At 44.8% G+C, this 72,089-nt stretch overlaps 2 protein-coding genes and 2 long non-coding RNA genes across 4 annotated transcripts in view; all 4 read right to left on the reverse strand.

Moving 5' to 3' along the window:
* Positions 1–14,044: 14,044 nt before the first annotated feature.
* Positions 14,045–27,740, reverse strand: LOC125946680 (uncharacterized). The gene is made up of 4 exons (XR_007467770.1): positions 27,448–27,740; positions 25,285–25,470; positions 18,421–18,597; positions 14,045–14,236 (listed from the first exon to the last, which is right to left on the reverse strand). It is a non-coding gene; the product is annotated as an uncharacterized LOC125946680 (long non-coding RNA).
* Positions 27,741–32,674: 4,934 nt separating this feature from the next.
* LOC119457913 (uncharacterized) lies at positions 32,675–40,266 on the reverse strand. Its single transcript, XR_007467769.1, has 4 exons — positions 40,110–40,266; positions 36,273–36,455; positions 33,619–33,798; positions 32,675–33,104 (listed from the first exon to the last, which is right to left on the reverse strand). It is a non-coding gene; the product is annotated as an uncharacterized LOC119457913 (long non-coding RNA).
* Positions 40,267–47,464: 7,198 nt separating this feature from the next.
* LOC119459453 (boophilin-H2-like) lies at positions 47,465–57,802 on the reverse strand. The gene is made up of 4 exons (XM_037721225.2): positions 57,172–57,802; positions 55,752–55,934; positions 53,454–53,630; positions 47,465–47,566 (listed from the first exon to the last, which is right to left on the reverse strand). Exons 1-4 carry the CDS (start codon positions 57,242–57,244, stop codon positions 47,484–47,486), a joined length of 516 nt encoding a protein of 171 aa, XP_037577153.1. The 5' UTR covers positions 57,245–57,802; the 3' UTR covers positions 47,465–47,483.
* Positions 57,803–69,944: 12,142 nt separating this feature from the next.
* The window catches only part of LOC119459454 (uncharacterized), a 6,759-nt gene continuing 4,614 nt past the window's right edge, over positions 69,945–72,089 (reverse strand). Inside the window, exons 4-5 of the mRNA XM_049671435.1 lie at positions 70,717–70,896; positions 69,945–70,564 (exon numbers count right to left, since the gene is read on the reverse strand). Of these exons, the coding sequence (XP_049527392.1) occupies positions 70,113–70,564; positions 70,717–70,896 (632 nt within the window). The 3' untranslated portion in view covers positions 69,945–70,112. The remainder of the gene's footprint in view (positions 70,565–70,716; positions 70,897–72,089) is intronic.

Below are 72,089 nucleotides of genomic sequence, written 5' to 3' on the forward strand. Positions count from 1 at the left end.
GCCTTTTTCATATGTATTTCATGGCGACGTTGTGGAATAAACAGTTGATAGTAGCGCCTGTCCTGCTCTGACCTTCCTTTTGTGCCTTGTCTCATGCTTGCACTATAAAAGTTTATCAAGTATGTACCAACTAGGCCCACAGAATGTTCTTCTCAGTCATCTTGTTAGCCTAATCAATTCAAACACCATGCAAAAAAGCGTTTCAGTTCAACAAATAGCAGCCTTATAGGCACCTACTTAACTATATAGACATAAAAACATGCACGAGTGGAGAGAATGCCAGCAGCCGAGTAGCGAAGAGTTGCGCCATAATTCTTACAACCAGCAGACTAATGCCGTTAGTGCTTTTCGTTCACGGAGAGATCTGAGCACTTGTGCCCTAAGGCATGTGAGGAAGAGAAGCCCCGCTTCAGCGTGCAATATCTTTCCGTGTGAGAAACAGTGCATTTGACAGATTGGCACTGGTTTCAATGCAGTAGATAAACATTTCAAGCTTCATAGAAAGTAGGGAGCCGCCGGAGGCATGTTACTGTTCGCCTTTACCACATTCAACTGTAGCCTTTTCTGCTATCAATATACATTTTCCAACAAGATTAACAACAAATTTTCTCTTTGTTAAATCAATTTTGCCATAGTGAGCATTTGTCTTGGCTTCATCGCAATACGGCCCTTTAACGTGCCGCCCAGGTAAAAAAAAAAGAATAACGAAACTAGGCGTACTTGGTATTATATATGTCTTAAGTAGTGTCAAATAATGGTAAAGTAAAAGGGGTACTGGGTAAAGGAGATATCGTACCTTTAGTCACTTTGCTCTCCTCTAACGCTGCACACACTTCACTGATACTAAGCAGTATAGAACCACAGCAAAGATAAAATTAACTGTTTCTGCTGCCAGCAATCTAAACAGGCGAGGAAGATGTGCTCAGCACGAGCCCGCTTCCATAGTTCAATGTCCAGGGCGCTTCACTGCTGGGCTTGAGCGTCGAGGGCTGGAAACCGGCAACAGTGGTCACATTTACATGGAAGCGAAGTGTATAAACACTAATGTACTTAGATTTAGGTGTACGTTAAATATTCCCCGGTGGTCAAAACTATTCCGAAGTTCACCACTACGGCGTGCCTCATAATCAGATAGTTGTTAAGGCACGTAAAGCCGCCATTTTTTTTCTTGCGTCAAGCATCATGCAGACATAATGCTCCCCTTCCATTGCCTGCGTTTTGCAATACACACGTACTCAAACAGCACGACACATGCTGTGATGGAATATGGCAGTTGAGTTCTGCCAACACCACAGATGAAGGTTTCACGCGAGGGAAAATTATCATCCACCAGAGTGTAGCCGGAAGGTACAAACGAAAGCCGTATTCGATTTCTTTAGCGCATCTTGCTGTACACGCAGCCAAAAATAAATAAATGCGAAGTTTGACGGAATCTCGTCTGGTAGGAATGAGGCTTGATGAAAAAAAAAACAAAAAAAAACAATGTGGACCAAGACAAGCAATGCTGACTCTCCTGTAATCCAGTGTAGTTGTAAGTATGAAATGGCTGCCGGCAAAGCAGATTGGTGCCGTGACGCCGTCCCGAAAGCTTAGTGAGCCGAAAATAACCTGTTCTGGACTGAAACTCATTGCAAGTCTCGTCTCAGCCAGAAACCATCCGCGGCGTGCTGGACGCGGCCGGCCTGGACACGCAGTGTGGCGCCATCTCTCCAAGGAGGCGGCGCAAAACCCGCGCCGCGGAACTCACGGACAGTAGGCGTTGCACAGAACACAGACAATCCTGTCTCAATGCCAAAGGATAAGAATCAAGTGCATGGTGAACTCTATCTGCCTTTTGAACTCTATCGGCCTTTTGAATGTCGCTATTGGAAGTGACAAATAAAACTTCAGCGCACTATAAGGTAAAGCTTGGGTGATATTGTAAACATATATCAGGAACAAATGGGAAGCAATATTTTTTTGTAACTTGTTTTATCAGAACCTAGCGCATGTAATGTGGTTCGGTACAAGGGACTGGGGGCCAGACACCGAATTTTCTTCAGTTTGATTGGTTACCCGGATAATATCGTTCGGCTCTTGCAACGGCTCCCGGATGTTCTCGCTTCATTCTCACCCCATTCTCGTCTTGGGTGCCTGAATACGGCTCTGGATTTCGGCTCAAGGTCTCTTGAAGGTCGCCGACAACGGGTGCGAAAAGCATTTCATTTTAATAATAAACATTTAGTGAACAACACAAAGACGTTAAAACTTCCACACGGGAGGGAGCCTTGTTCACAATCTCGTGAACAAAACACCCGTGGGGTAGCTGGAACGTTTTTTAGTTCCACTAAATATTCATTTGTTGCCTTTACCACCTATTTTCACCACGGAAAAAATGTGTGCCTTATCCCAGTAGCGTGTGGTCATTGTGCGTCAGCACACTACCAAATAATTATGAGAGAAAAAGAAAGACTACAACTGATTACTGGGTGGCTGCTACTCGTGTTACCTTTTTTCATGCGACGCTGCTTCACGCCCCACGCGAAAGTCACTCTTGATAAGATAACCACGCATTTCCTCATGTTTCCATAATCAGCACACCAGTGGATGGACTTATTAGCATAATAATAATTATAAGTAGAAACATGTCATTAAGTTAAACTACGAATGCTACCGAAGAATAATGGCGTATGTCTAACCACAAATCGCTTATATTGACCACATTATCCGTATTATCTTAGACACACCCGGACATGCGCTTGTCCGTAAGACATGAAATAACTAAAGCCGCTTTAAGTTGCCCTTAGTGGAAGCTAAATATAGTATGTTCTCTGTCGCTATATAACAATATATTTATGCCTCACAACGCAATTCAAACAGTCGTCGTCCTGTTCTTAGCGAGGCAGATGAACAATATTACGTCAATGTAGTCTGATCCAAAACGGTTCGTCTATTGCTAGTCATGTTCAGTATAACTTTCTTAGACATGACGCCGAAGATTTTTTATATACTTACGTAGACATGTCGCTTGACACCATTTTTCGGAACTAAATCGGTTCCCGTTCCCGCCGCAACCGCCGTACGTGAATATTTTGCAGGAGTTCGTTGAACTTTCAAAAAACCAATATGTCACATATGCTTTACAGAGTCCAGGATCAGGCGCTAGAGCACATATGCGCCGTTTTGGTGTTTGGGCTGTAGAAAAAAGAAATAAAAAAAACGGTAGGCGACCATAATCTATTACTTGGTTGTCTCTTAGGGGCACTCGCACCTCGGCGATGGTGTTGTTTAGGTTAACTTGGTGCGGGCATGTTTTAAAAGCATGACACAGACACAGAGTACCATAGTCTATATGTCTACTACTTGTGGGTAGGCTGTGCTTGGCACGGCGGCTTCCTCGTCGACCACCTCCATGGCTAACGCAACGGACGAACCGAACTCGGAGGAGCAAGCGAGCGAACGTATTTCCCCTGGCACGATATGCGGGCGAGAACCGAGGGAAAGTGAGGAGGAAGCATAGCGCGCGCCACCTCGCGGGGCGTATCTCCCAGCGAGCGGCGCACGAAGCGCACCAGTGGAGATCAGCGAGCGCACCTTACTCCGGTTCTGACGTCAAAGCATGTAGCGAGCGCGCGCGCGAAGATCTTGCAAGCAAACGAGCGAGCAGGTGCGCGCTGGGAGAGAAGTCAGAGAGGATGGAGCGACGTCACATCCGCTCTGCTAGGCAGATGTTCAGTCTACGGCAGGCGACAATTTTTAAATAATTAGCCAGTTAAGTATCATGCCACTTTCTTGTGTGTGACGTGATTAGTGACGTCATTACTCCCGCTTTAACGTTAAAGAACCCCAGGTGGTCAAAATTTCCGGAGTCCCCCACTACGGCGTGCCTCATAATCAGAAATGGTTTTGGCACGTAAAACCCCATAATTTAACTCCCGCTTTCTACTTCCGGGTTTCCAGGAATTTCGCCAAAGTAGTGCTCACGTGTCGGGTCTCTAATGTATACAATTGTGTGCTTTGGTTTCCGGAAATAAGTGATTTCTATATAATTCTGAATATTCCAGACATTTCAGTAACTCAACGTGTAACTAAACCTTTGCTCTGACATCATAGCTATAATGAAAGCCATGAATTTTGTACTGTACTATTTTTTCTATTTTTTTCTGATCTATTTTGAATTTCCTCTGTGGTCGTCTCAGTGATTCGTAATTAATTCTTATTATTCCAGACACTTCAATAACTCAACTTGTAACTTACCGTATGCTCTGATATCGTGCCTCTATTGGAACCTATGAATTTTGTACTGTACTATTGTTTTTTCCATTTTTGTCTGATTTATTTTGAATTTCAACCCCGGTCGTGTCAAGAGGTGAACTGGAAGTGCTGTGCAAGAAAGAACAGTGTCACTCGATGCTCGTGCCACTAATAGGTCAAATCATGCAAACCAAAAATCTGCTCTAAAGCACAAATATTTGTGCACTGCTATAGGCTGTTTGTGCTATGTGGTTATTACATGCTTCTATAAGCGGGTAATCTAAATATTAGGCTTTGTTTTCAAGACGCGGATATGTTTGTTTAAGAAAGTACAAGGGGAATCACAAAATTTTGTCACTGAGAAGTACGGCAAGTTTCGCATGACGACTTCTACAAATTATGTGGCCGAGCATTGGATAGCAAGATCTTGCGTGTGAGGTTTTAGGTGGCTGCTTGTGCAGTGGATTATACTACGACGTTGAAAGAAAAGTAGGGGGTGCTGCGGATACTGTCTCGCACGTACTGTATTGGCAGCGTAATCGGCATTGATGATCTAATCTTGTCGCAGCTCATAACGATGTTCAAAAGAATGACTCTAGCCGAATGATTTCGCCGATTTTATTTATAGCACAGGCCCCTTTTCTCTTACGGATGTGGTCACTCTGCTGCCTGTCAAAAACAATCACCTCATATTACTTTCCGATTCCTTTTTGCCGTCTGCCAATGAACACCGCCTTTAGACTCACATAACCGGCACGCCGAGGCATCGCCACAAACATTTGTGTGTAGTGTCTATTTGGCCAAACCCTCTGACAAACGGGAAAACTTAAGGTTACGATGAGCGAGTACACTAGGCCGTTATTGTCATTTGAAGTGTGACACAGGGAGACGTTTAGTGACACTCGCTGATGAACGCGCTCACCTGCGAGTGCGTTTGCCGAATACTCTTCGTTGCGACGACGAATGTCGACAAGTGTACGCGGCCACGATAACTTTTTTTCTTTCACTAGACGCCAATGCACGTGACCTCACGCGCACATCAGATGGAAAAAGAGAGCGCCGTTGACAAAAGGGAATATTTCCCGTTGTCTTCGCGCCACATCACGTTACGCGTTCCGAGGCAAAATAGAAATTGCCGTTTCTCTGCGAGCGCTGACGTCGTTCTGCAACACTCAGGAAAGTGCTGCCAAAAAATCTATTCACTTTAAAATTACGTGACCCATGTCAGCCACCGTTTGGTGTGAGAGCGTGCTTGTTTTTCAGTCGCGTTGCAAAAACCAACCGAGGCCTCGGCTGTGCTAAGGCCTTGGCAGAGCCGAGGCCTTGACCCCAGTGATCATGTAAAGCCAGACATCAGGCAAGAACGCAGAAAGTTGCTTCGTGAAACCATGCTATCTCAGTATGTGCACCATAGAGCGCTGGTAGCGAAGACTACTTTATATCAGACTAAAAGCCTGCACTGCTGAGCAAGAAAAAAAAAACGCTTCCAAATGCAAGAAGAACCGCACAGAGACGCTCTGCTCATTAACATACATTATTAGCTCACACATTTTACAGCTTTTGAGCGCACCACTTGGTTTGAGAGCGTGCCGTGGGAAAGAGAATCGCCCCTTCTTCCGCAGCGGGTACATAATTAGGTCAGATTCAGAAAATTGCCACTTGCTCAAAGAAAGCTATTCGTTTTAAAAATTGCGCCGCTACCACATACTACGGGAATGCATTTTAATGTGAAGCGTTTGCCTTACAATACTTGTGAATAGATTATCAAATGTTTTGGGTTCTGCCTAGCTCATATATTGGAACTCCTCTATTGGGACTCGCCAAGGTGGCATTAAAACAGAGGAGTGCGTACCCTCTAAAGAACACGTCACGTGGAGCACGATTTTCGGCATCGACCTTCCTAGCGCCACGTGCAGTAGAGACATTCGGAGGACGCTTAAGTGAATTAAGGGTTGAACGCGATGGCACTCAAAGATCCCTGACGGCTTCTCACGCTTGCCGGCAACTGCAGCTTATGTAACCGTAATGTTTACCGGGAAACGCAAGCGGCGAAAGGTATGGTACGAAGGCGGGCTTTCTTGTAGAAACGCGGCCTCTTGCGTGGTCCATCCCGGAGATAGAGCATAGCCCCGCCAAAGAAACTCCCATTACTTTCAGGTTTCTGTTATTGTTTCGCACTTTTATAATTTCAGTCTGAGAAGATTAAAAATGAAAGGCATGCGCTGTCGGTGTTTTGTTTCGTGACATTTATTGGTGCGCTGTCATTCTCAAACTTCCCAGGAATTACTTTATCAAGAATGTAAGAGAAGGTATGAACAACTTTAGTGATAGAATGTTTTGGTAATGTAACCCCCATACACCGCATCTCATAAAGGAAGGCGTGTGATATAGATATCGCTAAAATTATGTGGAGATTTCCGCTCACGGACTACTCCGCCGACACCAACACCGGATTTCCTGCTACACGGGGCCCTTAACGCTTTCGCGTTAATACGTACCGCTATCTCGAGTATACCGTGCGACACATCCAAGCAGCACGAACACCAATACAGCGCCAAACTCAACCGCGGGGAGAAACAATACGTTTCATCTGCTGAGTAAAGATGTAAGCTCACTCTAAAGCCCCTACCTGCAGTTATTTGGTTTTACTGTTGCCCTTTCAATGATACAAAGTTGCAAGATTCCTCTTAGTTGTCTCACAGTATCATCATCAGCCTATATTTACGCCACTGCAGGACGAAGGCCTCTCCCTGCTATCTCCAATTCCCCTGTTTTGCGCTAGCTGAATCCAACTTGCGCCTGCCATTTTCCTAACTTCTTCATCACCCCACCTAGTTTTTTGCTGTCCTCGACTGCACTTCCCTTCTCTTGGTATCCGTTCTGTAACTCTAATGGTCCACTGGTTATCCACCCTACGGCCGGTCCTGCTCCATTTATTCCTCTTAATGTCAACTAGAATATCGGCTATCGCCGTTTGTTCGCTGATCCACACCGCTCTCTTCCTGTATCTTAACATTAGGCCTAACAATTTTCGTTCCATCGCTCTGTGTGCGGTCTTTAACTTGTTCCCGAGCTTCTTTGTTACCCTCAAGTTTCCGCCTCATATGTTAGCACCGATAGAATGCAATGATTGTACATTTTTCTTTTGAACGACAGTGGTAAGCTCCCAGTCAGGATTTGGCAATGCCTACCGTATGCACTTCAAAGCAATTTTATTCTTTTGTAAGTTTCTAATGATCAGGGTCCCCTGTGAGTAATTGACCTAGATAAACGTACTCCTTTACGACGGTAGAGACTGACTGGCGATCCTGAATTCATGTTTCCTTGCCAGGCTATTGAACATTATGTTTCTCAACTGCATAATAATCTTCCACTCCACTCTCACACAGTATATGGGCACCTAAACTTGGTGCTTATTCTTTACCTGGAAGCCCAACAAGATTGCTTATCTAACAGCAACATCAGGAAAAACAAGACAAATCCGAATAACTTTGACCTTTGATATTTCTATAATTTAGTTACCTGCTGAAGAATGACGCTCACAAAAAGTAACGAGAATGACAATTAGCACGTGTTTTAGTGAGAAAACCCGCACCCTCACTCGTTCTCTTATGGCTTGTGATGGTTACGTTATAGAACGTGTGAAAATATATATATTTTTTTAGTTTAAACAAGCTGTTCTTCGTTCTTTGCAAAGAGCTACCTATCAAGAACACTTATTGCCATCACCAATGTGTTTTTGAAGTTACTTGATCCGCAGGCGGTGATTAGACGTTAAGGTACTCTTCTCGTTCTGTAGACCCGATATGCGTCCTTACAATGCCTTCATAAATTATGGGCAAAACTTATTTTATATGAGCGATTCACTTACATGAAGTACATAGCGTCAGGCGAGCTTTACAAATGATGCTTCGCGCGAATTAAAAAAAATATATATTTTGAGGAGCTGGCAAATACATTGCAAGTTGTTGTAGGTTCGACAATGTTGTATCTACCTAGCCATGCAGGAAATGCCAGTGTGCACTACGTCGAGTGAGCAGCAAGGCGCTTCACACATTCCAATGTTCCCAAGCCACTCAGTGGGTCATTAAAGTGGAAATAATGCAGGTAATCAAAATATAGACTCTAAAACAACAGGCAGCAAAAAGTCATTGAGCTGACTTTATTGTAGGATCAGCTTTATCACGTCACAAACATTGCTGTATACGTTAAGCAACGATGCACCTGTTCTATGACAATAAGCAGCAGCCGCTTTTCACATATACGGAATAAAGGCGTGGAGCACAATCACTGAAAAAAAAGCACCACTTAGAAAAAAGTTAACAACAAGCACCCAAGCCGAAAAAGCCTAACGCCGAAGCCAGAAAATCTGGTCGCCGGATGCATAGTTAGTAGGGCAGGAGCGCTGCTACAGTTGCCCGCCAAACAGCACTCAATAGAGAAACCACTGCGGTCTAAGCTACAGGGGTTTGCATTCGTAGAAATGTGCAAAATGCAATGTGTTGTGTTTGAGGAGGACGAGCTACATGTTTATTCCTTTTTAATAGTAGCTTAACGTTTAGAAGCACTGCGCTGCTGGTGGTCATAAGAAAGTACAAAACACGAGCCCTGGACCTGGCAGATCAGCAATATTGTTGGCCAAAAGTATATCGTTCAATCTTTCAAGAAACTATTTTATATTTCTACATTTTAAGGAAGAAATGAAGCCAGAGAAAAAGGTCACGTTATGCTTTTGTTATCCTGAGAGTTAGAGGGTTGAGAGAGCCAATTCACAAGAGCTGCATAACTTATGGAAAAAATATAAATAAGACGGGCATTGTGCTTCATTTTCGAGAAAATTGTGGTTTTTCATATGGGTTTCAGCAGGTAGATTTCAAACTAAGGCTTCATTACTTTTAATAAATGATATGCGACGTTGCATATGCTGCTTACCAAAAACTAGTGTATAGAGTTTAGAAGAAATACCGTTTTGACCGGCCAAGAGAAGGCAAAAAATAAAGCTACAATTCACAGGACTGATGTACCGAGTAAAATACAAACACTTACCGTGCACAAAAATCACACAGAAAGCAACAACAGTTGCGTTGCTAAGCATGGCTGTATTAGTAAATTTCTGAATACGAGAGCAGCCTTCGACAACCTGAGTAGACACAATGCTGTACAAGGCATTTTATCGAAGACTTTTTTCTAGAGTCCACCTTTAGGCAATGGCTGCTTTTTTTTTCTTCTCAGACCACAATGGTTGAAAGGCTTGCAAAGATTGCGCAGGTGTTTTCCACTGAAGGCAATGTGCACGGAATTGTTGCGAAGAGAATTGTTGAGAATCTTCTTGGCAAGTGTGCTGCTTTGCATATCTAAGTACATTGTTTTTGCATTTGAATCTGTGCTGCTTTACACTTGTGTTCTCGCATTCTGTATAGGTATTTCGGTTCGGCTAGTAGAAGGAGGAGGAATAAGCTTTATCTACAGAGATAAGCTGGTGGTGAAATCGTCCGAGGGGGGCAGCGTCCCTAGTCTAGGATGCCTTGGGGCCTGCGCCGATAGCTTGGCCCTGCTCACCAGGCGATGCTGGTTTTCCGGGCTCGGGCTTGTTAGCTGGGCCTCCCGCTGCTTGACTGTTGGTCCGGTGATGCGTGGTGTCGATGGGTTTTGCCGACATTCCCACACCATGTGGTAGAAGGTATTGGGCGCAGAGCAGAAGGTGCACTTGTAAGTGTAACGCGTAGGATACATGGCACGTAGCAGGGGGCCGTGCGGGAATGTGCCGATGGGTAGTTTGCGGAATATCACCGCCTCTGCTCTAGTCAGCTTGGGATGCGGGGGTGGGGGGTTAGATCCTCCTAACCAGTCTGTAGTGGATCAGGATCTCGGCGTATCTTTTGGGGATGCTAACGTGTTGGTCTACCGGGGCTCGTGAACCTCTCGGCGGATAGCCCGGGGAATGCGATCTCGGACAGCGGCGTTGGCCGCTACATATTACACGCCAGGGACTGGCGTTCCGGGGCCAAGACAATGTATAGTTCTTGAAAATTGTCTAGTTGCTCGAAGATGCTCAGGGCTTGTTTCTAAATGCGGTTCTTTTGTTAATTTCTACATGCGGTTTGTGAGTCCGTGACGACTGTGATATGATCTTTCTCTCACTTGCCCACAGTGGCCACCAGGGCTGTCGCCGTTTCTTCCGCGCAGTCGATGTCTGGAGTGCTTACCGAGGCCGCTGCTACCTCTTGTCCTTGGCCGTTGATCACGCTGATAGCGTGGGTCGCTCTGTTCTTGTACTTTGCCGCGTCGGTGTATCTGACTTCTCCTTTTGTTGGTCCTTCGTAGGCGTTACATGGAGCTTGTGCCCTCGCTTGTCTGCATTCTCTGTTGTATTCCGGGTACATGTTTCTCGGGATGCTGGCCACTGAGATCTTCTCCGTCAGGGGTAGAGGGATCCGTTGTTTTCTGGTATCATATTCGACTGGGTGGCGTAGTCTGCTTTGCGTGTACCTGCCCGTGCTGGTGAGCTTGAGTGGCTCTATCTGGCTCGTCTTGTGGGCCTGTGATAGTTGCTTCCAAGTATTGTGAATGCCCAGGCTAAGTAGCTTCTGCGTCGACGTCGTCGATGGAAGCTCCAGTGCCAGTTTGTAGGTCTTTCGTATTAGAGTGTTCAGTTTGTCTTTCTGACTGTTCTTGAGAACCAGGTACATGGCGCCATAAGTGACTGCTGCTTATCAGGGCTTGTATTAACTTGATCGTGTCCTGCTCTTTCAGGCCGCGCTTTCTGTCAGTCACTCGCCGCACCAAGTGCGCGACTTGGGTAACTGTCGCTTGCAGCTTTTTAATCGCAGCGAGACCGGCACCGGCCTTCTGAAAAGTGAGGCCCAGGATACAGAGTACGTGCACCTTACGTATGCTGACTGCGTTCAGGGTCAATGTTCGGTCCGGTGTTTCCTGGGGAGGCCATCCTCTCAGCTTCTTTTTGAGGATTAGGACCTGCAACTTTTCCGGGGCGCATGAAAGACCGCAGTGGTGTAGATAACACTGGGTCCCGTCGATGGTTTCCTGCAGGGCGTCCTGTTGTTCACCCGCCAATCCCGTGCACGTCCACATGGCCATGTAATCTGCGTACATTGCGTAACGAATACCATTTGATGTTCTGCAAGAGGTTCGGCAATCCCCTCATCGCTATATTGAACAGCATCGGGGAGATCGCCGACCTCGGGGGGGTTCCTTTCCACAGTATTCTGATCTTGTCCCCCCTGAGATTCTCCAGGCCTATGGTCGCCGTTCTACTCGTCATGAAGTGACGGACGTAGCTGTATGTCCGCCGCCCACGGTTGATATGTTGTAGGCTGTTCAGCACTGCTTCCTGCGAGATATTGTCAAATACCCCCTTCACGTCGAGTGCCAGGATGGAACTTTTGTGCCGTATGCCGAGGCCGCGATGACTTCGTCTCTTAGGTGAAGTACAATGTCCTTGGTGGAGAGGTTAGGCCGAAACCGAACATAGTGTTCGGCAGATGCCCACCTTGCACGTAGGGCGAGAGTGGAATGTGGACCATGTGCTTGAAGAGTTTCCCGCGCATGACGTGAGGGAGATCGGGCGCAAGTTCTGTAGCTTGATGGGCTTGGCGGGTTTCGGGGCCATCGTTACGTCCGCATGTTTTCAAAAAGCCGGTATATGGCCGGTCTCGCCGCTTTCATTCATGTGCTTTTGTAAGCTCTTCATTGCCCCGTCGTCCAGGTTACGGAGGGTCTTGTTAATTTTATTCCGCTGGGCGTCGTTTTTCTCGCTATATTTCTTTTTTAACGTCTTTATTTCTGCATTTGTTAGGTGAAACCTTGCGACAGAAAAGAATTGCTCTATCGGGGTGGGGGAGGGGGACCGGTCCTCTCTTCTTCCTCTAGGTGGAGTGTTCCCGAGGTCGGCTCTGCAAAGAGTCGACAAGATCCTTCCATTTCCCTGAAGTACAAAATAGCACGCCAAAGCTGGAGTGAGTCCTTGGGCCCGATGTGCAATGGCGGGTCGAGCCACTCCTGCAGGGTGCCAGGTTGGTTTCCGCCCAGCGAGTGAAGTGTGCTTTCTGGGATTGTGTCAAAGGCAGAGCAGCTCCACACAAGATGTTCGGCCATACCTCTGGCCGGGTATGCCGGGCACTTGGAGCTCTGATATGAGTGCGGATTTATGAGGTGTAGCCTTACTGGTGACAGAAGATCGCCGGTCTGTATTCGGCGAAGAAGTTAAGGCTGCCACGATCTCCAACTTGGGCAAAGGTTAGTGTAGATCCGGAATGACGGGCTGCGCCTTTCGTTGTTGCTCGTCTCCGAGGTATTTCTCGCTGATGACTTCGAGCACTTCTTCCGCGGCGCCCTGGAAATTGTCTATAGGTCTTTGTATGTGTTTCCGGGTGTCAGTTTTTGATTTCATCTTAGCCAGGAGGTGTTTTAGAATGGCCCAGGTCTTTCAGTTGCTTAGGGTTCCCTCTAATTGGCCCCAGACTTGATTCCAGTTCTGATGTCCAAGTTTTTCAGCATACTTCTCCGCCTGTCGCGAGACTGCGGCAATGCATATCTTGAGTTTGCAGTTTCTCTTCTTCTTCTTCTATCTCTTCAAAAGTCTTCGTGTGGCCTTCCAGAGGTGTGTGGCCTTCCAGAGCACTTCTAGCCACCGTAGCGAAACTCTGGAGGGCGTTTAAAAATCACCGCCTCACGGGAAAAAAAGCGAACTGCTTAGAAAACTAAAATATAGTTCTCCTCCTTCACGTCCGGTAGTGCAGTATGTCCGTGAGCGGCGCGGAAGGCCTCGAAAGCGGCGTTTCAAACCATCGATAGAGGGCTAACCATGCCAAATGGGCGTGGTATGGAAAGAGTTAAGGTAGCCGCATAGAGCAATCAAGTAATACTTTCTACTTCATACTGAGCTCCAGAGTTCCCGGATTCTTGTCACTCAATAATTTGAAAGCCATCAATTGCGATATCTTTCAGTCTAAGGTTGAATTGATAGCATCAGACTGCATGCAATTCAAGAGAACGCCGAATGTTGCAAAATGTCTGGCTTATCGAGCCACCATGGCTGTGTCTATGTCTCTAACTTAAACATGTTTCGCGTCGTTTATATTTCAGCACTGAATTGGAGTTGCATATTTTTTTCTTGCTTTTTTTTTGGGGGGGGTGGTACCTACATATTAAAACAGCCTTTAAGGTAGCCGTATAGAACAATCACATAATGCTTGCTATTAATTTCATATTAAGCTCTGTAGTTTCCATGATTCTTCTCACTACGTAATTAGAAAGCCACCAATTTGCAATATCTGTCAGTCTATGGTTGAATTGACAGCATCAGACTGTATGCAGTTTAAGAAAACTCCGAATGTTGCAAAATGTGTGGTTTATCGAGACACAAAGGCGGTAAAAGGTAGTGCGATAACTATCTTCCTTTTAAAAGGTTCCTTTCTGATCTTTTTGGCATAAAGCGGCCACTGAGTAGACTTTTCCAAGCCATATTCCGGAGAATGTTTCCTCAGATAAACGAACTGTCTCTGGCAGCGTTCGCATCCATAAAATCTTCTACTGCCCGTGGTCAGCCATATGCACGTTCATTGCCTTGCAATGTATTTGCCCTCTAGAAAATGCAGTGTGGTTTGGCAGAGCAATGTAATATAAGCGAACACTCTGAAGAACGGCAAATCTTCAACTCAAGCACTTGCGTTGTACCAAGAAAAAATTACCTAGTACGGTGGCGATTATGAAGCAGCTCAAGAAAGACACATCGCCTTATTAGCAAACATAAGAACTTCCATAAGTATATGTATACATTATTTATGGGAATTCTGAAGTATAGCGTTGTCTTAATACGAGATGTTTCGGAAAAATTTATTTTTGCGATAAAGCATCGAGTCCAGTTGATAAAAGTGTGCTACATATTTTCCAGAGGTTGACCAGGCAGTAGATGTTTATTTCGTCTTCTTGGGCCCTGTTATCGCCCTAAGGATCGCATGGCATGTTTTCGCTGCATTGTAATCTACAGGGGAAATGGAAAACAAGATTATGTTCAAACTGAAAAAAGAGAATAAGAGGAGACGTTTAGAAACTGGTAGACTTTCCCCACGCTATCACCTCGGAAGTTTATTTCCGCGTGACAGGAGTGAAATAGTAAACGAAAACGCAGGCACACAATGAACAATGCGGTTAACAGGCCAGTCACCAAATTCTATTTTTAGTATAGACGCATCGTTTTGAAGAACGCAACAATTAGCTATAGATTACGTCATACAGAGTATATGGGACCCATTTGCCCCTGAACTAAATTTCCATCTAACGTGGGATCCTTCAGCACCTAGTATCTTGTAATTGTATACATGAATGTATTTTGTCATACAAAGCATTTTATTTATGCGAACAGAATTGCACATGCGAAAGCAAGCAGTGGCACAAGCGAAAAGAAAAACATGCTCATAAGACTGTGCAAAAATAAGCAAAAAATTTGGATGGAAGTAGAAGCAAAGTTTGTATTATCCCCCTATTTCCCGCCCTTCCCTGTCTCAAGAAAAACAATTGATGTGAAAGAAAGAAAAGGACAGACTGGACTTCCTTGGTAACTGACATACTAACGCCTCTTCATGATGTTTGGAGTCCATAGTTATTCGTTATATTTTCACTGCATCAACGTTTCAATGCATGTTAAGGAGTTCTGGTAATGGGAACATGCACAGCGTGCTGCGTCACCGCTGACAGCATGTACATTTAAAAATGCACTTTTATCTTTTGTGTTAAATTTAACGTTCTCACTGATTGCTTATTTGGCCGCTGCTCGCATATTCCCGAATCGGTGCTGCTTTACCCTAGCTTGATGGTTGGTAACTAGGGGTGTGAAAATAGTGATTTTTGAGACCGAATCGAACACGAACCGAATAGATTCAGAAGCGAATCGACTCGAGTCAAATATCGAGTGCTTTTTGAATAGTTTTCGAATAATGAATATCCGTTATCACAATTATTATGAAACAGCGTTCACATCCCAGTATTCTAAAATTAGCAAGTTTCTGTCATTCCTTAGTACGTTATCAAGCGTTGTTTATACAAGCAATAATGAAGCATTAGGAGCAAACAAGTATTCGCTTTGCCTGCACAGGGCTCTTCAGAGACGGCGAATGATTGCTGTGTAACCTGTAATGTACGGCTACCTAAATGACGTAGCCTGCTCGACTACTGAAGTTCTAATGTTTTATCTCTATGCTATGCCCACGGGGCTGAAAATTCTCCGTACTTTTTTTCCAATTTCATGTTTATTTGGACGCAGTTGACGTGCGGAAATATTGGAAAAGTATTCGAAAAAATCGCATTTACGAATAGCGACTATGCGATTCGAAGACGGAATCGAGTAGGACACTATTCGATCAGATATTCTAAAGTTTCAAATATTCGCACATTCCTACTGGTAACACGAAGATTATGCAATAATAGGTTATTACTAATTCGAGCCTTTGTTACAAAGACTCGTCTTGTGTAAAATCTTGGCCTACAAATAGTCGTCGCACTGTGTCATAAATCGGGAGCCGCAGGTAGGGCACGTAATTGTGCTTTCTGGTGTCACTCATGTACGGCGGCTCAGAAATCTCCCTTGTATATATTTCAAACTTTATTAACTTTATTTCGTCAGAATATTTCGCTAGTGCTTGAGCTAAGGGGGGGTAAAAAGTTTGGGACATAAGAAACGCCTAAATGGCACCATAACGTTAATGTACTCCAATAGCAAGGGTTACAAGCACCTTGTGGTTTGCAGGCAGTAATTACGCTTTAATCTTGGGCCAGCTATGCTACTCGCACTCTAGAAATGCTGAGCGATATTTTGCTCCGCCTTTTTTGTTTACAGCAATCAAGGTCGGGCATCTCTGAGAGTGCTCAAAAACTAAAACGCTTCTGAGTATCTCGCATTTTTCCTATATGAAAGACTAAAATAACTCGGTCCTCAGGTAGAAAACAAAAAAAAAGGGAAGGTACGACGTCTTCCCCACTAAACAACTTAAGCCTTTGTTGCAGGCTGTCCTCTGGCCTACATCAGGGAAATGCGCCTGACCTTGTTACAAATTTATTGAATTAGAAAACCCTTAATATGTAGTGACTACTCTAGAAAACGAAAAAAAAATAGAAAGAAAGCATTTCAATTAGCTACTCTCGCCAACCGTTTCTTATTCTCGAAATTCATTTAAAACACGATAACATCTTGTTCAAGTGGGTATATCACATTCTTTCCAGTTCTTATAGTTATACCTTGTTTCACTGGGCAGTTTTGTTTATCACTCCACTTCAACGTGATAATTGTTTTCCAGAATCAACCACCTTATGAATATGCCAATGAATATTTCGGCTCTTTTTCTAAATGACGGTTTATGATTTGTATAGACTACTTAGAACCATGTATGAGAGGGTCAGGCTATGTTACATGGAAGCATCTGCTAGTGGAGCGACATCCCTCAGTCGAAATACATACTATGTGACTGGGCACGTAGATGCAGTCTGCGGATACTGATAAAGGTACAAGCAATGACCAGCATTTCAGAAGTGGAACCTACTGCAGAGCTTCCACTAGCTTCAGCCATAGAAAACAGAGGACCACCCATAAAAATGCCTTAATGAAACAATCTGACCCTTCAGTTCCCTTTACTTTCATTTATGAAACAATCCGACTTATGGGAAGCGTGTATGCGTGAGTGAGCAAGTTGACACTAAAAAAAATTAAATTATGGAGTTTTACGTGCCGGAACCACGATCTGATTATGAGGCACGCCGTAGTGGGGGGCTCCGAAAATTTGGACCACCTGGGGATCTTTAACGTGCACCTAAATCCAAGTACGCGGGTGTTTTCGCATTTCACCCCCATCGAAATGCGGCCGCCGTGGCCGGGATTACATCCCGCGACCTCGTGCTCAGCAGCCCAACACCATAGCCACTGAGCAACCATGGAGGGTAAAAGCGGAAGAATTGACTATTGCTGTAGAAGTTTAACTTTCTGAAGCTGAACCAGGGACAATATTGGGAGCTGCAAGGAGCTCCCAACAAATTTCGCCTTAGGAAGCAGAAAACCATCTATGAGAACAAGTTCCGTTACAGAAGACGTAGCTCACGACATTAAATATTTCCTCATTGAGTAATCACCTTTACCGTATTGTGGACTCTGACACATCAATAGCGGGGGAAACGAACGAGATTGCAGGGTCTTCAGCACACTACATTTGTATCTTCTGTTCCCTACCGAGCCGCCAGCCAACAAGCACCGTTTCCTAAACCTTGAGATAAAGTCAAGGCGGCACCACAGATTTTGAGCCAAGCAGACCGGTAAAAGAAAAGTCAGCTTTCGTTTTCGCCCGCCGGCTCGAAGGCATAGCTAAAGCGTTCCTTCTAAATAGCCTGGTCAGCTCCTGGTTGCATGCGGGTATAACTCAGCTTGGACGTGCATTGCAGACTGTGGGAAGCCGGATTTCGTGATCCATGCCTTGGCACCTTCACAAGGTGCAGTGGAGGCGGATTTTTTTTGTTTATTCCAGACCAAAATAAGTGTAGCGGAATGTGTAGAATCGTGAAATCTAATGATGCAAAATTATACCCGTGTAAAAAGAAGCGTCGGACAGAGTGCGCCGCAATCGTCACCGAAGTAGTCTCATGTCGATCTAACACACATAGATGCACAATTCTGGAGTGCAATGGAAAGACAACACATTTATGGATAGTGGAAGGAATCTTGCATTGGAAAGAAACTTGATTTTATTTTTTATTTCATAAACTGAAAGTGACCTGCCCCTCATAAAGAGTTTTTGTTTGTCTGCGGGGTAACGCGGAAGTACATACCTCCTGATTTCCTAAAAAAATAACATTATAGAACAGTTGAGGTAACTAGAGCTAGAATGCGCGTTGTTCCCTTGAGGCCATTTTTATTTCGGGAAATATATGTTTGAAAGAAAAATATGTCATGATCTTTCATGATGCAAAACGTAAAAAAAGCAATAATATAAACTGTCAGCGTGCGCTCTTTTGATTCATGCAACAAATGCTTAAGCATGTCTGCGCTTGATTTACTGCACCAGGTGTAAAACGCTAATGACATCCGACTAACTTCTGTTTGGTTAGCTGGTCATATGACTTTAACAAGCACGTCGCAAAATATATTAGGTAAACAAGATGCGCATCGAATAACCAACAAAGACTTACTTGTGCATCTCGTCATGCAGGCCACGCATTTTGGAAACCTGTTAGCGCTGGTTGCGCAATAGCCATGCGGAACCTTCTGGCACAGCCTCATTGATGAGTTAAAGAACCATCGGGGACCCAACGCACATTTCTGAGTGTATGGGCTTAGGCTGCACACAGCTTTTTCCTTTTTTCCGGCTGCGAATTGTGAAGAAGCAAGTTCAGTAGAAAACGTAATTCTTCTAAAGAAATAGATAAAACAAGAAACCACACAGGAGAAATCAGTGAAAAGCACAATTTTCTTAACTTCTGCCTGAATGTCGTAGCTGCTTTCAAGATGGAACAACATTGCGAAGTAACGTACTAACAGTGGCGATCAAGTTTGGTACAGAACTACAACAAAAAATTTGAATTTCAAACGGCTAAAGCAGGTATATCACGCATTCCCTCGCACATTAAAGCGCTTAAGAGGCGAGACTCTAACATTTAACCAGTCATTTTTATTGTGCTAAGAATCAAAATTGGAATGAATTGCCGGACTACGTCGTCATAAAGCGCAATCCAACTAAGTTCAAGCAATTATATTCAGAATAGTTCACCTGTTAACCTGTTTTTATTTTGCATCCTAGTTATGTTCTGAATCCTAGTTATGTACATTACTTTTTGTTTCTGTATGTTATCGGACATTTGATGTATTCTTATGTTTTGTTTACAAATTTGTATTGATGCAACGGTTTCTCATGCGTTTGCTCCTCCCTTATGTAAAACCCTGGAAGGTGCTATAGGGATTTATAAATGATGATGGTTATTATGATGATAAAGATGAAGAACTGTACTAGAAGAGAAACTTGGGCGATTTGGTGGGAATTCATGTTTTGCGTCAGTGTCGTGTTATTCCTGGTGTCTTTGTCTACCCAGCGCTTTTTTCCAAACATGAAAGATGATGACAAATTTATCTCTGCAAGCCACAAACTTATCTCCACTCAACAACCCTAAAGCCTTACATTCCCGCTAAACCCGGACTTCAGTTCACTTCACTTTTATGTTCGCACTTCGAAATACCGAAATGCAGTTCCTGTTGAAGCCGTGAACCACTCAGCTCTGTACACCTCAAGGAAGACATTATGCATCTGCACTGAAAAAATGTTGTCCATCCCTCGTGGAAAATACCTAAGCAGGGGTCTTGAAACTATTTAAAGAAAATAAAGTATAGTTTTTATCTACTTTAAATACCGAGCACCTTTAAAAGCACCGAAAGTTGTTTACTTGAATGCAAACCTGAAACCAAAGCCCCAATATAAACGCAATCTTAGCCAGAACTGAAGATGAACCTTAACTTGAAATAATTAAACCTGCCTGAATGCTAGCCCAACCTGAATTGAAAAAAAAAAACTGGCCGCCATCTCGCCCTGCAAACGTGAATGCCCAGGGAAGCTGTATCAAACACCACACATGGTCGAGCATTGTATTCACGCTGTTCTTCTGGTCGTCTTTAATTTCCACTATGGCACCTATGGCAGTCTTATAATGAACTGAATGAGTTGCTAGACAGCTCTGCCTTTTATATATGAAAGCGGGGTGACGTCACTAAGTATATATATATATATATATATATATATATATATATATATATATATATAGGCTGCATGCCTGATTTCAAAGAAAGCTCTGCCGTTTGCCTTGAATTGTGAACCTCGCGTTTTGTGTTTACGCCACGATATTTTCCGGCCAAGGAGAGGTATACAGCTTCGCTGTAAGAAAATTGCCTCGCCATTCCGGCCCCGTAATGGTGGATGCCCAGCGAAACTGTTGCAAAACCACTACGCCTACCATATGGGTGTATGAAATCCTTCATTACTTCCCACTAATGGTAGTGACAATCGCTTTGTGGTAGCTGTGGTTCCTCGGAAGGCGTAACTCTGCGTGGCCTACCCATAACAGTGCTGCAACCAAGGAGGTTAAAAAAGAAACTCCTTGGCTCCCACGATTCTGTCTCCGGGAGCTGCAACAGGGTGGTTCTGCTGCAACATGGGAATTATTGGAAGTACACAGATTCGCCTAAACTTCGTCCTTCTGGATTCAAACGGCTTCTTTACTTCGTAATAAACTCATCGTTTTGAATCAAATTCTGGGGTTTTACGTAGAAAAACCAGGATTTGATTATGAGGCACACCGTAGTGGGGGAGTCGGTACTTATTTGACCACAAAGAGACATTTAACGTGCCCCTAATTCACAGGAAACAGACGTTCTTGCATTCCGCCCCCATCGAAATGCGGCTCGCAGCTGCCTGGATTTGGTCCCGCGACCTCGCGTTTAGGTCATTTTTGACCAAGCTTAGTGTAATAAATAATTAATAAAAATGGTCGACAGCAGCATTCGAACACGGGACCTGAAGTACCGAATCCCGATATTGAAGCCATTATGCCACGGACGCACGCATCGAGAAGTGGCATAGAACGCCCTTATAAATTTCTCGCGGGCTAGTCATTAAATCTGCAGTTCGGATGCTTGTTTTGCGTTTGTTTTTATTGAAACGCATGCTGTTTTGTATGTTGTACGCGTGATTCCAAAGAATGTATGGGCTTTCCGCTTATCTTTGCTGAGTGCTTGAAGCCTGCTTCACCACCGCCGCGGTTCGGCCCGGTAATACACGACCTCCGGATTCGGCCCCCATGTTTGCTAACGGACGCGGATACGAAAAATATCGACCAACGAGAGGCCAATAGCTTCGCCGTAACAACAATACTAGCGACGTTCACTGCCGGTTTGGTAGGATATGGTTCAAACGAGAAGGCAGCGGTGAAGTTGTGATGCTATATAAGAAAGAGAGCTTGAATTCAGCCTTTGGTAAAGTGTAATAGCGACGTCCTAGACTCTCAGTATTGTTTATAAACGCAGGAAGGAAGACATGGTGTGTAAATATTGGAAAAAATGGGTAACGTTTACAAACGCTTGACGGGCCGTGATCAGTGATGCCTAATGGGTGCAGTGGCAATAACGTTTGTTGAAGGTACCCATTGAATTGCTGTATGTAAAAGGACTTTGACTTCCACTTCTTGATCTAGGCAACAGAAACACGATGCTAAATAAAAAAGATAAAAACAGCTTAAATTTGATAACAACCAGCTATAAAGCGCGGACATGACGACAATACCAAGTGAAGCGCACACATGTACCCATGAAGAGAACACGAACCGAGCAGCGTAGCTTTGGGTCGTAGTTCATCTAACCAAAAGACATGCCGTGAATTATTTTCACTGGCGCAGTAATCGAAGCACTTGTACTCTATGGCATTTAAGAAGAACAGCTTTCGCTGCAACAGCAAATGACAAGTATAGTTTCAGTTTATGCAGAATTATCGAATTTTACCAGTACATGCAGAATCATACCACATACATCGATTCTCCCGGTTGGTAGGGACGAGGAGGCTGAAGCCTCACTGTCTGTCGAGGACCACCTTCTTAGGGATAAACACTGCATTTGGTACGTTGGCATTTAAGACTGTGCCACAAAGGTATTGCTTTCGAGGGAGCTGAGAGGCATTCCGACATCAACCAAAAGTACAAGGCTGCAGGCACCTTACATTTCGCTTTCACCACATTCAACGACAGTCGCTGCTGCTGCTGCTGCTACAGATATCGTGTAAAAATTTCTTTTTACTGACAGACATGCAGAGACATTGCCTCTGACCCGTGCAACTCACGTTTAAAAAAAAAAAAAAGGCAGCGGCAGACTCAACTCTTGCTCGCATCTACGTAATGCGAAGCATTTTTGTTTGATAGGGAATTGGTCTATCAATCATTTAACTGATGTGTTAGCGAACTATGTTGAAGTTCTACGTTAACTATAGAGAAAATTTGTGTGGCCTTTGATGCAAAGCAACTTCACAAGAGGCGCGTTCAGCGGATGGTTAATTAAGCAGTTCTACGACGTTTATTTGAGCGTATCAGGCGGCGCAAGAAGTCTTCCTACATAGCTTCTGCTGGACTTAAAATCATTGCGCCCTGAAATAAAGTGCTTAAACTGCATAAATAACCATGAGAATGTGCCTCTTCAAATTTAAATTCATGAGCCATTCCACTCAAATAAGAATGGGAACCGAGGGGCTCGATTTTATTAGTCATAACCACATAAAGCCAACAGAAAACGAAGCGAAGGAAGGCATCGGGGAAATTAAGTGTAGTTGAAATTGGAATGTAGAAAATAATGAAGAAAAGGGAAATGAAAGTGGACGAAAAGATAACTTGTCGCCGGCGGAAGCCGAACCCGCAACCTCCGCATTACGCGGAGGTTGCGGAGTTCGGAGGTTGCGCGTATTACGGAGGTTGCGGGTTCGGCTCCTGCCGGCGACAAGTTATCTTTTCGTCCACATTCATTTCCCTTTTCTTCATTATTTTCTACATTCCAATTTCAACTACACTTAATTTCCCCGATGCTTTCCTTGGCTTCGTTGTCTGTTGGCTTTATGTGGTTTCCACTCAGATAAGGTGGATGATCGGCGAAGCTGTATAGATGGTATATTTAAACGTACAACACAGATATACCTAATGTTTTGGTGTTGTTTATTTTTTTCACGCAAGTTACTATTGCATTGTGGTCGCTATGGCAGACGGGCAAGCGTTCGGCGACGACGACGGACAGGCTCTTGGCAAAGGTGAAGTCTAAAGACGAGCGCCTTGTGGTCGTTGGAACCTTGGGATCGGTGCAGCACTGTAGGCGTAACCGTTCTAGCACAAACGATGGCAGCCAATTGCCATCTGGCCTCGACATGTCCACGTTGAAGTCGCCAGCGACGAGGACTGGAGCTTGACTGTCGTCGGCCGGATCGAGGTGCCATCCAAAATGGGCGTTCATAAAATCCTCTACGTCGCGCTGGGAAGAGGCAGGTCGAACGTACACGGTGGCAACGGCCGTCCCGTCGACGGTCTTTACGGCGTAGACGTCCGCACTACACGCCGCGCTTTGTCCAAAGTTACGGTCGAGAAAGCCTCTCTGGAACCTCGCGTAGGCACCGTCGAACCCTCGCGCGCCTTCGTTGCGGCCAGCCCATCGAGAAGGCGGAGCTAAAATGACACCGCAACTTTATCTGCCCGAACGTATGACATTGCGCGCACGCGCGCGTGGGTGCTATAGTGGGAAATACGTTCGAGCAGATGTCGTTTCAAGGACACACGTGGCAGCTAATGTGAGCTTCGATGTGATGGAAGCAAAAGAGATGATGGCAGGTTTTTGCACCACGGAGCCAGCTGTGGAAGAAGACGAAGACGACGAACGCGCGAGCAGTGGCCCGAGCGAGTTCGCGCGGTTGCGCCGAGGGGCGCCAACGAGCTGTGGAAGAAGACAATGTTCGAGCCAGTGCTGACGATGATAGTTTTTGCTCACGGACAACGGACATGTCCTAGCCATATACAGCTTCGCTGTAAGAAAGCTGCGCAACGGAAGAAAAAGCATATATTTTTTTTCTGCTCTAGAAACGGCCCCCTCCATATTTTTTTTTTTTGTAGCTTCGTGTGACAGTCGGGTGGTAGACAGTTCTCGCTTTCTTAATGTCCTGGATGTATAGACGGGCTAATGAGTGCGTATAGCAGTACGATGGTGTAGTCGTGTGTCCGTCATCTATAGCTAAGCACGAGAAAAAAAATTTCGCGTCCATTCCACCCTGTCAAAGTAGATGTACAGCGAAGCTGTTGCCGACTAGAGTTACTGTATATAGCTCCTGCAGGGAGCTCCCTGCGGGAGCCATGTATAGTAGCTCTATAGCCGACATTACACAAGCGCCACCACCGCAAGGCGTCTCACCATCGAGATCAATGTAGCGTCCACGACCTCGTGCGCGCCCTTTCCGTTGGTGATTCGGCACCGAGGTGCACGTTCGCGGAGTCCATACGCTTGCGCGTCACCGCGTTCACGACGTGAACGTCACTGTGATTTGTTAACAGTCTTGTCCTGATGTTGATTACGGTCGCAGCGCACTGTGCGGGACCGATGCAACGGACCAGCGCTCACTTATCAAGGACAGATACATCGTGTGCATAAGTTTGTCACGCGCGCACGCAGGTGTGCCAGAATGCAGCATATACGCTATCCTAATTCTAGTAGACCCTCCGCTTAGCGCAAGTGCGTTAATTATTGAACGAATTCAATTTCTCAAAGTAAAGTGCGTTGCAAAATTTGTAGAGTATGACTTGCCCACAACCTGCTGATATGAACGCATCAGATTGTAATTTGAACATGCCAGAAAACACAATTCTGTTACGCGGAAACTCTAAATTACACAAACTCTGGAGACGAAAATTCTCCTTTGTCGACGCGACGGTGTACAGGCACGGAAGCAGAAAATTTGCTGGGGTAGACATATACAGCGTCGCCGTATAAATGAGCACAACTGACTACAGGGTGGTGACTACTAGCGTTACTGTCTTCTCCCGCCTGCTTCATGCTGCACACGAGAGGCTACTAATTCGATCAGCAGCACTCGATTGTTTGATGTTTGCCTAATCAGTACCTCAGTGCTTGCACTTGCACACATGCGAATAATTATTAGTGCAAACATTTAGGGTGAATATGCGCACGATACCATACAATAGGAACGCACGTCTCCTCATTCTGGAAAGGCTAATGTAATAAGGTTTTATGTCAGTTGCACTTGTTCATGTGTATATTTGTTGAACTTGGAACAACTAAAGTAAGAAACTTCAAGTAGCAACTAGAGCAAGCATATGTATTGTGTATTACCTGCATCAAACATTCGTCGTATTTTGTCAGTGAAACAAAGCAATAAAATTTTCTCGAGGGTGTCGGGCCCACAAACTTTAGTACTGGTACTTTCCGTAGGTAACTTTGACAAATATAACATGTAAACGAAAACATTTCCACGTACTTACGTAGGCATGTTTCTTGGCAGAGTTTTTCCGAATCGAATCGGTTCTCGAGATCGTTCCCTGAGCAACCGCCATAAATGAACATTTTACAATGTTTTGTTAGAAAATCAAAAAACCAACTCGGTTTATGCGCTCGGTGGGAACCAGAATCGGGCGGTTTCTGACATCTGCTCGGTGATTGCATTTGGGCTGGAACATGAACAAGTCACTTTGAACACTGCGCTGACCGGAAAAATATGTGCATGAAAAGAAGAGAAGGAAGGAGAGAAAAGAGGACAGAGGCCCACTTTTAATTTTTCTTTTATTTAAAAGGGTCCCCGGGCAAACGCACCTAGATAGCACAAGGCCTACGCACTCTGATTCATGACGTCACGCTAGCTGGCCCGAGTGCCATAGAATCTAATGGGGATGCTCCTGCGTAAGCAACAGTGATTTTGACGTCACCGCTTTCGTCACGCCAGCCTTGAGAATGGAAATTTCGGGCCAGGTGGCATGACGTCGTAGATCGGAGTGCGTAGGCCTGTGCTATCTAGGTGCAGTTGCCCCAGAAGTCAGAGGTGCAAACATGTTCCGGTGAACGCGCGCATGCGCTCATGGCAATCGGAGCAGTGGTAAGGTACAAAAATTATGAACAGCACTCACTATCCAACCAGAGATTGCTTTGAGAGTTAAAGCCCGATGAACCGTGGCGCAATCTTGGCCGGCGTGAACAGTGTTATAATGAAGTGTTATTAACAAAAATACTAAGAAAACGTATTCTTTATCAGTACGGTTAATAAAGCAGGGGGCAGAAGAAAGATAAGCGCATATCTGACCAGCTTCCTTAGCCATGTTAGTGTGACCACTCAAACACATTGATCCGCGAGGCCTTCTTTTGATTAAAGGCATTTAAGAATTCACTTTCCCGCGTAGGAATCGTTCGGATGCTCGAACGTATGCTCGATCGAGCAAGGATCTAAAAATTTTTCCGCTGAGAAGTATTATGTAGTTTGGACAGCAAACAAATTACCCACAAAATAATTGATGTACATAGTACTTCTATAATTAAAGAAAAATACGGCAGTGCGTCATCTGTTTTATTATGTGGCTGGGAAATAATATATTTGTTTAGCAACCTATGACCAGGCAGCTGTAGCGCCCACGTGTACCATTTCTTGAGTGTGAGTAATCTGTGCATTTCTCATTTATGTTTTTTTTTCTGTTTTCACGCCTTTGAGAATGCGCTCCGGCGTATTGAAATGTTTATCAGCCACAGTATCAAACCAGATGTCAGTCAGCGCAACGTGTCATTTTCCGTGTGCCATTGTCTTTGTCCGTGTCCTTAGCTCTGTTTCCGCTTGAATATGAACAACCATACAGACGAAGCTTTCGCGTTAATATACTTTCGTTACTGTCTTCACCACTCTCATCTTGGTGCTGTCGTCACACACGCTCGCGTAACGTACACAATTATTTGTCTTCCACTAAAATGTTAGTTCATCTGAGAGCGCTGAGCAGAAGCGCAAATAGTTCTTGATTGCCACTCACACATGAAAATGCTTCGCATAACATTTACTCTCACAGTGCACAAAATCTACACACGTTTCACAACCACTGCCACGTCCCCGGCCGCAACCCCAATATAATCATGTCCATAAGCGTAGGCATCTTGGCCATTTCTTTAAAATTGCTGAGCACAATTGTTTGAGAAACAGGAAAACGAACAAGGTGGCGGTATCCACTGTGAGATTGCTGCTTTCGCAGTAAACGCGTAAAGAGCCGAATGAGTCATTTATGTTTTCTGGCTTTGTTTTCGTTACTGCTGAGTTATGGTGAAGTCTTATAAGCAGTTCGAAGTGAAGCAAAAAGGACTGTCATAAAATATTTATGGGTCTGAAAAATATTGAAGCAGGCGATTCAGAAGGACTTCAATTTGCAAGGGCAAGACGCTTAATGAAAATTGTAGTGCGCCAGCGTAATGAAATAATTTGTGTATTTTTTGTATTCTAGCGGATAAGCCTTGAGGCTACAATTTCATCTTGTATTCCTTTACTGAGCAGTGAGATTAAATCTGACCGTAACTAAAAAAACTATTATTTTTAGAATGAAGGTAGTTTCAAATGACAAAAAAAGAAATAACGCTGTCACACTTACGAGTGTCTAAACGAGTGAAAGGCAGCCACTTACCATGCACAAAAACAACGCAGGAGATAAGTACAGGTGCGTTGCTAAACATGGTTATATTATTGAATGTGTGGGTAAGATAGCAACCTTCGGCGACGTGTCAAGATGCAATACTGTGCGAATCTTTTTATAGAAATTTTTTCTTATAACAAACCTTTGAAGCGATGGTTATGTACTCTTGCTTTTCGCACCGCGAAAATCTTTTGCACGCTTGAAAAAACTCCGCAGGTGTTTGGAACTTCAGGCAATGAGCATACAATTGTTGAGCTGAGAAAACCTGGTCCAGCATCGGAAGTTTCTGAGCGCGAGTGTTTTACATATATCTGCGCTTGCATATATTCTGTTTCAGCATTGTCTACTTACTTTCTGTAGAGGAACGTCATTACTGCCGGTAGCAAAGAAGTTTTTCATTGACTAAAAGAAACATGAGCACTCTGGCATCACCCTACCATACTGAACGCGCGTGGAGCAGTAAGAAATTACATGCTTGTTTGTAGTACTTTCTCTGCTTTTACGCTTTCAGGAACTGGCTGCATTGGCTAGACTGTGCTTTCAGTGGTCACAGCGATAATCGTTTCCTGTTAGAAATTGCAACTCACTGGTCAAGTTGTATATGACATGATTCATGACACTCTATGTAAACTTTCTGGAACAAGCTGCTGTGTTTGGTTTATTTTCTTTCGCACTATGAATTCCGTAATTTCAATCATCAAATCTCAAAGCAGGTTGGTTGGGAAGTATGCTGCAGGTAGCTGACAATATTTTCGGTGGATTGCCGTCAGTTCGCATCTGCAGTAAAGGAGTTATGGGCGTGCGTGAGAACTCTGTCAATTGCGACTACGGCGAGAAGCAACACTTTCAATGCTGTGACACTACTTTGGTTTAGGACACAATGGCGAGCAATTGGCATAGGATGTATATCTTATTCAAAGGATTACTTGGCTTTACCTAACACCAGGTGCATGAAGTTGACATTTTACGATGCAAGCGTTCCGCATAAGAGAGGCTAAGAACAAAGTGCCAATAACTCCACGCGTGTATGCGCACCTACCTTCCAAACTTACATTTGCGATGGAAACTTTCACGGTCTTGCCATTAATGGCTGCCTGTCAGTGCTCGTGTAACATGCAAACGCGCATGGACGAGATCTGGAAAGGCACGCCTTATTTGGCGATTGTGATGTGGTAATAGTGCTTGTGATGCACGAACCATTTGTCAAGCCATGGGATCGAGTGATACAGAATTATAAGGGCAGTTCCTCGCGATCTTCCGATTGCATTCATACTCAATGGCAAACACGCGTATTTCCGCTACCCATGAGTGAAGGCTCCTTGTGGCTTGGCCAATGTCATACCAAGATAAAATGTTTGGTGAGCTCTATTCTGGGTTGGATTTGAAACTTTCACAAAGTCACACGGGTCTCTTTCGATGCGTTCTTTTGATCATGCATACGGCTTTCTGCATTGTAGGCTCAGCCTACGGTGCAAAAAGAAGGTACTCTACTAAAACTGCTGTTGTCGGACTTTCGTTTAGACGTTGCAGGCAATGTTTGTTGGTTAGAAGTGGTATGTATGACGTCTCAATCCTCTAAAAGCAACGCTGTTTTTGAGGAGTGTAAGTTTACCGCAGGTCTCAATAACAAGTAAGAACGGCATAGTGAAATAAAATTCAACGTCTCTATGTAACTCACTGGCTGTGTGAGACGACATAGAGGGTCTTTCGGATTAGTTTAGACGACCTGGTGTTCTTGAACGTGCGCCTAAACCAAAGTACACAAGCGTTTTTGCATTCCGCTCATATAGGAATGCGGCGGTCACGACCGGAAATTGAAGCCATGGCCTCGTTAGTCTGAAGCAGAATGCCATATCTTCCTAGGTGCCGTGGTGAGTAGTGAATCGTACAAGTAATGTAGCGTAGCTTATACATTTAATGCTCATGTGTCTTTAGTGAACGCACGTCGGTTGCTATGTATAAGTCAGCGCTAAATATGAGCAGATGCGAGGGGTCTTTTTGGGCGAGCAGTGCACATCAGAGGTTTCTTGTAGACCACCGAGAGTAATTACAAGCTGTTGTATGTTGGAGTGCCGAACAAGAAATATTTATGCTTCTCATGCGAACGCGATCTAGAACGTGCTCTCTATATCTTCTTGTTTTTGTCCTTGGTTTGAGTGAAAACCGGACGTATTCTACCTTGTTGTGGTGTTGCTTGATATTGCGGTGATTTTAGTTTTTTTTTTAGATTTAGCCCGCTCAGCATGAGTTCTGAGCACATGGTTAGCTTGAACGCTACTAGTGCATGCAACGCACCGCTTTGCCAATGCTGATGCGACAGTTCTTGTGTCAAATAAATCTGTGAATTTCTGTGGTTGTGGTCCTTATACGTTTTTTCATTGCCTGAAATGCCACTTAAAGGTTTTGAGATGACCAGCGTTACATGCTAAGTAAAAACTATGGGGCTTTACGTGCCAAAATGACGATGCGATTATGAGGCATGCCGTTGTGGGGGACTCCGAAATAATTTGGAACACCTGGGTTTCTTTAACGTGCACCTAAATCTAAGTGCACGGGTGTTTTCGCATTTCGCCCCCATGGAAATTGCGGCAACCGTGGCCGGATATTTGATCACATGAGCTCTGGCTTAGCAGCCCAACACCATAGCCAGTAAGCAACCACTGCGGGTTACATGCTAAGTGGTGTATGCATTCTTGTTAATTGCCTGGTGGTATATCAAGCTTTTTTCTCATATTCAGGCTTTCAAAAGCTGCTTTGGACTAAAGTTGCTCCAATGTCACGAAAGAAGCGCGAATACATCTCTGGCCGCTTTTTTCACTGCACAATTAACCTCGGCTAATGTCGACGATTTGCTTCTTTCTAGGTGATGAGATAATATTCTTTTTTTTGTGGAGGGAATGAAAAACCGGAAGATGAGCTTTGATGCATTGATCAACCATCAGTGAGTATAGCGCCATGTTCAAGAATTGCGCCCTGGTATAATCTCAACATTGTGAAAAAACAGCACAGTAAACAGAACTACGCGAGGACGACACACCGGTTGCTTCTTGTAGTTTTCTTGTCTGCGGTGAATTTTTCATTGGGACGATATATAACCATCTTTCCCAAGTAAGCACTCTTGTTCATGATATTATCTGATGATATTTCTTGAATAGCTACTCGCGGCATAGCTTTCCTTTAAATTTATATCAGCAGTGAACTGCCGTATGTGTTGAGACGACATCACCCACGAAGGGCCGTCTGGTGTTATCATATGTCGTGCTTGCCTGGAGATTGCAAGGTGAATGATGCCAATGACGTGATCAAATCCAAATTTTTTTGTAATTATTCCCGATAATTATTCTTTGCTTGAAGTATGTGAAGTGTGTGCCAGGAAAAACATCAGCCCTCATTCATGAAAAAATATAACTTCACGAAAGACCTACTTCAAGAGAACTGCACCTTGACCTCCATCTTCTAAAAGATGGAGGCGGCAGTGGCGCAGTAGACGCGCAAAAGACTCATAGCTGATGCCATCATGAGCTCAGGTGAATCGTTATTCAAGCCAGCTATTGTCACCGAGAGTTCCTTTACTGAAACAAAATGCATAAGAACCCATCTCATGATGAATGTCCGCGTTATCGCGATTACCATTGAAGCAATACAGTGACACACCGCATTTCCACCGCAGATGTGCGTCATGCCTGGGGCGTGTATGCCGAAAGCCGGGCACTGTGAACACTGTGCGTCAATAAGCGGCAGGCCCGCTTAACGGCGCGCGCGGCGCTTGTATGATTCTATATTTCTCATCATTGTGCGAATATATTGTACAGGAGATTATCGGCGCGGGCACGGTGAAGTGTGGAAGAGGACGACGACGACGAACTAGTAGTGAGTGCTCGATCGGTTTTCCAGCTGAGGCTGCTCCGTCTTCCTCTTCTTCTGTCAGACGCCCTGCGGACTTTACTTACAAGAACATCACGTGGCAATATGTATACGACACAGGCTCGATTCCGTCCAACATGGGGTAAAATTTTAATTAAATTTGTGGTCATGGAAGAGCGGTAACCGAATGACACAACTTGGCGTGAGAGAGGTTCATTGAGGAGTGGCCCATAACCAGTGGCGCGATACCCATTGACCTAACTTTGCGTCATGGAGGCTCAATAAATAGCCGTAGATAGCCAGTAGCACATGCCCAGTGAGCCAAGTAGGCATCAAAGAGGGTCACTAAACAGCGGTACCTATGCCTGCCAATACGCAGTGTTTCAAGTAGGGGTTAGAGAGGTTCCTTGAAGAGCGTCAGACATCTATGCGCCACATGCGTCGTGAAGGAAGTTGGCCCGGTGGTTGAGGCCGTGCGGAGTAAAACTATTCCATTCTGATTTTATTCCCATCTGCTGATGTCAAATTTACGTAACTGCCAACGCATGCATCGGCTGGTGACCCATAGCATTGTTGGAACTGCCCAGCATACGCACTCCTCTTTTATAGGAGCTCACGTTTGTATGTTTTGAAGGCGAATAGCACTGGCTACGCCGACGGAGGCGAGGAGTGCAAACAAGTGGGGAGAGTTTCGGTGGGTTCAAGCCAGAACAGTGAAATTATATAACGCCGTGAGAAGGGCGGTGCCGGCGTCTGCGATTCCACCGCTTCCTCTTGCTTCGTTTTGCGGTGGCTAGTCAAAAATGATGGTGGCGTGTAACGGAAAGTGAAGAATGCCTCTAAACCTAATACTCTGGGAAAAAGAGTTGGCATAGCCACGTAGCGCATCATGCCAAAAGGTCTTGAAAACTGTATACTGCCCCGCAAAAGTTTTCATTATACGCAGAAAAACCCATTATCCGGCCGTTAGGCATAGCCAGTGCCAAGAGCGACCGGTGAGCAGCCATCTTTTATTCATTCTGGAAAAGGGCATCCTTCGAGCATTCTCCCCATAAAAATGCAGTTTAGTTCGGCATATCTTTAGCGCGTACACCTTTGGCGGGCTGAGCTATCGTTACTTTGTGACGGCGTATGGTAGACAGGCGAAGTCGGCGCATTCCCAAATAATTTTGACCAGTAGCGGTACGTTGATGGCGAAAAAGATGTTGAATCGTATAAGATATACTTTTTACTTTGGACTAATCATGCATTATCAGTGTGTATATGTTATATCAGATGGGGAGCTTTTCCGGTTTTGGTGAGCTTGCGTATTAGACAGGTGAAATGGGGGTGGCAAAATGTATTTTTTTTTAAATAGTGAAGGGCTTGTGGCAGAAATAGAAACAGATTGGAATGGTTTAACGTTAAAACACTCTAGGTTTCGAGCCCTGGTTTTCTCCACGTAGCAGCCCAATGTTCTAAGAATTAGACCCTGGCCTACCCCGTGACCCAAGTTGGTGGGAAAGCGGTTGGATACATAGGCAGACAAACAGACAGATAGAAAGACAGACTCCGTGTTTTTGGTAGGCACAATCAGCTTGTTTCTAGGATGAGAATACAACACAGTTTGTTATTTGTATGCATTGAAAGGTTCATTTTCAAGCTCCATCAAAGCGTTGGCAACATGACCAACACCGTCCTTGTAAGCGATAAAGAATAGTAGCTGAACGTAGTTGCCTATTCAGGTCCACCTGGGCCGGGTTCAGACTCCATAAGCGACCGGCATATCTGTCGAAAATCCATATCTAAGGAGAGAATAAAAAAGCATTTCAGCGATCAAAGAGTAACGAAAAGGGCGGAAAGCATGGAGTTATTCTCAGAATGTGAGTAAACGCTGAAAACAAAACAGGTTTAGATACGTTGCGCAGCCCTTTCAAAAGGCGTGTAAGATGTTACCAAAGAAAATGACAGTTGCAACATTCTATTACGAATGGTGGATTTGCATCAGTGAGAGTGTGAGGCGTTCAGTAGGCACATGTCAATATACAAATGAAATAGGCATTTATTGATGTCCTTAGTGGTGACCCTTCCTCAATTGCCACTGAAAGCCTATGCGATTACGCGAGAAATATTGTGAAAGAAGGAGAACATTTCAACCAGTTTCTTTTTATATAGATTCACGGGATAATGACAAACCTTTGACGCCTAGAAGTGGTGCTAAATATACATATTCCTGGTCGATTTTTCTATGACGAATTAAGTACATGAAAACGACGAAAGACCATTCCTGTTCGTATAATATCTAGGACTAGGACTTACTTGTGCAAGTCGCCATACACTGTTGACACGATGGGTACTTGTTAGCGCTTCGTTCACAGAGGCCGCGCCTATACCTATGGCAAGTGGCTGAAACAGGATCAAAATACCAGAAATACGAAGCGATGTTGCAACCTCCAGGTTTAGGTTTAGGACTGCAGACACGTTTCCGCTGCCATGGTGCTGCAATTTTAAGATATGTTCAAAGCATTAGAAATAATCTGACATTTCAATAAAATATTCCATTAATATTATTAAACTATGACGACGCTATTGCGTAACGCGTGTCATCAGCGTGTTAGTTTATTACTCATAGTAAACCTAAGCACTCCCCCCCCCCCCCGTCCCCGCGCAGCCAATAAAAGAAAATATCACCCTAACACGCAGGTGTGGCATTAGTTTTCTTGTCCTAGAAAAATATTTTCTGCTTGTCGTAAAACAGGCTCAAACCATTAACCCCAGCGGTTGTACAGGCACACTGCGCTTGCCATGAAGAGGAGGAGGAGGAAAAACGTTTATTAGGAGAGAAAAAAGAAAAAACGAGCAGGCGTCTTCCTGCTTGTGTTGGGAGGTGCCCTCAGTCCCGGGCTCATAGCTGCGGCTCTTGCTGTTTCCCGGGCCCGCCGCACCAGTTGTTGCTGGTCACGAGGGTCCGAGCTAGTCAGCAAGGCCTCCCACTGCTCGGGTGTGGGGTTGGGTATATGCGGGGCTAGCTGTATTTTGGGGCATGCCCATGTGGTGTGATATAGGGAAGCGTAGTCGTTACAAAGGGGGCATTTGTACGAGTACAGTGCAGGGTGTATTGCGTGTAATCTGCTTAAATGGGGGTATGTGTTGGTATGAAGAAACAGCTCTACATTTAGCGTACTTCCTGCTCCTCCAGCGCCAAGCACATCCGAAATTAACGTTGCGTACGAGAGATAAGAGCATATCGCGTCATTCGCTTCTGATTTGAAAATGATGAAATCACTGCAATCTCCACTTTGAGGGCCTTGCAGAACTTGTACTACGAAGCACATGCTGGACGTTAACTTCGCATAATAATTTAAACTTGAGTGATCCCTCTCAACGCTTGCAGATAGCAGGTGTGCGAAAGGAGATACTCCGACAGTAAAGCACACAGAGGTGCAGTGATAAGAATTGCAGCACATATCTCATAAGCTATGCACATGAACTGCTAGAACTTTATGTGTGTTAATTAGCTCAGGGGTGGCTAGACCCACAAATGGCATCAATTCTGTTTTGGAGAACCAGCACTACACAAGAGAAAACAACACTAATGAAGGTGCATGGATGAGTGCCGAAATGACGAGCAACACTGAATATATATTCATAACCGTTAATCGGACTGTTCCAGAACGACGCGTTTTCCTACTAGCGATGTAGGGGTTTCTCATCCGCCAAATGTTTGCCCTGCTCCTGCCTGGAGCTCCTCTTGGATGGCCAAGAACTCAGCGCTAATTTCCTTCTTTCCTTCCCTCCTAGCTCTCCCTGTCATCTTTGTGTTCCCCTTTCCCATTCCCCTGGTGTAGGGTAGCCAACCGGACGTTATTCTGGTTAACCTCCCTGCCTTCTGCTTTTCTATTTCCTCTCTCCCTCCACGACTACTACTGAGAACGTTGCTACTGAGAACGTTGCTGTGGAAGATGTTACCCCCATTTACCAGCTCCTTCAGGAAATCCAGTCCCTTTGTATTTACTTGGACCCCTATTACCTTCTGCCAGCTGCGACAGACTTGCGAAAATTGATCCCCGCCATTATTTGTGAAGAGCTTGAAGGGAAACGCTCTTCCCGCACTTCCGGCACTGCCATCACTCCACATGTCAGCCGCTTGCTTAGCACTATTAAAGACGATCGCCTATTTGACACCCTCGCTATCTCTTCCGACGATCTCCGCGCTCGTATTTTGACGACATATGCCGACGTTGTCGCTATGTCTCCAGCGATAACAATGTCTGCGCCCACACCAGCCGGCACAACCTCCTTGTATATGCTTTCAAAACAAGTATGTCCACAACTACAAACCTTGCTACGAATCCAACTCGCTCTGGCTAGTTGGTGGGATCTTACTTCGGACACCCGTGCGTGCTCCTGAATCGTCTTAATTTCTTTCGTCGTTTACGTAGGTGAGACCAGTGTCATTCAGGTAACTTCAGCAACCTATCGGCAGTTATCGCCTCTTCATTCTTTCCCCAGAATAACCAACCGGCACAGTAGAATTTGTGCACCGGAAAAAAAGCAAGAGCGACGGACCGGGTGAGTAGTTGATGAACCTACGTGTGGCAGATGTATTCTAGAAATTAGCATGTGTCAACCCACAAGATGGCACTATGGCGGTGGCATGAAGACGACCCTTCATTAACAGGCATCGAAGGCTCAAGTTGAAAAATAGGAATGCCTGAAAATACGCGTACTGCTGCCTTGAAGTCGTTGCTGCGAACGAGTGCTGCAAGGAGCAAGCTGCAGTCTGCATACGTGTGTTGTCTTTTACATTCAGCGAAAATAATTACATATGTGCCGCCTGCGCATCTACATATAAACGCATTGTAAGATGATAGGGTGAATACAAGGTATAAGACAATGCTCATTGGTTCTGTTGCTGACAAGACAACAAATCTTAGTGCGGCGAAAAAAAATTGTACTTTCGAAGTACTCACCTAGGCACACAGATTGGCACTTCTTTTCTGAATGGAACTGGTTGTCATTTCCGCCGCAACCACCATATACGAACATTCTACATCTTGTCATATTCGAATCAAAATACCAAGTAGGGATGTATGCTCGGCAGTTACCAGCTTCCGGTGGCTTAGAACACCTGGCTGGTCGTGTCTCTGAGTCAGCTGGAAAAAAAAAGTGTTGCTGAGTACATATATGAGAGAGTGCGAGCTGTCTGGTGTAAAGTTTGCTGCAGTTTATCTAGTTTACATAGCTTACATGCAACCAAAATTTATTTTGTCATTGCAGTTAGAGAAAAAAACGACATAGACACAGCACCATAGAAAAGTCAGACATTCCAAGAAATGAGAAATGAAGTGTCAGAAGAGAGCGAATACGCCTTACAGCGATAGCAGAACAGGGGATGATTTACTATGTAACCTTACAATGATTGGTTCAAGCTGTTTACGCCACGAGATTTCTTGAATTTGTCGAGTGTTCATTCTTGGCGCATTCTTACCGGCACCTGGTCCTGATGAATAAAGATGCCGTGGAACAGTTCATGAACAGCTGGCGAGGCTCAGAGTTTTAAGACTTCGTATAGTCACTATCTGAGTATTGTTTTCCTTGCCAGACTCAGATGTATTACCACTAAGCTATATAGGTGCCGGAAACATGTCTTGATTACTTTGTTTAAGTGGGTTAATAATAGCGAAAGTAAATAAACTTATATCACAGACCAGGGGGCTTAATTGGCGCCGGCAATAGGGGACTATACCATGGTGCAGCAGCAAACACAGCGTATTTTAACACGACAGCGTTAAGGGCCCCGTGTCGCAGAAAATCCGGCGTCGGCGTGGATGTCGGTGTCCATGGTGAAAAAAAATCTTCCCCAACCACCCCGACGGTGCAGGCCCTCCGCGTGGCGCAAGGTGCTAGCGAAGGAGAAAATCATCCCGAAGCACCCCGACCGCGCAGGCCTTCCACGTGGTGCAGGGTTTTTGTAAACAAAAATGAATTTCTCACAGTGAAATCTTTCAGAAAAATTGTAAAGTACGACTTAACCACTACCTACAGACATGGTGGCGTCGGATTGTAATTTCAATGTACGATAAAACATAATTCTGTTACGAGGAAACTCAAACACAAACCCCTTTTCCAGCATTTCTACCATCCCAACCCGGGGCGCTCGGGTAATTTACTTTCGAAAATGCTATCCAAATGGCACTCAAATCCTGGCATATCAAATTGGGACTTCGCCTGCGTAACGTGTTTTGGACACGCACGCGCATCGGGACAATAGAATAAAACAATAGAAAAGATGCTAGGGCCTTCACATTTTAATAAACGACTTATATTGCCACTGGAAATACGTCTTCCTAGCGATGCATTGCTGTTTAAAGGTGAAGCCGACTTTAAAGGGATCGGTATAAGCTTGGTCTTTGTAAGCTGGCTTTCTCACGTTCTGTGTTGCGGTGAAGCTCACTGAAACAAAAATGCGATGCGAACGGGGCCTGATAACGCTATCACGTTCCACTCCTAAAGCCGAAGTTTAATTAAGCATCCTCCAATTTTTCAATGCAAGCTTGTCATTTTTCTATGGTATTCTTGTTTGTTGGACTGCTCAATCAGTTTCGTGAAAGTTATTGGAAACAATCACTTATATTAAGGCGGAAATCGAAACATACAGGTTCATCGAAGCTATGCTTATTCACGCGACAGCGTTAAGAGCCGGTGTCGAAAATCCGGTGTCGGCGTTGGCGGCGTTGCCTGTTAGAGAAAAATAATCCCGAACCCCACATCCCGAAATACTGCAGGCCTTCCGCGTGGCGCATACGCGTTACTGAACCAATTGGATTTCTCAAAGTAAGATGCGTCGGAAAATTAGTAAAGTACGACTAACAACCTTCAGACATGATAGCGTCGGATTGTAATTTAAAAAACTTAGCAATCCCTATGAAAAATCACACGCCACTCCACTGCTCTGAAGGTGGATTACTAGCGAAGCAGTGAAGCACATGACATAGACGGGACACAGCGTTTAGATATAGCGGAAGGAAACTAGGCACGCAAGCGCTTGGAACGACGACAAAAAGCGGGCGGTGCAGCGTACACATGGTCAACGCGGGTCGCAGAGTGGCGATCTTTGAGAAACCCTTATAATCTACCCGAGAGTCTACTAATCTTGAAAATAGGTGCCTAATGACAGCTAATATACTGAAAATGCATATGCAAGTGATGAGACGTGTAAGCTTTTGCATTGAATGAAGTGATTTTACATCCATTTCGGTAGCTGGGTTTGGCTCACGCAGATTTGTTAACGAACATGTAAAATCCACGGAGCTTCGCTGTAATATACGGGAAAACACAATTCTGTTACGCGGACGCTCAAACCCAAGCCTCAAACACAAACATGCGCCCCGGTGGGTTCCTTGAAGCACCATCCAGATGGCGGTCGCCTCCGCGCATCCACGGCAGCGTCGGCATCCGCCATGCGGGGAAAAGAACAAAAAAAAAGAACCAGAAAACTCATCTTAGTGCATAGCGTTCAATGCCACCCTTTGCAGGTCAAGATTACGGTTACATAAGCTGCAGTAGCCGGGAAGCGTGAGAAACAGTCAGGGATATTTGAATGCTATCGCGTTCCCCTCTCAAAGCTTAAGCGTCCTCCAAGTTTTGTTCTTTACGTTGTTAATAACGTTTCTCCTTAAAAATAGGTGAGAACAATGCGCCAATGCACATTAGTGAAATAAACAAGTCTATTTCAAAAGATTTATAATGAAGACTTGCTATAAAATTGAATAACAAAGCTTTTCACAAGCCTGTGTGCATCTGGTATTTAAGGGAAACCATTTGACTCACATTCGTATGTGTCACGGCGTGTTTCTTACGTTGTTGCTGCTCTGATGCTTCACATAGACCTCTTTTTTTTCAGTCTCACACACAATCCAAAATATTAATTGGCACAATGAATATACCAACGCATCTCAACAATTTCATTCCAGCTTCTCGATAATTTGTTGCAAGGCTATTTGTAGGTGATCCCAAATGGGTTGATTTTAACATGCACGAACCTAACCTTTAAATGAACTCACATGAAGTTTGTTTAGATCACCATAGAGAAGAGTCCTTCTGTTTACTTGGATAGGAATATTTCACATGAAGGAGACCACAAGAAAAGGGGAATTTGTTAGGTGTACGAAGCACGAAGTTTTGTTTGCTTATCAATACATGAGCTCTCATTGTGTATATAAGTGCGCAGTAGTCACCTATAGCATCCTGGCTTCACCTATAGCGCTGTGATCTCTGAGCCCGAGCCGACGCTGATCTCATGCTACACTGATGGTTTTGGTGGTCTAGCACAAGAGCGAACATTCTGTACCTTCTTTTCGGCATCAGCGTATTATATGTAGACTGCATGTTTTGAAAATCTTGATCGGAGTACCGTTCGTAAAAAAAAAAAAAAACGAGAATATACGTTCTCTGGTAGCACGGACGGGGAACAACAAAGCATAAGAGTATCACAATGTCTTCACCATTAGCTCATTTCTATTGACTGTGGAGATGACTTAACAGATGCAAATATCAGACGCTAAAAAATCTGCAAACAGATTTTTTAGCGGCGTGTTAGGCTTGTCCTTCTACTATGCTCAGTTTAGCGATGAATTGTTGAATGACAGCAGATAATTGAGAGAAAAGCCCGGTGTCCGCATTTTTCCAAGGCGTTTCGCAGAAAGATGGCTTACTTAGAAAAACAATCTGCTGAATCTTGACTTATTCAAATCATGACGCTTCTGCACCTTTGTACTTCACGATAAGCACACATGGTAAAAACCTACCTGAAACTAGAACCGCGCAGATCGTGAAAATAAAACAGCAGCATAAAAACCTCATTGCTGGTTTTGGGTTGAATGCGCCAAATTAGCGAAAGCTTGGTTTACGCACAGCGAGGGGACATATCCCTGGCGCAATATATAGGGCAGTTTTTTTCTAAAATGCACCTCACAATGACTTCACGCCGTTTTCCTCTTTTTACCTGTAGCACGCAAATCCTATAGCGGAAGACTTTATCTTGCTTATTGTTTGTTAATTTGAGCACAGCCGCAGTTGCTGCAAGGATAAAAATTGTCGTATTCTTGTAGCGTTCCTCGTTACACGTGTACAATTCTCTATTGGCCCAAGGCGTTTTTTTCTCTCTACAAGTGCGATTGTGTTCAGTATAAGAACTTTCCTGCCCACGTGCAATTTACTATGCTTTATTTAACTTACCGACACGTGAATAGAAATTCAGGGATTATAGTTAGCAATGAATAACGCTACGCGAGGTAGTTGCGGTCTTTGTGAGCTGCAGATTTCGGCGCTTCGGGAAAGCAGAACAAAGGTACGCAGATTTCTATTGCAAAGCATTTTTAGTAAAGCAGGTCAGGTTTTGATGCTATAAAGTAGGATTTTGGACAGAATGCAGTTAGAAAGAAGGTTAGGGTGAGAAAGGAAGTTTGTGCAGAGGAGGACGCATGCCATTATCGGTCCACGCCGGTGGATAGGGCATCGACGCCCCAAAGGGCATGCTATTTTTTGCATGTTGCGCAGTACTGCTTGACACATAATAAGTGGCACATGTGTTTTCAGAGAAGGTAAACGCACAGCCAAGCTTCTCGCTGCGAAGGTTTGCGAAGCGCGAGATACTCGCGTTAAATGTTGGTGTAGTGCAGCCGCTGGATACAATGGCCCATGAACTAGACAAAGAACAAAATTATACAGATCGAACCTACATCACGCCATCTAAAAAGTGAAGCTTTCTTGAAGCGGTCAATAAACGACATGTAACCAATAATATTCTGCGCAGCGTTTGACCCGGTAGTGATTATTTACGTGCCAGTGAAGAAAAGAAGAACTGGAGAGCCTCACCACATGACCCAATTGACCACCCATTACACTTTCTCCGGAATTGGCACCCTTTGCCATGACATTATATACAGGGTCGGAAAGCCTACTGGACCCGCCGTGGTTGCTCAGTGGCTATGGTGTTGGGCTGCTGAGCACGAGGTCACGGGATCGAGTCCCGGCCACGGCGGCCGCATTTCGATGGGGGCGAAATGCGAAAACACCCGTGTACTTAGATTTAGGTGCACATTAAAGAACCCCAAGTGGTCCAAATTTCCGGCGTGCCTCATAATCAGATCGTGGTTCTGGCACGTAAAACCCCATAATTAAGCCTACTGCAACGGGCTGATCCTGTAGGTAATGCAACAGTAAGCAACATTTTACTCGGCGAAAGATAGCTCAAGGAGATGACAGATGTTTCTTGCAATGAAGATATTTAGGTATCATTTATTTTATCACTTGGTAATTCTGTAAAAAAATGTCACAGTTTCGCCCTAAGGGCGAAGCAATGAATGCGATAGCAACACAGCAATGTCATACGAAGTAAGGTGAGCGGCTTTGGTAGCAATATGAATTGTAGTAAACATGAGCTGATTAAGTAAGCAGGTGTGCTGCGGCGTAAGTAGACCGACATGAAGAGAGACTCGATGACCACGAGAAGGCGCGTGTGAAACCGTGATGTTGATGAGAAGCGCTTCCCGTGGGCAGCGCGTGCGAAGGGACACACCTGTAGTGCTGCACTTCCTATCTGGGCAGCATTGCATGTGTTGCGTGCGTTGGAAAATGTGGCCCGACTATTACTAACTGAATGAACAAGCGTGGTGTGAGCGCGCACAAACAAACAGGAATAGATCACACTGAACGACTGCAGACAACGACTGTCAAAACGCTGGCAGCGAGCGTATATACGCCGCAGCGGGCGAAGGTACGTGCGGTCTATCGCTTCAACGGAAACTGAGCGGCGAATGCAACGGCGCATAAAGGTCAGATGCGTGTGGAGATAAGAGACGGTGCGGACGAGCGACGAGCGCGGTTGTTGGCAGCGTAGAAGTGCCCCCCCCCGCGCTCCCTCCGGCGCTGGCTTCCCGCTTCCTTCTTGCGCGTGGGTGATTGAGTGCGTTCGCTCTCCGTGAAGCGCGCGTCCCCGCACGCTTCCGCTCGGGCATACGGCGCGCGGCGAAGGTTTTTATCTATAGGGTAATAGGCCTTCGAGCCATCCTCCAATAAATACATTTTCATCATCATCATCATCTATAGGGAACCTCATGGCGACGGCGACGACGACGGCGACGGCAGAAATCCGGTAGAAGTGTCCATATAATTGCTATCGCAATAAAACAAGGCCAGCAGCCAGGACCCCTGTAAGTGTAGTAAAGATGCTAGTGTGGTCCTTCGTGTGGACTATTCAGCAAGACAGAAGCATCTAGCCACAGTCAAGAAAATCAGGGAGGGTTTGCAATGCCTCCTTTTAAAATACGTTGAGGTGAGCAAATATCAGTTTTAAAAGTGCATATAGCACATAGTCGGTACGAAATACATAGCCGGTACGAAATATACGAATAGAATATTCAATAGTCAAACGTGGAACCATATATTTGAAGCAAGAACATTTGTTTAAGTATAAGTAATTGCCATGCCTATACTGTACTGACTCGCACACTCCCAACGTCAAATTTACGTCACCCGAAAACGCAAGCAATTGGTGGTACCAGCAGCGTTCTTTGAACAGCTCAATGAAATGCTCTTCTCGTTCATGACAGGTAAACTTTGTTTGATATGAATGTGAATAGCATTGCCTAACTTGACAGGTTTTTCTTATCTAAGAAGAGGTGATGACAAAAGGCGATGAGCGCAAGGAAGTGGAGAGCGCTTGGTATACGGGCCAAGCTAGTGCACGTGAATGTAGATAACTAGGTCAGGAGAATCACATAGCAGAACACGGTGAACCGCGCACAAACAGGAACAGAGGGAAGTGTAGACAACACAAGCGCTTTAGGAGAATCGAGCTGCCGTCTGCCATTCGTTCACCTCTTCTTGCTTAGAATACGACAGCGGGTCGAATATTGCGGTGGCCTGCAACGGGGAGTTGAAAATTAAGCTAAAATGAATCCTTAATGACGAAGACTTAGCAGAGCGATGTCGTATAAATGTCGAAAGGCCTCTACAGCGTAATCGTGCCACGCAAGATTTTTATTATTTCAGAAAATTCATTCTCGTCAGAAGCTGGAAGTAGCCAGTGCCAGAGTGACTGGCAGGCAGATTTCTTCTATTGCCTTCGGAACGCGGCAGTCGCCGGCTAATCCGAAAATTTTCCAGTTTTGTTTCGCATAGTAATGAACCTTTAGTGCGTAGACGTTACATGGATGTAATGAGGTTTCATTGGTGTTATTAGGTGACGTGAATAAAAGCGAAATTGGCGCCGCGCGGAAAAAATATAACGAAAATGAAAGGGCTAAAGCAGAAAAAGGCAAAGTATCGAAAACAGTTTTTCTTTTATTTGCTTTGCTCGACCTATGCATGCACAATCAGTACGTACACGTCATATCAGATGCAGAGGTTTCGCATTTTTCGTGACGTCATGTGACATACAGGCAAAGTGGCTGTGGTCCAAATCGTTTTGAACAATCGTGGAAGGCCAATGGCAGAAATAGAATAGAAAGAGATTGGAATAACTTTCCGTTATTGGGTTCCTAGCATAACATGGCCAGTTGCACATATCCAATGGCCCATGTTGTCTGTTCTGGAACTTAACCCATGGCACATCAGTTGCAGGGACCGCATGGTCCAAGTTGTTTATTCTCAAGTTCTCTATTTGTGCCCACACTCAGTGGACCAAGTTGGCGGAAAAGAGGGTAGATATGGACGGACATGCCAAAAAATATTTGATGTTCCTAAACACATTAAAATTTCCCTGCAGGGCGAAGTCTTCTCGCAGCAATCTTCAATTACCGATGTCTCAGGTCAGCTACGTATGCGTGCAATTTTACTGTCCTATAACAGCGTGTAATCCGGTAGATTACGTTTTCTCTCCCTTGAGAAACATTCTGTTACTCAAGTACAGTATAAGTTATCTGCTCTATTAAAGTACACCGATAATTTATTTTTTTTCTGCTCCATTAATTGTTGCGCTGTCCAAAACCTCTCATCCTTGTTGGTTACTTCCTCGTTTGAGTCGCATGCGTTAGTACGCATACAACTCACTGTTTATATACCTTTCAAAAATACCCATGAGCTACCTCAAATTATTCGATCTCACTGTTCTCAACTAATTATTTTGGTGCAGTCACAAAAAAAACTTCAATGACATCATAACAGTGCCTCTAGTGGCCAGTCGTGCTGCAATATTGGGTGTATTCTCGGGCTTCTTGCACGCTCGGAAAACACTTTTTATGTAGCACGTGTTGAGCAACAGAAAGCTGTATCGTGAGTTTTTCATGTTGCTCTACAATTTTCTCATGGACACTTTTAATCTAATTATAATATTTGAGAAGCTAATGACTTAATTAGGATTAATTGTTTAATTAGGTGGAATGCAAAAAAAGTATCTGGGTATCTCCAAGCGACGGAAAACAACATTAGCTTGGTTCTGTGAAGCTAGGTGGAGTTTTCATATTTTTTAAATCGTGGTGCATAATAGTTGGGACATGCTGTATATAACGCACTTTTCAGTTACTAAACAAACATGTCACTCATGCCGCACAAAACCACAACCACGAACAATTATTGACATAACTCTGCCGTCAGCTGCTCAGGTGTCGTGCCTAAGCGTTTTTTGCGCACATGCAAGCGCTGCTCCCGTATTCATGCCGTCATTGCTATCGGTAACACGTTTATCAGAACAGACACAAATAAACTTTCTCTCGAAATACTACACTTCGTTGCAGAATAATTAGCTAGCAGTACAATGAACTGCCATGGGAACGCACTGCAATAATTTTGATACGGTTTAGTCTTCAAGTACTTCTAGTTTCGCAGGCTGACGGCATCCCTGTTGTAGCCGTGAGAAAGCGTCCTCAAGCATGTTAAGATACTGTAATGAATGTGTTCAGGCATGAACAGTTGCCGCAGATTGGGTGATGAATATACCCATAGCAAAAAAGCGCACAATATATGGCGAGTTATAACGTTGTGTAATGTTTTATGTCGTCACTGGGCATTCCAGGTGCACTTATTTCGTTGGCTACACGCGGAAAGCTCACGGATGACATGGCTTCCCACGCAAACCTATTTATGGCACATTGCTGGAAGAGAAATCAGAAATTCGGATGTATTTGGCACTGGGGAAAAAAGAACCGCAATGTAACAGAAACACGGTAGAACTCGAAGTATTCTGAATGTTGCCACATTTGTTTGACAGCTCTGCGTGAGTGGGGTGCCTCAGGGGAGCATTCTTGGGCCGCTATTATTTAATGTTTATACTAACGACATAACAAACATTACTTCAGCGGCTAAATATATTATTTATGCCGACGATACCACCTTATTATTTAGGTCTGCTGGCTGTAGTGAACTGGTGACTTGCGCAAATTCAGCAATAAATAAGCTTAATAGGTGGTGTCAAGTTTAACTAATTAACCATTAACAAAACGAAAGCCATTCTATTTCAACCTAAAAATTCGAGGGCTAATATTACTGACCGTATATTTATTGGAAACTCAACTGTGGATGTAACCTCCTCAGTTAAATGACTTGGCGTCATTTTTGATGAACATTTAACCTGGAATAAACATGTCGATTCGCTCAGCGGTAAACTTGCAGGCGTCGTGGGTGCCCTTGCAAAGGTACGCTCTTTTCTGCCCACTTCCGTCAAATTATTAGTGTATAACTCTCTCTTTTTTTCACACCTTAAATACTGTCACCTTGTCTGGGGAAACACAACAGGGTCAGACATTACTAAACTTTCTCTACTACAGAAAAAAGCTGTGCGTGCAATTAGCAACTCGGCTTATGACGCACACACTGAACCCCGTTTTTAAGAAACTTCAAGTTTGTCCTGTAAACTTGTTATTCAATGAACTGCTCTTGCAACGGTACCTCATAGAAAGAAAGCAAGGGAGTCACTTTATTGAGCACCTATCTAGCCTACGCAAGAACATTAAAATATACAACACTCGTCCTAATGCGACCTGGTTCATACCGCGCGCACGCACAAATTATGGAACACAGCTACTCTCTCACTCATTACCGTCCTTGTTAAATTCACTTGGTTTCTGATTACTTACTTAATTTCTTACAGCTCTGCGACAACGATGATTTTCCCTGTATTACATTGCTTGAACCACACTTTTCTCATTGTATATATTTAGACTTCTCTCCTGCCACTGTAAAATGCTACCTAACAATGTCTGATTGCTGTTGCTAATTATTGTTTTTTTACACAATTTTGAAAGGGGCGCAGACAGATCCAGCCGAATTGATTTTGGCTTTTTGTCTGTGCCGCCTACATCATGTATTGGATGTGAAATAAATTTGATTTGATTTGATTTGCATCTTCTGCGACTTCTAACAATTCCCTGCAGAAAGCGTTAATGAATCAAAAAGCAGTCATGATAACATGGGTTTTTCGCAGTCTTCGGAGCACTCGACTCCGATGCACTATCCTTTCGCTGCTAATGATCTGCCTATTCCCTTTTCAACACGCGCCTACAGGTTTGCGCGTTTTGTGACGCTATAAACACTTTTTCTTTTAATCGTGAGGGCTTTCCTCAATGAACACTCTGGCGTCTGACTTGCATCAGCCGATTCTGAAAAGTAAATAATGACCGCTGACACGTTCTCAATGCGAGTAACGAAAGCAGATTTACTTAACTTGCAGGAAGGTGGATCATCCCCAGCCTGGGACGAGTATGTCAACTACTTCTGCCTGTCACATTTATTTAATGTTCACTCTATAGTTCACGCTATAGTAAAAAGTAAGAAAAAATGCGTGCTTGCTGACAGATAGGAAATAAGCAACTTAAGTGAGTTTAAAAATAATCAAAGTACTTCTTGTAGTAGGAAGCGTCTTAGTTGTCACTTCAAGCTCTAGGCAAAAATGATAGTTATGTCGAAGGACTCATGCGCACTTTTTTCTGAATTTGTGCTCTCTGGTTTAAGTGTATTGCTGCAACATCCGGTAGGCATCATTTAAGACATGGTATACAGTCTAAATTTATTATTATAGTATGTAGCATGTAGAAAGCTACTTTGTGTCCCCACTACGGGATTTTCAGTTTTTCTAAAATATAAAGCATTCAATATTAGCATAGACTAGGTGATAAAACAGGCATACATTTGGCACTTAAATGTTAAATTTGTGTAAACGGCAATTACATAGGCAATCAGAGTATTTATTGGTAGTGTAATTCTGTCGGTTCTGTTGGAGCACGTTCCATCCACATGAGTTCACGGCAGGCGTCACGTGCCCTGTAATCTGAAACAGAACAAACAAAGAGCATTCGGATTGTGGTTAATAGAACAATTGTGAAATGTGCCAGACATTCCTTTGGTGACACAAATTGTCAAGCAAGCGATTTCATGGCGGAATCATTTATTGCTTCTCAAAAGGAGCCTATTTGTGTCACGTTCAGGAAACACTCCCAGATAAAGTGATGCATAGAAAATGGAGAGTCACAACAAGGACGTTGACTCTAGATGACTTAATCGTTTAGTGGGGCACCGATCGCACGAGCGGCAGCAGCTGTTTTCATCAGGTGACGCCAGCTCATCTCCCGCACAGCAGATAGTCTTACATTACATGACTCTTGTCGCATAAATACTTTGTTTACGAAACATTGCGCAGCTTCAATAGAGCGCCCGAGGCCTCACAGATTTAAAGCTTCGGCGTTTTGTGCAACTTCGTGACACATGCGGCTGATTGAATCTGAGGTTAACTACGGAACGCAATCGCAGATATATACAAAACAGGTGGTACGCTATCTGGTCCGCGGTGTGAAGTCGTTCCAAGGAAATAAAATAATGTCAATATCGCAAAAATATATGAGATAATTTAACGTCTAGTAGGCGAGAACTTGCAATTCAGGAATAGTGTTCACAAATGGCTGTTACACTAGAATTTGCTCGTAAGAGAAGATTTCAGCATACCTCGATGCTGGACATAATAGCGTTCGTAGCTGGCCTATGACAAATAGTACTTACGAACAGAACCCATTGCAAATACTGCCTATGGTGAGTTGAAAAAAAAATTATATTAACAATTCATTGGAGATTAAATTTACCGATATCTAACTTATCAAAACAATTTATACTCAGTACACCGAGCCAGACATAGGCACTGGTGAGAGCAATATTCTGGTTTGACCTAGTAGGTGTCATAATTAAATTTAAAAAACTCAATTGGCGCCCGTCCTGTCATTGTGTTCTTTATCTTCGTCTAGCTTGCGCCGTGAATTTGTTTGAATGTTGACAACGTCATTTGTTTACTTAGGCGAGGTCTTTCTATTAGATGTGTTCACTGTTCCCCTCTTAGGCAATACACTATTTGTGTACTGTAACCCATGCGCACTTTCGTTATTTGTTATCTAAGTTATGAGAAGACTAGCTTAAACTTCTCCATTCTACTGCTATTTTTGTGTTTTAAAACACTTCCAGGTGACATTCACCTTCACTATAACTTAGCCTATAATATTACTCTCATCCCACTGGTTTTAATACAGTGGTGTAGATGTTTGAATGTCAGTTTGTTGCGCAAACCTGCGTGTACATGTCTTTGAAATGCGGAGTGAAATAACGGCCCTCCTTAACGTGCATCCATGCTCGTCCATTCATCCACGCGAAGGGTATGTCCAGCCCTGAACATGTGGCCTATGCAGTATTGCGGGAGCGTTTTTCCGTTGTGAGATTAGCAGCGCCATGGGTATAACAGCGGTTGTGACTCGCAAAGCGCGGGTACATTTTAATGCGTTACCATCATTAGGGCACTTCACGCATTTTCGGGGGGCTACTTATGCATGTATGCATGTACACATGTATGTATGTATGCGCTAAAATTCGGGCAGGGACTACCTAGTGACCCAGGTAGGCGAGAAAACGGGTCTCTACGGGCATAGATACATAGAAACGTATATATATATATATATATATATATATATATAGAGAGAGAGAGAGAGAGAGATGAGACATAGATAGGTAGATAGCCCCCGCTAAGTGCGTGAAGTATCCCGAGAATGCTAATGAATCCGCAGTCGAACTCGGCGTTCGCGAGCGCCGACGCACCAGGCTACTCGTCTCAGAAGCCACGCGCGAGCTTCTCGGCAGTGGCACTAGATGGCGTAGTGCGTCCCGAAAGGATCGCGAGAGAGGATTCCGGTGGCTGCAAGACTCGTTTCTCACCATTTGCACGCACCAGCGGGCCATTTTTTTTGGATGCCCCCCCAGGCTTCGGGGCGGTGGCACTAGATGTCGCCGAATACTCATAGGGAAGAGCGAAGGAGGAGCCCCTCTGCGGTACACGCCTCATAAATAGTTTTGGCGGTGGCCATACGTTTTGTCGCTACATTAATTGAATGCAAAATGCATTGCCTTCGACCGTCATCGTTACATGAGTGTTGCTGAATTTGTACAAATGAGATAGCCTAATTGAGCCACAAGTGTAAACAATATATGAATAAAGAGCTCCAGAATATGTATCTGACCTCAACGAAAAACTGTAATTTTTCATCTCGCTACTGAATATTCATGTCCGGCTATGCGAACAAATGTTTATATTTTAGACTGGATGCTCACGCTGGAAAAAATTACTTTATTTTAGCTATTGGTAACCCTAAAAGCCATGCGAAAGAGTCAGTGCCCGCAAATATGCGTCCTAAGATCGCAGAAAATTTTATATTTCCATCAGTACTTGACTGACCATGCATTTATCTGGAACAGCGTTACACGCAGAGTGTGAAGAAAAGATGTGATGTACGTTTACATAAAGCGCTGTTGTTGAAATTAAGGAACCCTTCGTGTATTGTGTGAATTAAGCAGGTCGTGTATTTTTTACCGCTGTCTTGTCGAAACCGTTACATAGTGCACATACAATGATGTCTAAGTCTGTGTCAAGCTTAGCATCGTAATGAGGTTCATATTGGTTGTATCGATACATGTCGGGCTGCACTGCCACGACTGGGGATACATACTTCAAGACGCACATTACTGAGCGATCCACGATCGATATTGTTTGTAGAAAAGCGAGGATGTCTTTCGAGGTGTAAGGTATTCAAGTATTCAACGATGCGTTTGTCACCAATCCGTCCAGTTTATTATGCAGAGAAATGTTGCATGTAGTCCATGGGCGATTGGCCTGTGGGAGCCACTACTTATAAACACAGTGAATCTATGGCAAAGCCTGTCGTAGAATTTTTTCTCTGTTTTATATTCTGCTCTGATAAGGGCTTTAGTAATTCTTCGTTCAGCAGAATAAACGCTCTCTTCCAAAACCGTAAGCTTCATCTATATTCGTGATCCGTTTCTGACGCTTTACATCACTTACAAGCTAGCCCACAATTCCTACTTGTCGACATAAGACATCGAATTCAGCAGAATGCGATGTTGGGCTAGTTGCTTCGTGCTTGAAATGTGGTTTTGGCACAACAAAACTTTCGATGTAATAAATTCAGTTGCAAGTTGGCACTCTTTCTGTCCTTCTTCTTTCCTCTTAGTTTTGTTGCGCCTGAACCACACTTCAGACATAAGACATGGCATTCAGGAGGCATGGCCAGAAACCTCTACTGGGTGCTCAATTCGTGGCTTTGCCGGGGAACCTGAGGATTACTTGCGGAGGGCATGTGTCACAGAATGCTGGAATTATCTGGCGAAAAGTAAGTGCATATTTAGAAGCACCGAAACTTGACCAAATCGGTACGGATTCATAGCTGAAATGAGAAACAGCGTGAAACACATGTTCGTCTATTGTATGCTTTTTCTGTCGCTTTCTTTCTTTCCTTCTTTCTTTCTTTCTTTCTTTCACAATCTCATACAAATTGGCTCATACAAATTTGTCCATGTTTTCCACGTTGTTTCCCGTTTCAGCCGTGATCTGTTTTTCTGGATTCAGCTTGCGAGGGCCGCCATTGCGAATGACTTTTGCATTTGTACTAGCTGTTTTCGACGGCAACGCAAGTTTCCTTCCTCATTTTATTTCTACCTTACAATGCAGCCGCTTTAAAATAGGCAAAAAAAGCCTTCCTGAAACAAGTGATGTTTTCATATAAGGCCGCCATGCTAAACACCTGTGTATACGGAAAAAGAAAGGAACCTAGTGGCTCCAAGTGGACAGCCACATTGTGTAGTGTTTGAAATTGTGGCAGCTGCGGACCATTCTTTATTGCTTCGAAATTTTTAGTTATGATCCCTACGCACGTGGAGCACTTATAGTTTGTAATTTTCATCCTATTTTTAAATAATCCTGTAACTATAGCAAGTGGGCGTTCACGTGCGATACAATTACGAGCTTCAGGATATTCAGAAACGAAACTAAACGGGAAACTGATTATAAAATTGAGTAGTAACAGAAAGACTCCCCCCCCCCCCCCCGACCTAGAGAGCGATTTAATGGTCCAGGAATCTTTGGAGTTGAGAAAAACTTTCACCTTCCCAACAACTCAGCATCGGTCCTTCTAGCTGATGGCTATCAGAATGAGAGTCAAAATAACAGCAAAACGAAACAACATGCAATGCAAACATTACATGCGCTTCAGCCACCATGGCCACGTCCTTACATCAGACAGCATTGACGAACAGGCCTGTCACCACATTACACTAAGAAACACACTGAATGGGCGTATGGTGCTTTCCTCTGTTGAAATTTCTCCTTAATGCAAAATGCTGCAAGGGTTGCTCCAGCATTTTGTTTGCCAGTCATCTTATATATAACACGGGAGGATAATGGTACAGTACTAACGAAGGCAGAAATGCGGCATTGCTACTCGCATGTAAACGTAAGCTCTATATAAAAGAGCGGTAAATACTAGGAGAAAATGCAAGCAATACTACAAATATTCTAACCTTAAACTACGTATTGAGGCTTGAAGAACGTATCTATATGCTATCACGAGTAAGACAGCTTTTATAGCCACATATATTAGGAAAAACATTTATAGCCAGCTTGATACGCATCATGGAATAGACGTATACTATGTCAAAAAAATACAGGCTGCACCTCACCGCGTGTGTGTACAGGGCTACGTTACAATCGTATTTCGATATTTACCGAGCCCTGCAGCCCGAATATATTTGTGTGCGCCCAAGTGTATCTATAGAAACCTACGGTTTTGAGGCAAAGAAAACTACCTGAAATACATCTGGCGACATCCTGATTCGTCACTGCAGGCCGTACTATATGCAAAAGCGGACGTGTAAAAGAGGAACTCCTGAACCACGTTATTGGTTTCAGGATAATAACAACACAAAATTTCTGCTCTCCCCTTATCCCCGAAAGCTCAAGTAAAGATCCGTGTTAGCTTCTGTACATGTGTGGGCAAGCTAAACAAACCTTAGCATTTCGGGAAACAACGCGTGAATGCTAAGCGCTATGCACAGGGAACATGGCGTCACCAATGTATCTCGACACAGTGCGAATTCGCTATCAACCGGTCGTCATCAGATAACCTAATGAAAGAGGAATAGCCCATTTGCATTGGCCTTCTTTATTCTTAGGTGGACCACAGATTTGTGGCCCCAAACTTCCTCTTTTTGTCAGTTTTTTTTTTGAAATCATGACCATCTCTAGGCAAAGGACAAATGTCTCCCGCATGCTATACGGAATGTGGAGCTCAGACGCGAATGTTATTTTTTGGTCCAAAGCAACAAAACCAGTAGAAAGTAACTAAATTGCTTCCTTTTGTGGCCGATTGATTTATATTTCTTCTATTAGAACATAAGCTAACCCATTATTGTTTCTTAAATAAATAGTTTATTTACCCGCCACGGCGCCACTGTACGTGCGCCACAACCAAAACCGATAACGACATGAAAGTGATCTATACCACTAGGCGATCTCCATGATGTGCTAATGTTCAGGCTACGTGGATTTCTCTTTCGTACCTCAAAGCCTTTCTAGGGTTCTTGAACAGCTTAGTTGGAATCTATTTACGGAACAAGAAACACACTCCCATAGAGAGAAGGTAACTCTGACCTGATGACATAAATAATATTTATATTTTTACAGGGTTATTGAGGGCTCGAGCCCGTAATTTCATATACTTAGGTTTAGAGATTACCCTTCCGTTTCCCCAGCACGTCGTTAATGCGTACCACATAACTCTCTTTGAATATTCGATATCAATGCGTTAACGAAGTGAGCATTTCCTGGGACTTACTAGTGCATCTCCTCATGCAAGCCTCGCACGATGGAAAGCGGTTAGCGTTACTTCCACAGCGGCCCCATGGATACCTATTGCAGGTGTTTGTAATGGGATCGAAGTGCCAGTGTGGACCAAAGTTGCATGGCCGTGGCATAGGGAATTGACTGCAAACAATCCGTTGCAAATGCCTTGCTGTAAGTTGAAAATAAATGTTAGTTACAATATACATTATACAAACATTATCGAAAGCGAAAAGCAATAAAAATCAGTACATTCGGTCCGTGCTTTACTAGTAACCTGAAACACGGAGGCTCACATACTTTAAAACATCTGAGACCACTCCGCGTGATATACAAGCAGGTATGAAAGACCCAACGTCAACAGATCAGAAAAACAACATGGAGATCCAACGCAATATTGTCTTACAAATGAAGCGAAGCTTGCTTAAGTCCGCGAGGTAACAGCAGCAGCAAGTGACCTGTTGAAAGTCTCGCCACTTGTAGCGGTGAGCTCTCTGCGTCATCAGGTTGAAGGGTTGTGTGATGCCTCGTGAGGCAAGAATGTTGAAGAAAGGTGTATGCACAAAACGTAGAACACATATCTAAGAGCACTTAAGGATTCATAACCCTGCTGTCATAGTGGCAAATCCATTTAAGACTGTCCGAGAATTAGCCCATACACTGGTTTCTACTGTGGAGCCGTACCTAATGGCACAGACCCAGTCGCACATACCCAATCTCGACATTGTGGACCAAGTTGTCTACTCGGCAAGGCAGCAGCCAGCACTAATCCAGTGAACCAAATATATTCGATATGTCCACAAATTATCCAGTGAGGACACAACGCGAACGCCAAACCCCGGGAAGAGAGACGGAAAGCTTCGCTTTATAAGCTATGGGAGTGAATGGGACTCTTCGATTACCGATGCCATGCTGGTGTCGATTATTTCAATGTGGAGGACGAACTTCAAATGTGGCAGACAGGCTCTGTGAAGTATAAAATATAGAACCGGAGATCTAATAGAGGGATAGAATGAATGTGAGGCAAACAAATTGTAGTAGGGTGGCATGGAGGAGCATTAGGCGGAGTGAAGAAGATAAGAAATCTTCACTCGGCATCCGCGAGATCCTCCGGTAAAATCAAAATATACGTCCGTGTTATCACAATGAGTAGCTTAGCATGGGTATTCAAAGTGGAAAAATATTATTTTTAGATACCTCTCCCTGCTACAAGCTTTAGCAAGTATTCTTAAATTGACCATACAACAGCATTTGAATAGCAAGTGTTTTTATCACGGTAGTACAGATGGCATACATAAATTTTAAGAACAATTCAGAATGCTATTCCACTAAACACGGAAATCGGCAAATGATTGCGCGTTGGCGGATAGTCATCAGCTAATGAACTTATTATCAACTGTCCCTCATAAGTGATCAGCATAGAAACCTAACGAGTATTTCCCAGAACCAAAATATTTCTTCAAGATTTTTAAAGCACTCAAATGCAAATACATATTTTTGTGGAGCGTCATGTAATTCTCTTACACACAAAAAAGGCAGTTTCGCAGGAACGGCGTAGCATTCACATCGATAACATAATTTAGTGTTCCGTTGAACTCCTTGGACATTGTTCTAGCTGGTGCGACGTCTTGGCAGGACGAAGTACTCAAGGCAACTTCTTATGCGCAGAAGGAACAGGCATCTCCTGGAAGCTAACAGGCATCTCAATACGCTGGCATGATTAGCCACGTGACCATCGGCGTTGCAAGTGACGCATCTCGATTATGCCCGAAGTGAGCCTGACGGTACACCGTGGACGTAGTCAGCGCCCTGCAAAATCTTAGGTTATGTAATGTTTACTGTCCGCTCTGCTCAGACGAGAATATAGAATGAGCCGCTCATCGGCAACACTGGTGTGCTTAGATTGTGGGCGCGTACAACGTTTATGCCCGCAGCGGAAGGTTAAACGCTGTGCTATCTCAGCCACAGAGCCAAATGAGCGAAACGTTGACTGTGCGTCCACTTCGTTCAGTCATTTTTGTAGCCAAATGCTCTCCGCATCTCTGGAGACACTGTAGGCCTGCGTGCGTGCTAGCCGAGCATGGGCCGTCAATAGCGATAAACCACAAAGATGGCGGTGGCGCCGACAGTGGGGTCGCGCCTCGAGCGTCTGTATCATTCCTACTGTAATGAAAGAAAAAAATATGTTGCATTGTATCGCGCAAAGGAGGCTAAAATTAGGTTTGTTTGGCTTCAAAAAGGCAGGTTATATGAACGGTTACGGCACAACAGATGATTGCTTTGTTGTACTTACGTATACACTCTTTTTGGCACTTCAGTTCTGAAGCGAAATTGTTACTGTTTCCACCACAGCCACTGTACGTGAATACTTTACAAGTTCCGCTTCTTAAGTCGTAATACCATCTGGGTATTCTTGCTCCGCAGATTCCAGCTTCCAGTGGTTTGTAGCACCTATACGATGTTACTGCAGTGTAGGCTGAAAATATGTCAAATTACATTGATGGAGTCGTATATAAGGTGTATATGTTCTGGAGTTAGGGAGTAATGAAGTATATTCATGTAATAGACGTGTGGTACAGAAATTTATGTGCCGAAATATGGGCCATCCCTTACAAACTAAACACCTGAGATGATTTTGCGGATACACATTGTTGGGAAATTGCCAGGATACCTACACGAAAGCTTAATTTTAAACCAGGAAAGGAAAATAAGTGTCTTGTGTCATTCTAAATGATGTTAGTAATTACCTTGTGAAAGCTGTCTATATTTGTGATTACAGGAACGTTATCTTTTATTTGTGGCTCCATGAAAACCAGGTGTAATTGAACACGAAACATTGCAAACTTCAGGATCGACTGCGTGTTCGATGCCCGTAAATAATTTAACTAAAGCTAGAAGAATTCTTACAGACTTAAAGACGGGTCCAGCTGATACCGTGATATTTTTGAAACATTTAAACCAAACAAGGATCCCAACCTTTCCGGGAGATTTGCGCTAGTATTGAAGGTATAGCCATCCCCCCTCCCCCCACCCATTGTTCTATGGGACAAGAAAAGCACGACGGTTTAGCTTGTTATCTAGTCTACAAATGTGAATACAGCGACGACAACAAAGTCACGCAAGGGCGTCTTATGCGTGCACAAATTTTAACTTGTGCTTCTTTCTTTGAATACAATTTTCTTTATATATAATATGTATTAATTCATTTAGTTACACCAGTGGCTATGGTCATCGAAAACGCAGATTTCAGATAGCCGTGCATTGTCAAAATTATTCATTATTTTATTATTTATTAGCCATATTATTAAGGTGGTACTATGCTGAGTTATGTTATAACGATAAAACGGCACTCGTGTCCATACTTTGTGATAGGAAACCTGCAATTATTGGTACAGGAGGAGGAGGAGGAGGAGGAGGAGGAAAGGAAGCAGGGGAGGGAGGTCAGCGAGACGCGTCTCCGGTTTGCTATCCTACGCGGGAGGAAAGCGGTAAAGGATGAAAATAATGGTAAAAGAGGGAGGGAGAAAGTACTATCAATGCAAACATGTGCATTTGTCCATCAATCCACGCTTACAATCAGTTATGAAATCAACCGGCCTCAATGATTGGCACAAATTCGATGTAATGGGATGAAGCTGATGTTGTGAAAGGGTTCGACATGTACCAATGAACATGTCGAAAAAATGTAAAACATGTCTGTAAAAATTGCTTACCTTGTGCAAGGACCAGGTAGGAACACAGAAGAAGAAAGAAATTGACAAGCCGGTTACTAGGCGCCTGTATCATTGCGCGGTCATGAGCAAGAACTGCTTAAACACCAAACATGACGCTCTGTCTCCAGCCTAATATGTTGCCGGTGCAGAACAACTGTTGCTTATGAAGATCAGATTTCAGCTTCTCGCTTCTTCTTTAGAAGAGCCTACCCTTTTTGACAATGGCTTTGTGTGTTTGCACGAAACAAAGTAGCTATGGGCAACATTGTTTCGGTGAGAAGAAGATCGGTGCCAATATTTTGTTTCTGCGTGCACCTGTATTTTTGTATCTGTGTAAATGCACTGCTGGCTATCGTTTTACATCTACGCTATGGCAGCATTTTATTTTATATTTTATAAAGGAATTTCTGTAATCGCAATATAGTTATTCTTTGTTTGTGCCGGTATTGATGCTTACAATAATAGTGTTTATTCTACAATCGCCCTTGTAGATTGTACAATCCCCTTGCATGGCCGAGAAAAACAGTTAGTTTTCTTTGAGCGTTTCTAAAAGAAGACAAGTAAGCAAGGATTTCTCTACACGGTTCGTTTTTCGAACGGCACATTGTATAGCGATGAGTCTCCTTTACCGGGACATCTTGATCTTGATCTTAAACCTTGATCTTGCGTTGCGAAGATTAAGGTTTAACGTGTCGTTGAGCCCTTAGAGAAGGCGAATCGCTACTAAATCTACCTTTATTATAGTTTACACGGCTGTGCGTAGTAAACGGATAGGGGGAGAGATACAGACTAATGCAAATCTATTTGCTATTTACAAGCTAGCATAGGCACAGTCATGAGGGGACGAATTACAGCAAATGATTGAGGACCTTAATCGAGAAAGTGTAAGAATTGGCTTGAAGATTAATGTGCAGAAGACAAACATAATGTTCAATAGCCTGGCAAGGGACCAAGAATTCAGGATCGCCAGTCAGGCTCTGGAATCTATAAAGGAGTACGTTTATCTAGGTCAATTACTCACAGGGGACCCTGATCATGAGAAAGAAATTTCCACAAGAATAAAATTGGGTAGGAGTGCATACGGCAGGCATTGCCAAATGATGACATGGAGCTTACCACTGTCGTTGAAATGAAAAGTGTACAATCATTGCATTCTACTGGTACTAACATATGGGCCAGAAACTTGGAGGTTAACAAAGAAGCTCGAGAACTAGTTAAGGACCGCACAAAAAGCGATGGAACGAAAAATGTTAGGCCTAACATTAAGAGACAGGAAGAGAGCGGTGTGGATCAGGGAACAAACGGGGATAGCCGATATTCTAGTTGAAATTAAGCGGGAAAAATGGAGCTGGGCATGCCATGTAATGCGTAGGATGGATAACCGGTGGATCATTAGAGTTACAGAACGGATACCAAGAGAAGGGAAGCGCAGTCGAGGACAGCAGAAAACTAGTTGGGTTGATGAGGTTAGGAAATTTGCAGGCGCAAGTTGGTATTAGCTAGCGCAAGACAGGGGTAATTGGAGATCGCAGGGAGAGGCCTTCGTCCTGCAGGGGACATAAATATAGGCTGCTGCTGCTGATGATGATGATGATTACAAGAAAAGTAAAGCGAAAGCACCGTCCATGAGAAACTTTTTGATATGTGGCACCAGCGCTCAGTGAAGAGAAAGAAAAAGAAACTGCGCAGAGCGCCATGAGAGTCAAAGTACCCCTGCGCATGCGAGAGGTCGGCAAAGCAGCGTTATAACACGATCGGTCCTGTACAATGCCTCCGTAAGCTGCCTTCCCATCATACATAATCACTTTCACCACTGATCGCTTTCTATCCGAATCGATGTACTCCGTCGTCCCGTGCCCGTGGACTCTGCAGCCCCTTCGCAAATCTAGTACAACACACCACAGAACACCTGTAATACTTAGAGAAGGGAAACTCCACATTCCACAGTGGAACAGAAATAAGAGTAGCGGTGGCGTCATGAACTGAAGTAGACGACTGAGGGATGGCACTGTCAGAATCAAAGCTAATATCATCATTATTACATGTTTGCACATTTTCTTGTTGTAGCGCAAAAAAAGAACACACGGACGTACAAGAAGAATGAAGACACACACAGGCGCTATGTGTATCTTCGTTCTTCTAGGTCCGTGTGTTTTTTGTTGCGCTACTAGAAGAAAATCTGCAAACAAGTTACACCAACAAGCCGAAATGTCTACACATCATCATTACGTTGTGAGCAGTATGGCCAGTGCGGTAGTGGCTGGTGGGGCTGGTCGAGCTGCTCGCTCGTTGGTTTTGGGCGTCTTGCTACCCATGTTGGGGCGGTATTCGTCTGTACGGAGCTCTAACATGACTACAGATATATTTGTTATGTCGCCAGTTTACCGAGACATGAACTGGCAAAAAAAGAAGAGTTCAAACAAGTAAGCTTTCAATGTTTATTGTCAATGTGGAATGAAGCAGTATAAGCCCACACTTTTCGTACAGGTCAGGTGTACTTATTGCTCACAGTCACTAATTTTGCAACATAAAGAAACGCAGATAGATATTTAAATAATGGAATCGGGTTTGACTTACCGCTTAAAGCAGGAAGAACGAAGCTTCAGACAGCAATATATGTGCTGGGCTACCCTCGTACTTTCGTACAGTGCTGGTTGCCGTATTTAACACTAAACGCATATTATCTACGTTCAACGATTTCATCTATCTGAGAAAATTAGCGCAGCTTGCACTGGAAGTGCAATGCTAAAGAGACAGTCCTGGCTTTAGGGCTACGCTAAGCACTCTCTCTCGATCCCAGCATAGTGCAGGATGTAGAAGTACTAGGTAGGGTAAAGTGCAGTGATCATATTATTACGCAAAAGCTACGGAACGACAGAAGAGGAGAACGAAGTGCGCTTGTCTTTGGAGCGGCTCGGTGTCGGCGCGGCAACCCTTTGCCCCTTTTCATTGATTCATCTTTAAATAAACGCACCCCATCGTAACAGTTTTGGTGGACGGTGCTGGGTAAAACAACGGCGCCCCGAAGAACGACAACGAACCGACCGCTGAGGCGCAATCCGTGGAGCTTCGACGAAGTCGCCGAATTGCCGGTCTGCCACCAGAGATGGCTTCTGACGGCGACAATCCGCCACCTTCTACCAGCGTTCCATGGCAGCCCTACATCGAGCCACGCACCTTCGCTGGAAAAGACGGAGAAGACGTGGACGGATGGCTCAGCTTCTACCAACGAGCAAGTCGGTTCAACGGCTGGAATGCCACCGCCCAGCTTAACAACGTCGCCTTCTTCCTCAAGGGAACAGCGTCTGTGTGGCTTGAAAACCATGAAGAAAGCTTGACAACTTGGGAGAAGTTCGTAGACGAAATTAAGAAGTGTTTCGGAGATCTGACAGCTAAAAAGAAGCGTGCAGAGCAAACGCTAATGCAGCGAGCTCAAGTCCCGGGCGAAACTTGCACTACGTACATCGAGGAAGTGCTTAAGTTGTGCAAGGCATTGGACCCTCAGATGTCAGAAGAGGATAAAGTTGGCCATCTGCTGAATGGAATCGCTGAGGACGTGTACCAGTTCCTCATAGGAAAAGGACCGTCTGGAATCCGTAACGGACGTCGTTCTGCACTGCCGCACATTTGAAGCTCGGCGTATCACACCGAAGTTCGGTCGCCTGGCCAACGTGACTAACGTCGCCAGTGTTGACGTGGTCCCAGCTCCATCCGACCTCGCCTCAATGATTCGGCAAGTGGTGCGCGAAGAGCTTGACCAACGCCGGGCGGTTTCCCTCTCGACTCCTCGGGTTCGAGAGCCTTTCTCTTCCGGCGACTTTGGTGAGACTTCCCTTACCGCCGCCTCCGTAGATGCCTACAATTTCGCACCTCGTCCAGGAGTGTCAAACCATACTACGAACGCGCACCCCAGTTACCAGTTTCACAACGGTTACTCACGCAGACCACCTGCAGTTCCTCAAGAGTGGGACGGCCGTGCCAGTTATCCTCCTACTGACAATTTCAGTGCGTCCCGTGAACGCCCCATCTGCTTCCATGCAATGCGGCATTCGCGGTCACGTCGCCTGATTTTGTCCTCACCGCCAGTCGCACGTCACCACCGTCACCGCGTACTTTTTATCGGCGGGGCAACCGACAAGGTGACGAGACACGTTGGTCCTCTGATTCTGATAGCAGGACGCTCTACCAGGCGAATTACCGTAGCGACTCACCAGCTTCTGTGCGGAGCTTGACGCCGCCGCCTTCACGCCAGCGCATGTCGCCATCTACTCGACGGCGTCTCAGGTCACCGCCGCCGCGAAACTAGGCGGCGCGACCAATGGCGGTGCGGTCGATAGTCATCTTCAGCTACATGCCCCTATGCCTCCGCCAGTCGCCATGTGTCATAATAAGATTCGTGTTTTAGTGGACAATGTTACTACTTTGGCCTTAGTGGACACAGGAGCGAGTGTGTCCGTTATCAGCCAACATTTCAAAACCCGACTAGGCCGTAAAGTGATGTTTCGCTGGGACACCTCTAATACATTTCGTGCTGTGAGTGGCGTGTTGCTCCGACCTATTGGCATGTGCACCGCGAACGTTTACTTCTCCGATAACGTGTATCAAGCCGAAATATGTCCGTCTTGTGAGGTATAGCTAAGACATTCCCTGGTGGACACCATGGCTAGTTCATTTGCAAGTATGAAGCGTGGGAATATGTATACACAACAAGCTTGTATGAACTATCCCTATCCTGTGCGACGGGTTTGTGTAACAGACACTAAATAATGCTTCCGGCACCGGTGGCCTTATGGACGTTATTTGTGTGCTTGTGAGAAATGTTTGTTTCTATAGGGTTTGCTCGCATTGTCTTGTCTTTTTTTTTTCTCGACTTCTTTGTTCTTGCCCGAGTTCTGTACTCAGGATTTGGTCATAACCAGCCCAAGAGCCATATCCCTAAAGCCATAGATCATGTCCAGCCCTAGTTTCCAACCCCCCCCCCCCTCCAAAAAAAGCCGCTACTAAATATTGACGACTGCTCACAACATAGTACTAAGATGTTAGTTTGTATTTTATGCCAGCTATCTCTTATACAACAATGTAGGTTGAAACGCATGCACTTTCATTAAGAGCAGGTGATAGTGTACAAAACTTTTATAGAAATTTGAAATGTCGAAGCCTAAGTAACCGAATTCCTTGGAACCCAAAGAATGACGGATGCGTGCACATTAGTCGGCGTGCACAAGAGTGCTTAAATTACTTGCCCACAGCCTACATCGTGCAGGCAAGGAACATGATCTTCATAATAAGCAGTCGGCGTCCACGAGTTGTGACGAGTTCAGGCGCCATATATCCGGCAGCGACTTGACAAATGCTTCATTCTTGAGCAGCGCAGCTTCGCTATAACAAAACTTTCCTATGTGTTTCAAACAAGCGAAAATTTACTCTACATATAGCGCATAAGTTATGGTCACATAGAATGCACATCATATCGATTATCGAGGTTAATATTGCTGTAGTCGTCAATAAAATGTAAATCAGCAAGCCCACCGCAGCATTCTCTATTTATGTGCACAAGTTTCTTGCTTAGATTGTCTTCCGGAAGGGCATACTTTTTATAACCCGGGGAACAATGCAAACTTTGTCCTCGAGTTTATTTTCACAAGAGCGACGGCTGCAATGACTGGGCAGCAGCTGGCAACAGCCATGACGGAGAAAACAAGAACATGCAGTTCTCTTTGTACTCTCCACCTCAATTTCTTCAAACGTCCATGAGATTAAGTAAGCTTATTAAGTTGAAAAAAAAAATCTTTGAAACCTATGTTGGTTGGGTTCGTTGTTTCGTGCTATTTTTGGGTGACGCTTTTTATTTTTCACTCTTTCATTTTAGTCCGCAAACCGACACGCTCGTAGCGTGCGTAACTTCCTTTTAGCGTTAGATTGCCCCAGAAAGGTTGCCTGTGTTTAAAGTTTCAGAATTTCAAGCGTCTTCACGCAGTTTTATTTCAATCGTATAAGGTTCCAGAAAGCACTCAGGACAAGGACTTGAGAATTAGAAGATCGAGAAATCAGCAGTTTTTACCGCAAAGGTGTTGAGGAGAATGCCGCAATGGTTTTTGAGTGAAAGCTCTTCTACGCAATGTCTCGCAAGGTCCTTCATCGCGTCGCAATGACCTTGAGCCGCCGTAGTGCAAGTGTGGCAGGTGTGACGTAACGCCACGTGATCCGCTGCGAAGGCGTCGCAGCTGCGCTCGCTCGGAGCCTTACTGTTGCGGTACCATGTGACTAGGCGAGGGTTGCACGGATGAATCGCCGGCGCTTGGTGCGCTTGGTCGCTACGTCTCTCCATAGATGGCGTGCCGGCTGGGCTATCTGTGCGTGCGCTTCAGCTCAAGCGACAGGCTGAATCCACTCATAAAGTAGATATAGCTACACGGCAGGCGGCGAAATCTCATAGAAACGCAAAGTTGCCTGCTGAAACACCGGAGCAAAAGGAGACCATATTACCACGTTATTGAAAAGCTTACCAAGTGCCGAAGCGCGCGAAGATGGAAGCTACTGCACTGTGTACGTAGTATTCGCAAAACCAAGTCAGACAGACCTGTTGCTCGTGATAACTAGGTGCACGAGGGTTAAACCTGAGCCATTTTTTTGTGATTCAGTAAAACTTGTTGTTGGGCGAGTTCATACTGCGAGGGAATAAATATACTGCGCGAAAATACAACGCAAGAACGCAGTAAGGGGCAAGGACTAGCGCTACTTTCAGCTACCTTCATTCTTCGTCGCTTCTCAATATATGCCCTTGATCGCACATGCGCAAAAGCATCTAATCACATTGTCAAGATCACAGATTACAGCAGGCCGCGCCAAAAGACTTATCACTGTCCCTTAGAGAAATAGATGTTTCACTTACACAAGCTTCCCCTTTCAGATATATTTAGAACGCTTCCATCGATTTCGCGACTTCGTTTTTGTGAGGTGACATAATGATATGACGGCAAGCTGTAGCGTGATCTGTACCAAATGTTAATCATAGAAGACGCAGCAACGAATCCCTGCGTCAGAGCATGATGCGGCTGTAACGGCCAGGGTATTCGTGAGAAAGTGCAGTCAGAGGCCGCACGTACAGTCAACCACAAAAGTTTGCGGACCACGCGAGCGCGTGGCCAAGAGCCTCTTCGCGACACTTCCGCTACGTCACCAGCGATCGACAGCAGCGCTACGTTGAAGACGCATCCCTCCTTAAATCTATGGCCTGTCTATTTTCGCACTGTGCGCAAATATTTTCTACCTATCTCTTTCAACGTGACGCGCTCTTTGTTAGCCAGGGCTACTTGCTTATATTTTGAGAGCAGAATATCAGTACAAGTAATCACACAGCGTATTCTTTGGCTGTTATCAGTTCTATTTTCGCGTAGCCACGCTGTTTTTTTTTTTTCGTGAGTGCGTGAGTGAGCGGTGAGGCAGCCATGGGACACAGATGCTTAGTCAGTAGGCAGAATTTTTCCGTTCCTCCCCCATCGCTAAGTGATAGTAGCGGCCGGGATTTGATCGCCTGCGCCCAGGTTTTGCTGCGCAAAGCCCGAACCACCGCGCTGCTATAGTGGTTACATTTAGAAAAATAAGAAATAATCGGGTGCGATGACTCTTTTTATAACCCTTTGCGACACGGCGTCCTCGTTTGGGGACTCGAACTTCGGAGGTGCGTCCCACGCCACGTGTTTCTTCAAATGACCTAAAACTCAGTGTGCACATTCGTGTCCGCTTCCTGATGGGACAACTAGCGGTCAGTTAACTTCATTGTCCTGCGTATTGCTGCAGATGATCACTTTGCTGGAGACACTACCATGTTAGACAATCGTTCGACGTGCCGCGTTCCAAGACCAACGTCAAGAGTATTTTTTTTCTCCGGTCGACACGAATACAACCGAAAAAGCAAGTGTGCATGCGTTTCGGGCCTAATAGTTGATTCTTTTTATGCAAGCATTGAAGCTGACAGATTTCAGAATAATTAGATAATGATTTATACGCTAATTAATTTTTTTTACTGAAACTCGCACAAAACTGCACATTGCTTCGTCTTCTTTCTTGGAATGTAATAGTGAGCGTCTTGAAATGATGCCATGCGCATTTGACGCATTTGCAGACAGTGCATCATAATTCGTGTCTGAAGGGGATGAATTTATTCACAAGACATTTACAGAAGTGTCATGAAACATAGGTTTCTCAATGATCTAGTAGGAAGTGAAATGTCCGCCGTTTTCTAGCACCTTATTGATGAGTGTGGGCATCGACTCGTACAAAGATTCAGTAATCTCCGGTCGACCGCGCAGGCTTTCCCATTCTTGTGCGATCGCTTGCCACAGCGTATCGGCCGTGCGGCCGCGGTTGGCTCGTGTGGACAGCCGTTTCTTCAACATGCCCCAGACATTTTCTATGGGATTCAAGTCGGCGCCACATGGAGGCCACTCAAGCTGGCAAACAGCATGTTCTTCTAGCAATGACTGGACGATACGTGCTTTATGGATCGGGCTGCGGTCGTGTTGAAAAAAATAGCAGCCGTCGCTGAAGGGACCGTCCAGCGCATACGGAACGAGGTGTCTAGTGATGACGTCGCAGTACCGTGACGCAGTGAAGGGCCCTTCCAGACGCACAAGGGGACCAAGGCCATCTTTGCTGATTGCTCCCCACACGCTCACGGAACACCGTCCACTGGATAGAACACTCTGTGTGTAATTAGGCAGATATCTGCAAGAAATAGCATACAATTGGGTTCCAGCGGCGCGTCTAAAAATGTTGCGATTCCTCTTGCGTATGAACTTTATAATGCTGTTATAGAGTTGCAATAGAAAACGTACAAACATCATTAGATAGTACTGAAAGACCCACTGGCAGCTTTTAATTAGCTTCAGAGTAAGTAGTACTATGAAACAATCGTTAATGTTTTCAACATAATACCACTACAGAAAAATCTCGTAATGTCCAAAAGCTCATTTTACGTGAAACATGTTGTGATGCAGAATTAGCTTCGTGAATGAACTGCCAATACACTGTAAACACACCTGCAGTTTAGTGGACGCCAAACCCGCTTCCGTTGGTCCCAGCGCGTGGAAAAAGTTGACTCGTCGCTAAAGATGACATCGCCCCATTTCTCTGTTGTCCAATCTTTCATTGCTGTAGCGAACATGAGTCGTTCTTGTAGCTGGCTGTCTGAGAGGCAGGGCTTCTGTGCTGCTACGAAAGACTGCAGGCCAAGCTCACTCAGCCTTCTTCTTACAGTCTCAGACGATACCGTGAGCGAGAGCGCTTCTCGGATATCCTCTGCACTTTGAAAAGGATCAGCCACGATGGCGGCCGTAATCAGGCGGTCCTCTTCCTCAGTCGTGGCCCTTGGACGCCCACTGCGCTCCATATCTGTGAATCTGTCATCGTCGCGGAAAGCTTGAATAATCCTATTCACGGCAGTCCGGCTCCTGTTGGTTCGGCGGCAGATTTCGCGCTGAGGTATTCCCTCTATAAATAAACGCACAATGTGCCTTCTTTCGTCAAGTGGAACACGCAGCGGCATCTTTCCAAATAGGCAATCACCACGTGGCCTGAAGCAAGTCTACTACGTTTTCAGCGACTGATGCGAAGATGCGCCTATGTGTGAAAGAAAATTTTCTATGCATCCGCTTTTTCTTTATTTTTGATGACAGTGAAACACCTCCCTACCCTTTCTCTCAAGACGCAGAAGCAGCAACGCTCATTGGACCAAGATGCTGCCAACCAAAGTGCGCCAGTAAACGTCGCGTAAAAAAATCGTCGCAGCGCTTCGTGAAACTTATCTACCCACTGGCACACCAGTCGACAAAGGTTGCAGTGATTGCTCCGATACTGCTATCAAGCCAGATATGTGGCGGTCTTATCGCAGACAGCGCTCTGCGTCAACACAACGAACTAACAATGTCATGCACGGGAATAAAAAATTAACAGGCAGGCGAGTACCAAGAGGGCTCATATCCGGGAGAGCGCCCCTGTCGCCGCTAGGTGGCGTACCGCTAGGTGGCGCGGATAGGCAGTCTGGCACGCGCTCGCGTGGTGCGCAAACTTTTGTGGTTGACTGTACATATGATGAGCTAAGAACAGCCAGCAACGCCACCTGCTTGCTTGCCCATCAAACGAGGAAGTTACGGCCCTCCAGTTACCTCTTCCTTTCCTAAATAATCATACATGTCTCTCTCTTGCATGTCCAATTCGTCACGGCGCACAAGAACCAGCTAGCGGAGCTCGGGTACTCTGAAAATGACCTGGAACTAATGACATCAGAAGAAGACACCATCCTCGACAACACATCTCGCCTAGTGATTCGGACAGCCTCTTAGCGTGGGTGTACATGGTCTTCCTCATAATTCACTTTCCTTTTACTTCATGTAGCCTGGCTTGGAGACTATGTTATTGGAGGTGGAGCAGAAAACATTTCCTGTGGCTGCTTTTGAATGAAGACATTTATATAAAAGCCACCTGAGCCGGAGCCCCGAATCAGCCGTTTATATAGCCAGCGCATTGGTGGTAACGCGCTGCCGGACGCCGGAGTTGGTTATAAGCTGAAAATTGACATTCACTTTAGCATACGCAAAGAGGGTGAAGGCGAAAGCCTGCGCTCTCAAGAGATATTGATAAAATTACTTCACATTCGCATTCGAGTGAGCTTTTACTTCTTATTACTTGTTTTCTGCCACTAAAGGTCATGGATTCGAGTGACCTAATTGAAGCTACCTTAGCTATGCCCTAATTAACTTCACCCTAATTAACACCAAAGGTCGAAGGTTCGACTCCCACAAAAAACGACGTGGGTCCGAGTATTTAGTTACCTCTGTATTATTTAGGTGTGCCTTAATTAATTTCGCCTGAACACCAAAGGTATTGGGTTCGATTCCCATATAAGCTCGAGGGTTCGACTCCCACCCAAGATCGTAGGTATGAGTGCCTGAATTAACTCTATTTTAATTACATTTGCCTTTCTTGACGTGTTGAGCGTCATCGGAGCCAGCTGCGAATGACGATAACGAACTCCCGAACAGTGGCACGAGCGCATCTCTGCACAAGGCGAGCTCACATGACTTTCTGCACCGCACGCCGCGTTTCCAAGGACACCGTCTGATGAGGCATTTAAGGCTTTAGCCTTTAAAAAACGACCGCTTTCGCTCAGAAGCTAGCAACATTAACCATCGCTCCTTTTAGTGTATGAGTACCTCAGTCCAATCTATTAGCATTTCGTAGTATTAAACGTTTCTCCCCCTCGCTCTGTGTTGCTCAAAATGGTATTCGCCTACGGCGATTATTTTCGAGCGAAAATTCTCCTTATTTCACCTCTTCTTTTGGTCGCAGTGTTCATGGTAGGACTCACCGCGGATGCAAAGGCACGTTCTTTCGAGCAACAGATTTAAGGGGCGGGTTCGCCATCAAATGCCAGCGAGCTCTAAGAGACTCCCGTGGTGCCACGCTTAACGTTTGTGGAGTCTCAAGGTTTGAGGTGCTGTGGTCGATGATGAACCTCGGTCGCATTTCTCCGCCGGCGAAGCACCGCTTACATTGGGCCAAATCACACAGGGCTTCGGATTTGCACGATTTCAAAGTGATTGGTCCCAGGGTTGTCTGGCCCGGAGGAGTTTCCATGGAGTAAACAATTGGACCAGAGAGCACAAGCGTGTAGCCATTGTATTCACACCGTCGTGTCGTTGTCATCACTCTGTCAACGTCATGCCACATTTAGTCGCGCTGCGTGATCACCTCCACCGTCGCACCCTGCCCCCATCGTCATCGCGTGGTTATGCGGTCCACCAAAACATTACATTTTGTGCCGCCATCACTGAACTCCGTTCTCGAAGCCCGGAGTGTACTCTCGAAGTATCGCTATTGTGTCCATTTGATTTCTTCTCTGGACAAAAGAATTGTTGTTTAGCATCAACATTGTATGCAGTAACAATTGTATAGCCTTCAAAAGGTTGGTCATTTCGTTACGGCCAGAGCCGTCCTGGAGACATAAATGGGAATACCATTCGTGGCCTCCGCATTTAGCAGTTTGAAATAACCACACGACACGGTTTAGTTTCTGTAAAGAAGTATTTCTGGAAGATTTACAGCGTCAGGTTAAATTCAGTTTATTTTATAAAGGCAACACCAACGCAACAGCTCTTTCAGAAGCGCAAATAATAGATAGATATATTAGCACGTGTTTGGTAGACAATATTTTCTACCGCGGCAAACTTAATTTCTCCACTCTGGTAAACATATGTGCTTCCAGACCATGAAGTTTGAAGCACATCATGATGTGGAAGCACATGATGTTGTAAGCACATGAATTAAAATAGGATTAGCACACATTATGTGGATTCTGAAGCAGAGAAATGAGTAAAAAATACAAATAACGGAGGCTTGAGAACAAAGCTGTGCATATTGAATGTGCCTTAAGTTACGGCTGGGAACCAATTCTTATAAAGAAACGCCCAACTAGTGTTCACTCAATTCTTAGCATGCTATGTGCCTTGTATACGTAATACCTCTTCTGTACATACTGCATTTCATGCTGTCCATGAGAACATAATTATAGCCCCTATTCTGTGCCTAGTACCATTACAATTGCCCGAAGTTCCACATTATCATGACATGTGGCTTTCATGGTAACAGCATAGGGACATTGACTTAGCATTGCGTTTTCATTATCAGCCACTACATTTTCTTCCAGTGCATGTTTCGGTTAGACGTGGCACGGTAACGTATAGATACATATTCGTGGAGTCACTGGTACAGTGTAGCAGATGCAAAAATAACGTTATTGCAATATACGTTGCTTGTAGCAGTGAAACTGCCGTTATATTTTCTACATGACCTTGAACAGATAATAGTGTTTTTCTTGAGCGCAATATTTCAGAGCTTTGGACGTTAAAAAATTGTTATGGAATACAGAGAGGACATTCTTTTTAATTAAGAAAGGCGTACATGCTTGTGTTATAGGTTTGAGGGAGTCCTTGGGAAGGGGGTAAACTTGGTTGTCGATTCTTATCTCCGGTTTCCTGTGCGTTTCGCCCACCCGGGAACATGCTCATGTTTTCTGAGCGTCCTTGATGAGGGGGCCACATTGGTTGCGAATTTGGCATTCCGGTTGGCTGTGGGTTTTGCCAACCTGGCGACCAGTTATTGTTTTCTGAGTGCCTTTGGGGAGGAGGCCAAATTTGTGGCGTAGCCGGAATTCGGGGTTCCTGCGAGTTTTGCTGAATGGGTAACCAGCCAGTGGCTTCTCGGCGTCCCGGTTGTGTGGGCCAAGTTGGTTGCGTGTTCTGTATTGGGGTATACAGTGGGCTTTGCTGACCCGGAATCCTGAAAGTGTTCTGGCCTTGCATTGATCTTGGGCAGGCGGTCTCCGGTTTGGTACCTGCGTAAAATAAAGCAGGTAATGTTAGCTTTATTTTAAGCAAAATATTTGTTTCCTGTTGTGCTACATATCATAGGACTAACAACAGGAACATGACAACATTCTCTCAGAGCTACGCGCTCAAGCCGTGCAACAAGAAAGTTTCCACTTACTGCTGCATCTGTACAAGCATTTTGCGCAAGTTGAGAAGCCGTTAGCGTTGTCAGCACAAAGCTTGCTTTGGAACATTTTACAAGAGTTGGCCGAGGGATCGAAGTACCATTGCCGCGTGCTGCCCCAGCATTGCCTAATTTTAGGTGGTAGGCTGCAGACGATCTTAGGGTGCCGTTTTTCTGGAAAGTTGCAACAGAAACGGTGATTACAGTAGGAAAATGTCGGCTTACATGAAACCAGAAATTGGCATGAGCCGATTTAAAAAGCATTTTCGGCAATGCGAATTACTGAAAACATAGACTCATGCAAATTTAAAAAACGCACAATAATAAAGACACCATACATTTTATGGATAAAATGAGCAGTTTCGCTCGAAGGTCAATCAGAGAGAGTGATGCAATGTTTAGCGTCGCGTTCGGGCTGCTCACACACTGTTCTACCAATCGCGCAGGCGAGATGGCATGACACAGCACAGGACACAACTGCTGCAGCAAGGGAAGAACAGCGCTTTTGTAGATACGATGTGTGTTAGAAGGTTGGCTTGATTAAGAATACCGGTAGCGGCGACACAGGTATTGCAACTCGACGATGGGCAAGATGAAATCGACTGCAAACCGTCGCCGTTTTTTAGTACCCGACGAAGAAAAGTTCTGAGAGAACCCATGTCGCGGTGAATATCGACAGTAATACGATGAGCATTGAGGCAATGTAGTGACACAGCATATTGCCGACGCCTCAGCGTGTATGCAGCCGTTCTCCTCTCTCACGCTTCTCCCTGCACACGTGGTGCCATCTAGCTGCGTCGTCGAGGGTGGCGGGTTTGATTTCGCCTAGCACCGACGAATTTTTCGATTATCTGTTGTATCATGGAAGAGTGGAACATACCCAGCGATATTTACCCCGTTGCACAAGTTGCCGCGCGTCATGCCGCGAGCGGCAAGTAGTCGCAGGTCAGCGCCTTGCCGCGAGGCCACCGTGGCAAGCGTGTCTCGCCGCGCGGCAGCCCGATAAGATCTCCAGCGCTCTCCGAACGCGCGAGCAACACCACGCGCGCTCGTTGTTTCATGCGAGAGACGACGATCGTCGATTGAAAACCCGGCGCGGATCGGCAGGCGGTCCGGTTGTGATGGCTCCATGACGTCACCTTCGTCGCTCTTGATTGGTTCTTATACTCGCGGCACGCGGCATTTGCCGCAGAAATGGGTCTCGAACCCATTTCGACCGGCACGCCGCAAAACCCCCGATTCCTGCCGCTTCTGCCGCGCGCGGCATGACGCGTTGCCGCGCGTTTCTGCCGCGTGTTTTGGCCGCTAGCGTGGCCGTGCCTTAAGAGATCCATTCAGAACGCCGCATAACCGGTGCAGCATACAGA

The sequence above is a fragment of the Dermacentor silvarum genome, chromosome 7 (genome assembly GCF_013339745.2).
Source record: "Dermacentor silvarum isolate Dsil-2018 chromosome 7, BIME_Dsil_1.4, whole genome shotgun sequence".
Classification (NCBI taxonomy): Eukaryota; Metazoa; Arthropoda; class Arachnida; order Ixodida; family Ixodidae; genus Dermacentor; species Dermacentor silvarum.

Coding starts and splice junctions, on each gene's coding strand:
- LOC119459453 (XM_037721225.2), bottom strand. CDS start 57,244: ATGATACAGGCGCCTAGTAACCGGCTTGTCAATTTCTTTCTTCTTCTG. Junction 53,631..55,751: donor GTGCCAAAAAGAGTGTATAC/GTAAGTACAACA, acceptor TTCAACTTACAG/CAAGGCATTTGCAACGGATT. Junction 47,567..53,453: donor TTGCATGAGGAGATGCACTA/GTAAGTCCCAGG, acceptor GTTCTGTTTCAG/ATTACAGGGCACGTGACGCC.